This window comes from Solea senegalensis, linkage group LG2 (genome assembly GCF_019176455.1).
Source record: "Solea senegalensis isolate Sse05_10M linkage group LG2, IFAPA_SoseM_1, whole genome shotgun sequence".
Classification (NCBI taxonomy): domain Eukaryota; kingdom Metazoa; phylum Chordata; class Actinopteri; order Pleuronectiformes; family Soleidae; genus Solea; species Solea senegalensis.
The window spans coordinates 19,268,542-19,325,984 of NC_058022.1; the positions used below are offsets into that span (position 1 = coordinate 19,268,542).

Below are 57,443 nucleotides of genomic sequence, written 5' to 3' on the forward strand. Positions count from 1 at the left end.
AGTGACAAAAACATGAATATGTTAATATTTTCTTGGTGCAGTGACACCCACATCAAGCGATTTTAAATGTATGACATCCTTAATAACAACAATAATGATAATAATAATAACAATGATAATAATTGTTTTTAATCATTTTGAGAATACAAGATTTCAAAATGATGAATTGTTTTTTTAAAAAGCAACATAGTGTTTTACAGTAAAATAAGGACAAAAAAGCAAAGGAAGATTATAAAGTCACTATAATTACAGTTTTGAGAGACCGCAAATGAGAGAACATTACAAGAGGGTCCCTTTCTGTATGAACCCCAAATAAACAGCTTTAGACGATTAACATTTACAGCTTATTCAGAGTAAAATGTCGTTATAGAGCCACTGTGTCCACATTGTTTTTTTTCTTCCAGTTTCTTTACACATGACCCTGTTCAACCTCAGAGGAGTTCACAATTAAAACTTGTTCAGTCAAGCCTTAAAGGGTGTAGTTACAACATTAATAAGAGGACAAAAACTGCCTGAAGAAAAACATAGATGGGAGTGGCAGTGAATGTCACACTTAAAGAAACATCCTTTACAAACAGTGCCTGACCTTTTTTTTTTTTTTTTATTATCACGTTGCTTAACCTCAAAGGCCGTCCCAGTGTTGTGTCATACTTGTGTTTCCAGTTCCAGCTTGTTGCCCTGGCATGATCACTGACTTGGGGTAATACTTCATTCACCATGTGTTTGGGGGTGAGAGAAAAAAACCCCGAAAACTCCAACAAGTTGATTCTGATTTGCTACGCTGGGGCTGAAAGCTGCTGTCACTGTGACCTCAAGGGGCCCGAAGGTTGAATTACTGATTATTTTTTCATTGCTGAGCCAAATAACTGAAGTACACCTGAGGATATAAAGAACAAACAAGGGCAGATGAAAACATCACATGACAAAGCCCCTGCAATGTCACGACAAAAGGCAAATAAGGTGGATGAGAAGTCCAAACATCTGCAGTATAGAGCTAAAGTTAATCAAATAAATTAATATTGTTTTAGGAAAACAAGTTCTTCTCTTTCACCTGCTTGCATGTGGATAGTTTCTGGTCTCTTTGCTTCAGTAAATGTCTGTAATTCTTCAGGGTTCTTTTTATTCAATTAAGCAAGAAATGAATTAGCATTATTTCCAACAGATTACTCCAGCAAAATTGATATGTTACTGATTGTAATTATGATACACAATGCACAATTTGAGTGAAATGCTGAGCTATTTTGATGGAAACATCCACTACCAATGTACTATGTGTGTGTGCTTCACTGCATGGCTGAGGAATGTTGGCATCAAGTATGCAGTCCTGACAGACAGCTGCACTGCAGTGGCGTTTTTAACATGCCACACCAGGACCCAAGTGTGCTGGAGGCTCAAAGAAAATCACAAACTGTGTCTGAAGATGATACGAAGGAAAAATTGCGCAAGCTTGATTCCATGTACAGTGACAGGTGAGACAAAGAGCGGAGGAACATATCAGTTTCAATTTGGCTGAAGAAGTTCGGGGTGGAGAAAATATCTAAAAGTTAATATATCATTTTTTTTCCTCCCCGTCAATTTGAAAATGTGTTTTCTCCCCCAGAATTAGAATTAGACTTAGTTTTGATGAGCAAAATCAGCTAAAAATAGCAGTTGCTAATTTACCCCACACAGCAAATGTGTTCATCTGTGTATTTCCTCTTTCATTTGAGGCTTGTTAAGTGTCTGTTGTGAGAGACTAAGTTACTTTGATTAAATTGTATTTTCTTACAGCACAAGTTCAGTGAACACAAGGTACAGGCAGGGCCACATAACACTTTATTTTCTACTTGACCTGGTAATTGTGTTTGTTATATTATTTACAAATCAGATGAATGTCAGACTGACTGACATGTGTGATGTGCACTGATTTTGGAAATATGAGTCATGGGATATTGTCTCAAGAAATGTAACATTCTATTATGGTTTAAGGAGTAAAAGACAATCACATTTATACTGTCTCTCTATATGCTTTCTCCCATTTTTTTGTGGATTTTTTTCCTCTAAGGATACAGAGGGTGTCACTTGCTATACAGATGGTAAAGCCCTTCCAGAAAATGTATTATTATAAATAAAATTGACTTGGTTTGATATACATCCGAATTGCAGTATGAATCAAATTGGCATCCAAGTATCTTGTTACATTCAAACTGTAAGAAAAAACATTCCTCGCTCAAGTAGAAGTTCAATCTGTCTAAGAACTGAAGAATAGATCTTTTTAAGGAATACACTGAGGAAATGTTATTTTATGAGTTGTTTTTGTCCCTCACATAACTAAAGCTACCCCTCAAGTCTGAGGACTCCTGCCCCGAATTAAACCAATGGCTCACATTCATTCAATGTGAAGCGACTCTTCATTGGAACCTGTGACAGGTTCACTTCCCCGCAATCTGCCTCTTTGTTTACCCGCACATGTTCAGTAACCTATCGTTTCTGTTCCGCATAACCCCCATCCCATAACCACAGTATTCATTACGCATAGGTGTATCCCGATCGCCTAGTTAGTGCTGTTTATTTTGTTCATGTTCATTCAGCCCCGCCCTGCAGACGCGCTGATACCACGCAGTTGCGTAATTTGACAAGCCAGCGCAAAACAGGGAGAATGGAGATTTGACAGCCGCCGCCGCCGCCGCGTCGCTTTTCCCGTGCAGATTGTTTTGTTTCGAAACAAAAACAAAACAAAACAACAACATAAAAGAAGAAAACATATGCTTAATTTATGCCTTAAAGATCTCGGATAGTTAGACAGTACATCTGCCTCTATATGGCCGCTGCTGTGAGGAATAACGTCTGGGTTGCTCCGGGGCAGCAGGACGCGCAGTTTCTCCACAAAACCACCGCGCCACTGACAGCGGACGGTCTGAGAGGTGGAGATCATGGACAAGTGCTGTGTAACACGAGGGATGCCGTCCCGGGAACTTCATGCTTTCATGAGTACAATGTGGTAGGGAGGAGTGCTTTTTTTTATACCTCTTTTTACATCGGCACCACGGTGTTTACGGATGCGCGGTGGCGTGAAATACTGTGCGTTTTCATTCACGGAGGTGTAGCGTAAGATTGAGATAGAGGCCCGTTTGCTTGTGGTATAACATGTACAGCAGCTATGCTGACAAAAACCCGTGCGCCTTTGGATGAGTGTGTTGATGCTGACAGTCAGTGAACAGGCAGCAGGGGCAGGGCTGGGATGTGAAACGTTGCACCCGCTCCTGAAACTTGTGAGGAGGAGATGCACATAGCGCAGCAGAGCAACTGGATATTCTAATTTCAGCCATGTATTTCATAAACGGCTCAGGCTGGTGCGTCTTTGCTGTGTGTGTGTGTGTGTATTTGATGTGGCCTTGTGTACACACACACACACACACACAGGCCCCAAATGTGTCCACGTTCACGCTCGCACATGCTGTCATTTTGAACAGGACACGACTCCAAACAATCTACAATCTGTTTTATTTTTAAAGTAAAATAAATAAAGAGTGAAGAACAGGTCCAGTGAGGTTTTTCACAAAGAGGCTCTTTCAAGAATCAATGTGAGCCTTTACATGCTATATTATATATATACTATATTTCTACATTACACCCAGTGCTCTGAACCAAAAACTCCATAGAATGTTATTGTATAATCTGATTATGTGACTACAATCACAATACTCCACATGTCTTAATCTGATTGTTGCTTATTCTGAATATGGCCTTAGATAATTCTGTTCTGTTCACATGACCCTGTTTTTAATCCACAAACACATCATTTCATTTACTTCTGTTTTTCAGGGTAAGTCAGAGATGGACAGCTACCTGTCTCCACAGCCACAGGAAGTTGTAAATTCCAAAATGTCGTGCAGGGATGGCGCTCTGATGCCAGAACCACCTTTCCCCGAGGACTTTGCCTCACCCTACAGTGTCAACATGAGCCTGCTCCTTCCTGACATCACATACCTGCACCCTGGTCTCTGCAGGACTATGAGACAGATCAAATCAGAGCCGTCACACTCCCTGATGCACCCCACCTGTCAGAGCAACGGGGCGCCACCGACACTCCCAGGTGTTCTGGGCACAGTCGACACAGCGAGCAGTCATTTTTTCATCAAACAGGAAGTGCCTGACTTCCAGGATGTTCCCCTGTTTCAGCTGCTGAACTCTGATTTGGAGCAGCTCGTTCATGGATCGCAGCTGAACTCCCTCAACATGGCACCGCTAAGTCTTCCAAATGGGAACGTCCATGTAAACCCAGTGCAGAATCCTACCAAGCCTGCAGGCAGTCCTCAGAGTCAATGTTTTCAATTCAATCAACACTTAGGCCATCAGCAGAGACCGACCTATCTGCCACCTTCTCCTCCAAACTCTGAGCCCCCGAGTCCAGACAGGAGGAAGGGGCTCCTTCACAATCTGTCCCCACCTCCCTCCTATGAAGCCAGTATTGCCTCTAAATTAACTTTCCACACCCATAATCCCATTGATCCAGGGCAGACTTCCAGTGCCGCTCCAATCCAAGGTGCAGACCAAAGCTCCTGTGCCAGAGTAATCCAAAGTCCATGTGTTGGACCGGTCCAGCGTTCAAGTCTGTCCTCAGTTCAGACGACAACAGGTGTTGGCCCGCTGTCCCCAGTGTTGGCCCAGTCGGCTCCAGCTAAGTACAACAGAAGGAATAATCCTGATCTGGAGAGACGGCGGATTCACCACTGTGATGTTGCAGGTGAGACTTATGATCATTTGCAGCTCTTAAAGATCCAGAGTGTAAGAATTAGTGACATCTAATGGTGAGGTTGCAGATTGCAAATATTTAAGGATTCCACTGCTTTTCCTTCCATTTCCCAAGAGCTTTAGGGAAGTACGTTGACCTTTGCACACTTGAGGGGATTTTTGACTTGCATAATTCGCCTCCACCTCCAAAAACAAAACATAGATGATAATAAAGCAAGGCTCTTGCATAGAATAATATGAAAAGGGCTTATTCTGAAGCTACAGAAAACCAAATGCTTTTTATTTTAAAGCGATTAAATACTTGTACAAATATGCCAATGATTATTATATTCAAATTCTGCTAGTTAAACCACCTAAATGATTACACACTTGACCTTTAAACTTTCACAACATACAGTACTCTGTGTATACAGTAGATATTTTGAATATAAAAGGACTGAACAAGCTCTTTCTTTTTGTAGGATGCAAGAAAGTTTACACCAAGTCTTCTCATTTGAAAGCCCACCTACGGACCCACACAGGTACAAATATTTTGGAGTTGCATTCTTATTTTGGGGTGAAAGTGATGAGTGTTGCTGGGCAGAAAAATGCACTTGGCATGCAGCTGCATTCTGTCTACTGACAGACCTGGCCCACATCTCACTGCTGTCAAATCACATAAACCCTGCAGCTCTCATAAAGGGGGACAGGGAGAACGACGGGACACGCTGTGATTAATGGCCCCCAGCTGAGGCCTCGTATCAGTGTTTTCATCTCAACAAAACTCTATTTATGAGTCGTTTGAGACGTGAAGAAATTGTTTTAAATGGTGTTATTTATTAAGGAATATGTGTGAAGATATTTGCTGACTGATTTCTTTTTCGTCTTTCTGTGCTGAAGGAGAGAAGCCGTACCAGTGCTCGTGGGAGGGATGTGAGTGGCGCTTTGCTCGCTCTGATGAGCTGACTCGCCATATGAGGAAACACACAGGGGCAAAGCCCTTCCAGTGCGGAGTGTGTAGCCGCTGTTTCTCCCGCTCTGACCACCTGGCCCTGCACATGAAAAGACACCAGCGCTAGAGAAATCCTCAAAGAACTCTCATTTCCATACCAGCAAAAAGCTGATAAATCGTAAAAAAAAAAAAAACCTGTGGATGATTCCACTTCTAAGCAGTGCTGGCCCACAACTAATTGTTTATTTCATTGTAAAAAGACTCAATATTACTGTTGCCTTATTTTATTTCCATGTGTGTATCCCAGTACTTTGGGGATATTTAATAAGTTAGTCAAAAACTAATAATAATAATAACAATAATATATAATCTGTTACTCTCATAAGACTTTGTTTTACTGCCAACACTTTTTCAGGAAATATAAAATCATGATTTTCAAGCGTTTCAGTGTACAGATTATATTGACAACATGTTATATGGGCATTTAATGAATGAATAGCAAACTGCCATGTAATGTAAGTGCTAAGAGAGATCAGTTAATGAAGTGGGAGGTCAAAGGATGTGTTGTTTAGTCCAGAGGCTTAACATGATTGACAGAATTCAACAAGCAGTGGATTATTCGCCCACTAATAGACGTGAGTTTGTGGTTTATTTGGTCATCTTGAGACAGGTTAGTTTTCCCTCACTGATGCTGTGTTGTTGCAATAGTGATCATGTTAATGTATCAGTTCGACGTGGATCTCATCAATGCCCTCGTAATATTGGGATGTTTACTGGTGAGTGCGGTCCTTCCAGCATAATCACTGCCATAATATAGTTGTTCACCCCAAACAAAACTAGGTCAAGATAAAAGTTGATTTATCTGAAGTGAAAGAGGTTTTTCACACGTTCATTCTGTACTTACAACCCAACACACACGAGGACACTGTTTTTCAGCAGAGACGAATGTTTTTTCACGACCAGAGAAATAGTTAGCGATATGTCATTTTACATTCAACTGTATGTGACACATTGCTCAGACATAGTTTACAACAGATTTGAGTATGTGACATTTAAGCAGTGAGTCGGAGTTATTTATTTCTCAGCCTGGACGTTGCCATTCAGATGCTTTGTTCTGGTCGTAACAGGATTACTACATCGAATCACTGACGGTTTGTCGTCCTTGAAGTGGTTTCAAACTGGTTTCTTTGAGTGTTAAGATGTTTTTTTTTTAGACCTTGACTGAGCACCTGCCAGTCTGAACATATGTGAAAGCTTTTGGTTTCTTTGACTCTGATCAGTGAATTCAAACACCTTTGAAAGTGCCTTTAACTGATTTTTTTTTTTCTCCTATTTTTGGAAGAATGAAAAACAAATGATGCTCTATGTTGGCTTTCCCTTTTTATTTCCACAACACATCAATTTCTATTTATGACCAAATTAATGTATAATTAACCAAATTGATTTTGGAAGTTTCTATAATTTGTTAAGATGTATATTTCGTGTCTGATCATCGAGGATACAATCCATTGGTTGTTGTATAGCTGTTTTTTATTATTATTATTTTTTAACGAAGCCTAAGAAGGATCGATTTATAAAATATTCTCACAGTCTATGCTGTCAAAACTCTCTCCAGCCAAGGTATAGCAGCTCAGAGGAGTATGAGCCAGTGAAATATTGCAATACTTCTTCTTCTATATATATACACACACACACATATTTTGACACATGTAAAGTTTTACAATACTTTACTTCAAAACATGCTTAAAAAAAGCTGTAACCTAAATTGGTACACTGCTATGAAGCCATGTGACTCTCATGATGCAAATAAAGGTTTTGCGTTGAAAATTAAATGTGTGAAACACTTTTAATGTCTGACATTTCATATGTTTTAGGAAGTTTGTTTTTTTCACTCCATCATTCTTGTGTGAATCTAGTCAAAACAGACAAAAACAAACAAGGAGCATCAAGCCTTTTATTTTATACTTTTTATTTTGTTGACCACAAATGAACAGTATTTTATGATGTTCATCTTTATACAGGTGGTGAGGTTTTGTAATGTATGCTCTTAAAAGAATGGATAAAAGAACACATTATAATTACGGCCTTTGATTTTGAATCCAGCTTAGTTTCGTTTGGGTATTTTTTTTTTATTCTATTGTCAAAGACAATACAATTTATAATAATTATTTATTTGAGCCGTACACAGAGGGACTTTTTCATTCAATATAAATATAATAATATAACAATATATAAAAGAATGATGTTTTCTTATCAATATGAGAGAAAGGAAAAAAAAGGAATTTATTGTTGTTTCTGGATCAGCCACACATGATTTTTGTTTTGCTTCTGCAGGAATGCTGTTGTACTCACAACAGTGCAAGCAATTTGAATGCGATCAAAACAGGATCACCTCTTTGTGTATTTTTTTTTTTATTTTTTTTATTACTTTTAAGTGTCTTGGAGATGAGTCACGGCAGAGGTGCTGACAAAAGCCACAGAAAATGTCTGAGCTTGTCCTGAGTGCTGAGGGAGTTCCCCGTGTGGATAGTTACTCCATCACCCTCATTTGCTTTACTGTACTTTACTTGTACAGTGTAGCTTACACAACAGTGTGAGTAATAAATCACCCATGTGATATACTGCACACCAAAATGCTTAGCCGAGTGGGAATTGAAGCCTTGTTATTGTAATCATTGGAATCCGTTTACTGGCAGACAGAACCCATTCATCCAGATCCATTCATAATAGAGCACCGTGCAGGATGTACGGGGCGTTTTCTTTTAAGTGCAACCTGTTCACGGGAACTCTTTTTCACTACATGCAATGTAGCGTAACATTAAAAAATAACCACAAACGGGACAGAGTTGTTGCACATGTATGTTTTTTTTTAAATAGACTGTTTTTAAATATCGAGAATTGAGTTATCGTTGTGCCAAATCTTTTCCCCTTCCCGTAGTGATCGGATTTACTCTGCTGTGCTGTATATCAGCTATCGTTCAAAATGGCTTCCCTGATACCAAGATTAGGTTTGTGAATGCCAGTGAACATGACTACACGACTCAGATGTCCAAGTGACATCAAAACCACATACCAACACCCCACTCAGTCATAGAGAGCAACTTGTTCCACACCAGCGTACATACAAAATGCAACTTTATTAACCTTCATGCCTCCATTCATATTAATATACATGTATATGTTTGAACTTATTTTTAATTTCACAGCTCCATCCATATGAAAAATACAGAGAAAAAGGCAAAAACACTGACTGGATACTTAAACAACTCTTACAGAAAAGAAAAGCATAACGGAAAAAAAAGAAGAAGAAAAAAAAAGGACAACCTGTTCTTGAAGTTTTGAAAAATATCAGGAGTAAAAATTTCTTTTACAGTTGTGGAATTCCATGAGCAAGATCTCCCTTTTGAAGCGATGCTGAGCAATATCACAATTCTTTTAAACAGTAAGAATGAAAAAAAAGTTCTGAATATATATATACACTACACTCACTTTACATAAATACAGGAACAACGATTACTGTACGTAATATCCGCAAACTTGAAACATAGGCATTGGCTTCACTACTTAAAATTTTTTAAAACCAGGAAATCAAAAGCAGATGTTACACAGAAAGTAAAAATAGATATTGAACTGATAGAAAGTGTAAGATCATTATTCATAAACAAAGGCATCACTCTACAGCTGGAATCGCAGCCACAGGATTTTGTCCTGCGAGTACGATCCCTCATTATCTTTTAATGGAATCGCTCTGTTGAATGAATGTGCTGAAGCTGAAACATCAAGAGGCCTTTGTCACTCAGTTTCGTTCCCGTAGAGGAAAGGACTTATTGCAAGCAAAGTGATAATGCGAGCTATAAACAGCCTGTGAATGTGTTATGGGAGGATGCTGCATTTGACACAACGGTGTAAGGCTCAGTGCGAAAAGAGAGTTAAACGTTAGAGGTCCGACTTGCATAACGTTGTCTGTGCTTCCTCTCTCCAGAATTCGGGATTTCTCCCTTGAAATGTATTAATTTGAGCACACATAATAGAAATCGAAACCCTGCACAGAGCAGTCGTTTGTGATATGAGGCACTATTCTTTATTATTGCATAACTTTGACCCTGGTTACCGTTACAAAATTATGCTTTAAAATGAGGAAAGAGAGGCTGAAGGGAAATACAATTCACCCTGTCCTGTGGAGACACTGACTTCAAGTCTAATCGAATTTGTTTAAAAACGGGTGTATTAAGGCATGCAACGTCATATACTGTTTAGTAGAGTACATGTGTTGTTGATATGTGCTTGATCAATAAAGATTTTTTTGTCAAAGGTATGGCAAAATAAGAACACAGGGAATCGAGTACCTTAATACGGTCAATGTATATAAATAATTTGTTGATTATAGCAAACACTGATTCAGCCTTGGGAATAAAATTATTTGATCATGAACTTTGTAACCGCAAAACAAGACAAAAAAAAAAAGTTATATAACACCACATATGATCATTTACATGATGAATTCCATTAGCCCCATTTCACTGTATACCAAATTAGATAAATTACAGTCTCTGGAAAAAAGACTTTACATGTATAAATGTATATCCTGCATCTACTAATCAAAAGCCCTATTTTTCCAATGTATATACAGGATGTAGAACTTTGTAATCAATAATTTTCCGTCTTCACTATCACATATATTACAACATTTCAAAAGATCCTTTTTACAGAAGAAAAAGAGTTATATGCAATGATGAAGTGCCCCTCAGTCATCAACAGATCTCATACATTATATGGATGATATATATATATATAATATGACGATGATTACTTTGTTTATAAATCGACATCTGAAATAAAATCATTTGAAAATCATACGAAACAAACAAGGTGCTGATATGCTTTTTCTTTTTCTTTTTTTGCCAAAATGTTAATACAACTGGGCATAATGACGCTGTGCACAAACAATATGCATAAATAATGACAAGATACACTTTCATTCTCCATTACATCACGGGGGAGTCACATACATTGGGTGAATGTGTGGAAATGACCTCCTGGATTTGGCTACTTTACTGAAGTACAGGACGTCCAATGCATGTGTGTATTTGTGTGTAATGTGTGTATACTTGTATTTGTTACCTGTTTAGGACCTTCCCTGGCATAAACACTGACCTTGTTAGGACCACGGTGACCAAAGACTGGTCCTAACGAAGCAGAGCCTCGTAAGTTTAGGGCTAAGATATTAATTGTGGTTAAGTTAAGTTAAGGTTAGGGATGGGCATTAACATTTTGTTTAGGCTGTCCAAACGAATGGAAGTCAATGCAGTGTCCTAAGAAGAATTGCTGTGCAAACCTGTGTGTGTGTGTGTGACGTGTTATGTAAGTGCACGGTTTTCAAGGTGCAATATCAGAAAAGTTACCACTTCCTTTTACTGGCTTCGGTCCAATAAATACATTTAGCAGCACTATGAAATAATATGAGCTGGCTTGATATCTCAAGTTTATGTCTGCGGCTCTTCCTCAGCGTAACAACATTGGAAACACCTGCACAAATGTCTCCTATTATGAGCATTAAAACAATAAAAATTAGGCTACCTGATAAGGGTTAAGTGACGTTCTCCGTGGTTATATTTGCCAGTAACTGCATTAAAAGTGAAGCCCTACTGCACATGCATCATATGGTATATGTGTGTAAATGTGTACGTGTAATATTTGTGTGTGTAGGTGAATGCATGTGTGATTTTCTTTTTTTTTTCTTTCAGCATTTTACAACAACCCCAGCCAAATCGCAGGCAAATAAGATAATAACATATGAGGTGATAACTCTTCAAGTTTGTTTGAGACAAACAAAACATAATAAGAGGAAATAAAGGAACTCATTAACTAAGACACGTAAGATTAGAGTCTTGTGCTGGAGCTACAAACCAATCGGTAACACGAGGGTGTCATGATACAGAACGAGGGGCTGACCCAACCAGAGACTTCTCCTTGGATACTGACATTAGCAAACAGATCGAATAGGAGGTTGACACTCCGTCCTATCGCTTTGTTCAGAATGTATTGCTCTTCTGTATTGTACATCAGGTACCACGCGATCTGTGTAACACTGTAGCTGGTGTCAAAGTCAGCTTATGGTCAAGTGCTGCTGTGCAAAACCACCAACACAAATTCCCTTCACTGTGGAGCCCAGTCGAGAAAACCAGAGCTAAATATTAAAAACAGAAGGAAAGCGTGAGACTGTAAGGTGCCTCTATTATGTGTCTCTTCACATACTGGAAAATCTCCTCTGATTGTTTCAAAGTGAACTGTACATGAGGGGTTGTATTTTTCAGACATAAGCAGTCATCAGCAAGAGTTAATCAAAAAACATCAATGTTGTGATACTGAAATCCTTTAAGATTGCACTTTACTGATTGCTAATCACAGCACAAAATCAACCAAAAGACTTTAAGAGGCTCAATGTAAAGAATAGCACTGGTGTTATCTGGGTAATCTGACCCTGTAAATCAGAAATGATGTGGGGTTTTCTTTTTTGCTGGTGGGATGAAATGCAATGTCATTTTTCCACTGACTGGAATAAAGCAATGAGTTTCAGAAACAGTGGAGGTGCTGATGAGGTTGATCCGGAGAGGTGGTGTTTTTTTATGGTTTGCTGGCAATGGGAACACTGAAAGTCCAGAGTTTGTAGCTTTTATTTCGGGACGCCTCTGATAGAACAGCAGACTCCAGCTGGCAAATCATCCGTGATTAAATGGCGCCCTCTGCTGGTCATGAATTAGACTTGGAGGGAGGCTTGACAAAATACTGCCTGTAACTCCAAATGAAGCCCACATCCTTTGCTGTAATCCAGTCCAGGCCTAACAGTTCTGCTCACACAGTAAGTCCATTCCATTCAATAGGGGTCTTTCACATTATGAATGCTGAGAAAAGCAGCAATATGGATAATATTGAAAAGAAAAAATGGCAAAAAGAAAAAAAAGAGGAAACAGTTGCGATTGCATTTTTATACCTTTTTTTTTTTGTCCAAATGAAGAGTGCGAGTTCATTTTAAAAATCAAAATGAAACATTTGTGAACAGTACTGTAAAAGACAGTTCCCTATTATATTCCAATGACAATAAAAGATCCTGCCGTCTATTCCTTCCAACCCAGAGAGGATCCAGAAGTGACCCTGTTTTGCGCTCCACAAGCTCTGTGCTCCTCCATGTCTCCTCTCCTTCAGACAGATAAGAGTATGTGTGTCTGTGTGTGTGCGTGTGTGTGTGTGCGTGTGTGTGCGTTTGAGTGTGAGTGTGTGCATCCAGGCCAGCTGAAAAACATTCACAGGGAGATCCCGCTCCCCTGGCTGCTATTGTGGTATGTGCGTGCCTGTATGCGTGTGTGTGTGCCCCCACTGATCTCTGCCATCATCTCTGCCTCCTGCCTCCTTCTCTTTGTCGCTCTCCGTCTGTTTCACACCAGCATATGTCTCCGTCGGTGCAGAGCCAAGTGGTCAGATCTGGAGAAGCTGCGGTCACAGTCTGCGCACTTGAAAGGCTTGACCCCCGTGTGTTTTCTGTAATGCCTCGTCAGCTCGTCAGAGCGGGCAAACTTCCACGTGCAGCCGTCCCAAGTGCATTTGTATGGCTTTTCCCCTGAAGTGGCAGAGAGAGGAGGAAACTGAGAACGTGCATTCTATAGCTTGCAGATCACATCAACTCTAAGTGCTATAAAATGAGCGTCATTTATCTCTTTAACTCTCTAAAATATATGTGCAGTATGAATAGCACTTACGCACCAGTCTCTTTACATTGTGCTCCCTTACTTGCCTTGAAACTTATGGTCCCTACTTTCTGCTTTAACTTGCTACATCACATATTTTAGATTGTTAGTAGTCTGTCTTCATTAACTGGAACACAGCCTCAAATGCATGATTAAAGTATCATGCATTAAATGCATTACGCATGTTATATAGCATATGTATATATATGTATATAGATATATATATCTATATACATATATATGTATATAGATATGTATATATATGTATATATAGATGCATTATGGGCATGAAGGATCAAGGAGCTTCATCTGTCATTCAAAATGTAAAGAACATGAGGAACAACATATGGTACCCCGGTCTCAGTCTACAAACCTCCAAGTAAAAATAATATAATAAAAATAAGTAAAACGGCAATCTAAAAACCAAAAATAAGGGCACAACACAAGAGCCTTTCTGAATGCAGTTTGCATGTTCTCCCCATGTGGAGGATAAGAACCAACAATTCAATCAATAACAGCAACATTATAAAAACAATTGATTCCAATAGTGAAGGGTATTATCTTCTTACCACTGAGCAGATACTGATTTATAATTGTTGCCGATAGTTTGTTTGTGTTTGACTTGGAACAGAAAACAGACAAACTGATGTTGTTGTTCCATAATCATCCACTTTAATGGTTTTCTCATGAATATACATATATTTAGATCTTTCTTTTATTTTGTGCATGTGTGAATTCAAAGCTGGCTGCCATTGAATGACTGGTGTTTGCATTCCAATCAAGAAACATGTAAATGATGTCACAACACACGTATCATTACTGACCTGTATGCGTCCTTCTGTGTGCTTTTAAATGGGAGCTTTTGGTGTACACCTTATTGCAGCCCTCAAAGTCACATCTGTGGATTCTTCTCTTTTTGGAATCTGGTGACTCTGACCTCCGGGGGCGCCGTATACTGTCAATACTGAACGGGGACATGGAACTGCAACGGGAGAATAAGAGTCAGTGTTAGCACAGAATTATTCAATTGTGAAATGCTGGAACAGTCACACAAATGAATCTACTCAAAACACTCATACTAATTAGTGCAAATTTAAAGAATATTTGATATTTGATATATATATGCACACAGCTGCAAGCAAATTAGAATGTGATGGAATAAAAAAAACACCATATAACTGTTTCTGAATTTCTGACATTTGGTGTAAGGTTTTATTTTTCCTTTTCACATTATTTGAGTAAATTATAGATTAATCACACACTAGTAACACAGCAATACAGCAGAGATAAATGCCACGTATCATGGCAAAACCCTGGCTTTGCCAGCAGGTGGCAGTGCAACACTAACATAGCATGACTCTTAGTCGATGAGGTAAAGAGGCTGATATATTCATTTTGCTCCCAGACTTTCATCAATCACAGGTGGATACTGTCTACTTCACAGTGTTTTGCACAGTGCAGTTAATGACTCCTGAGCTACTTCTGCCATCAGTAAACTATGGCACAACATTTCCTTTCCAATAGCTAATCCATATTACATTTGTCATGGTAGCAAAGTTGTCCCTTTAGGATGCATGTTATTGTTTGTGTGTGTTTTTAATAGTAGTATAATCATCCATGGTAAATTAAAATGAACGTCTGTGAATATTCAAGTGCGCTCGCATGCACACAAACAAATACAGGAAGGAGCAAAGAGAAGCTAGGGAGGTGGTAAACAGTCTCACCAGTGACTGTGGACCATGAAACAGCACCTTTCACACAGTAATAAACACATGACTGCTACACACACACACACACACACACACACACACACACACACAAGAAGGCAAGAAAGATGTGCATTGGGGACAGAAAACAGGATCATCTGTGTTTTTAAGTGGGGAGGAGTAATATCTGTGGGATAGGGTTAACGGGGTTCACTCAACCGAGGACGGGCACAAATGCTTTTCTTTCAGGTCTCAGAGTCTCTGTTGTGGAATTTAAGAAAAAAAAAAAGGTTAGAGGGTGACGGGAGAAAATGAGAAGGAGTAGAGGAACAGCTTCACATTCAGTTATGGGGGATCTGAAAGAGGAGCAGGGACTGTCAGGGAGGCCCTCCAGTGTCTGTCTCCATCGCACAGAGGCCACTTCCTGTCTTTACCCAGACTTAGATATATGTGTGTGGTGCAAACGGGGCACAAACATACACACAGGCTACACAAATACACAGAATTACAGCGGGCAAAAAACACACAGGTCACCTGCTGCTCTTGGCTTATTGCCAATCTGAAGTTGTACAGGAAATGAGCACACGGGTCAGACATGAAATGAACTCTGACTCCCCTCTCACTGCTCTCGCTCTACTGCGTTTGTCCAAGTTCAGAAAATCGAACACAGTACCGTGACGACAAAACTGAACGTTAAGACAAAGAGCTGCATTCATAAAGCACACAGAGGACCATCCAGGTATTGTGAGCGCGTGTGTGTGTGTGCGCGTGCGCGTTCATGCGTGTGTGTGAAGAGGAGAGGCAGGATTTACAGAGGAAGCACTCAGCAGAGCTCAGCCGCTGAACAGATGATGAGGCGGATGTTTAGATTTCGATCATCACTTCATCTGACTCCATGATTATGAAATGCAGCACAGTGATTCAGGATGCTCCGACTACAGCGGCTTCTGTTAAACTGAGAATCAACGACAACTTATCTCATATAAGTGTATTTAATGCTACAGATTATTCACCACAGCCTGGCGACAGATTTCTGGTTTAGCTTTATTTAATTAAATGTAGTGATCTCTTTCCTTCTTCGTCGCTTGGTTTTTGAAAATAAGGTGCCATAACACGCGACACAGTGAGAATGCCTAGAAAAAAAACACCTGACCACCCATGTTTTACACTGATGCAAAACATGCAGAAACAAAGTGTGCAAGTGTCGTCGTCCCCGACAGGATTTGTATCCCCGCTGCAGGAGCGTGAGGCAGAGGCAGGGTTCCGTTACTACCTGCAAAGTAACCTGGCGCTTAATATTCTGTTTAAATCGATAATAATGATTCCTTGCAATGTCAGACTTTTGAGAATATCTTTGTAACTGATTCCCAACCTAAAATAAAACTCAATAACAGTATCTCTGTACATCCCGAAGCCTCAGCCCTCTTCGCTCGCTTTACTTGTGTAGCTCTCCAGGTAATTCAGGAGAATGTTGCGCATATTTCGTGGGAACAAGTTAGTATTTTGTTTTCCCCATGTCATGTCTGGGGCTCCGTATTTATCGATAGTTTTAGCTTCAATAAAGTGAGAATATAGTTTTCCATCATGTAAGCTGAATATCTTTGGGCTTTTGATTGTTGGTTGGACAACGTTTGACATGTGAAGACATTACTTTGCCATTTTTCAACATTTACCGACATAATGAAGCTAATAAATGATTTATCAACGACTTGATAGAACTGACTGTGCGTGGCCATAAAGTCCAACAGTGTTTCACTACTGCATCAACTAAACATGATTGATTTTGAAGAAGGATTTTCATTGCTTCTCCGTGGGTTGGGAACATTTCACCACCACTGGTCTTTTTCTGCTAAGCTCCTGAAAAATGTTACAAGCAGTGTATGAAGCTATTTATATCAGCAGGTTCACTGCATGAGCAACCACACAGTAAAACCTTACTACGACTGGCTTTGTTCGATTGGAACCAGCGATTAAAGCGATTCCAAACTACTTTAAATACTGTAAATGTACAAATGTCACTGTTGAAACACTGTCCAATGATTTCACACAATCATGATTAGGCCTATAGAGCTCCTACGACTCCCTGTATTTTCCAGTATAGTGGCGTTTATGTCTCGCTTCACCTGGCGACATTCCCGCAATGCACACGGGAAAAGATTTGTTTTATATGTCAAGACAGGCGGAGGCAACAGCAACATTTCTCAGCTGCAAACAGGATGGAGTCGGACTGAAAACTGAAAATTTCACAGGTGAAATCTGGCTCTCAAAAAACAACGTGTCGTTCAGCAGTTTGATGGGATTAACACACCCCTGCCACCTCCCGCCTCTGCGCTGCTGGTGTATACACATGAACACACCCTCCGGCAGGTCTGATAGTTTTGCTTGACAGAGCGTAGTTACATTGTTTCTGCTCACAAACACTAAACAGAGGCAGAATAACACATGCACTGTTTCTTTAAAGGACCAGGTAGCGTGGCAATACAACAGTCAGAAGAAAACAATTAAAACATGTTTTTTGATCATGTAAACAATATATCTAACAACACGTCTCTGATTATATGTATTGTGGCTGTTGTGGGAGCATCAAGTTTGTTGTGTTTTCTCATGTGAGCCCAGAGAAACATTAAGAACTACCTTAAACCATGTGTCAGCGCAGTAACCTCGTTTCTACATCGCTGTGCCACTGTGTCCTGTTGTGCCTCACAGAGCAGCAGAGAGAAATACGAAGTACAGCTGAGAACAATATCAAATAGTACTGACCTCTGTTTAGTTCCTTTGTTTCTGCAAAGAGACTGAGTGTGTCACCTGTAACAGGGGTTTCCCACAATGAAAACAGGGTGCACATTTTCCAAACCTCTCAAAGGAAACAGGGTCACCCCAACAGTTTCGACTCAGCACCACTTGGACATGGCTCTTCCACAGAGATAAAGTAATAGTGGAATTATGAGGAAAACAGGAAAGGGGATGTGTGTGAATGTGTGTGTGTGTGTGTCCACTGGAAGACAGCCCACTGGGCATTCCTGTACCTGTCAAGGGATACTACCACTCACCGCCTCACCCCTCTCCCTTCATTCCACCTGCTATGCCTCGTTGCACCAGTCCTTGGGGACCAGCCAGACTTCAACAGAGATGACCCTTCCAACAACAAGCCATATGCCTAACCACAACCACAACCAGTTACTGCCTTAACTTAAACCCAAGTCCTAAAACCAAGTCTTAACCCTCATGCAGCCCTTTAACGTTGTCCTCAAATGGTCAAAAATGTCCTCGCAAAGACAGGTGTGAATCCAAATTTGTCGTCACAGCCTAATACAAACATGTACACACACACCCACTATATGGTATACACGCGTATAAAATATATCCACACACTGATATACAGTGCATATGCATATATGCACACACACACTCACTCACACACACCTATCTCTCTGTGGCAGTCTCTCTTTCGCTTATGCTCTCCCACAATAGCCCATCCACCGGTCCCCAGGGAAACGCATGAATATGGAGGAGGCTGTCCAAGAAGCACATGACACTCTGTGTGTGTGTGTGTGTGTGTGTGTGTCTCTCTCTCCTTTCACTCATTTATTTATATGTGGATACCTGGATTGGAGGCTGCATTCGCTCCTATCCTCCGCCCTTTCACTTCTCCTTCCTGATGCTCTCGGCGTGACTGCTTGTGTAAATATGAAGACTAAATTACATAGAGCACTTGCTTCTACACTCCAAGTGTCCACGTTCCGAAAGAAAGGAAAAGAAATACAGCAACACAATGGAGTGACATGCTTCAGGAAAGTGCTGTCGGCGTCTCTTTGCGGCGCACATGTCCTTAGAGCGCATGTGTCGCGTCGGTACAGAGCGCACATTCTCCCGTCATGTAACTCAAGCAGGCTGCAGACTTCTTTGTTTTTCACAGACAAACATGCAAGTGTGTGTTCCTGTTGACAAAGGCTGACCTCCTTCTGAAACCAGCTGTTCTGTCCATTGTGCACAAACACGTGCATGTGTTCAGGACAAAAACAGAGGGTTTTTCCTTGCAGCCATGATCACACACTTTTTCACACGCACGGTCGCAAACGCAGGAGCACAGTTTCCAAACCGCACAGTCTGCACTTTGCACACAGAGGAGCGAGTGTGTGGGCAGGCCCTGGCAGGGCACTGCTAAGCCTGGCTGGTGATTTATCTCCATAGTGAAAGCTTGGGCACTGAAAGGTTGGGTCCTGCCAACCTCTGTTCTCCTCTGACCACCCGGTACCCACATGTGGCACTCAGGGGTACGCCTGTCCCTTTCAATAACCTGCACTGAAACCTGAGTCCTCCACCGAGTGTCTCTCACTCTGTGTGTTTTTTGCAAAACAGGCCACTTCTGCTTTTTTCCACTGAACAAGCACAGGCACAACACCAGTTTCTTACTGTAATGTGTTGCACGGTGCCACCACAACAACTCATTTAGTTTCATTACTGTAGATGTTCAGTGCACAGACAAGGAATGCAAAATGTCCAACACACACAAACCACCAAAACACAGGCAGTCGGGGTTGGCCTACTGTCAGCCTTCATCATTAGCAGGATTCTCACAGAGTCCTGGAATATTTTCCTCACAGTTAGTCTAAATAAAAAGCCCATGGGTATTAACTTGAGTCTGGCCAGGCTACTGGTTATGACTGCTCTGGGTTTATGGGTGGCAGGGGAAGAGGGCACGGCCGAGCCAAATGCTTCTCTGCCTCTGATTTCCTGCTTTCTGATCAGGATACCACGGGCTGTCATTCACTGCAGAGGGAAGTCTTTTCATTCAACACAGATGGACAGGCACTGCAGGAGCTGTGATGTCTGTAGGCCGAACATGGCATAAAGTATGTCTGAGCCATATGCAGTCATATAACTGCACACCCACACAGATACATTCAGAGCAGCTAGAAAATCGCGCAGAAATTCCTAACACTAGACCTTACGCGCTCTCATTCAGGGTGTCAGGGAAAACATTTTTAAAACTCATCGGTCTGAGCTATACAATTTATTTCTTCAATTTTCTTTAAATCTAATTTTATTTTGCATGAACGTGATCATGAATTCATATGTTTGCGCTGTACTGTATGTCAGCCTTGTGATCTGGCAACACGACCATGTTTGGTTTCAGAAATGATGCGAAAGATAAATGATAGACTAATAGGTGGATGAGTATGTTAAGCTGATTGCACTGTGACATATTTATACTTCTTTTATGCTTTTTTTTAAAAAGATGACTGATATGCCACTCTTTAGAAGTTTAATGATAACAAATAATACACAACGTTGTTTTACTTCAATAAAAACCTCTCCAATCTGCATGTATGTCTGCAATGAAGTGAATTTACAACGTTCAAATCAGAGTAATGTATAATGAAATATTAAATACATGGAACAGGTAAAAATTATTTTTTAAATTAACTTTTGGATGAAAAAAGTTTTTGTGACTTAGTTATATATAAAATAACACTTGGCTGATTCATTAAATAATAACCGCCTAAGGTAATAAATAAGAATAAACTATGGCTATTTTTTTATATTTGCATGATGAGAAAGTGCAAAGAACAGTAAGGCAATTAGTTTAATAAGTACTTTTTGATAGTGAAGGACTTTTTTTAAAAAAAAGAAAAGCAGTTAGACCAGCTACTTTACCAGTCGATCAAACTCAAACTCCCCTTGCACCAAATATAACAGCTGCCAACAGTGAAGAGTGTCAGGATCAAAGCCATACTTCCCACATACTCTACAGTGACAGGACGGAACAGATACAACAACTTGACACGGAGATGTGGGAATTCTTTTTTTGTTTTTTGTTTTAGCTTTTAGGGTCAGTAGAGGAAAAAAGTCAGGAGTGACAATTTCTCACACACGTGTACAGATACTCACTCTTGTACAGCGCGGGCTATAGACAGCGCAGTGGAGCCGGTCTCATTAACACTGTCCAAGGTCACGTTTGGCAGGTCGTCGTCATCACTGTCACTTTTGATCTGCCTTGGCGACAGGCCATTGGGGTCTGTGTGTGCTGCGAGGAAGGGACACAGACACAGGAGTCAGACACATGACACTGGAGCCGGCCTTGGAAACTTGTAAGGCATATCACAATGAGTGTGCAGTAAAGTGTGTCAACTTGTCTTTAGAACATACACTGTCACTTTTTGTGTTTATGATATGCAGTTGCATACCGTTATATGGACAGGACATGCACACACACACACACACACATATGGAATCTCACACACACACCCACAGAAATGCATTCTTTATCAGCATCTAACTATAGAGATAAGGAGCTGGGTGAAGCATTGTTTGGGCGTCTCCTTTTTCTTTTTTGTGCATGTGTGTGTGTGTCTGTGTGTGTGTGTGTGTGTGTGTGTGCGCTCCTACTGAATATGTGCAAGTTAAAAGTAGCAGTAGCTGTAGAGGACTCACACTCTCTGTTCTCCTAAATGAGCAACAGACACAGAACCGTATTCATGATAATAACAAACCTTTACATAAAAGGCCTGGCGAGAACACAGAAGTCGGACTTTATTTGTTGTTCTATTCTTTTTACAGCAAAACCTGATAATTACCAAGCGAACTTTGCTGAACGTTCGACCCTAGCCTGTATATGAGAAATGCCTTATGTGTTGAAAAGTGAAGCCCAGAAAGTTGAAGAGAACTAGCAGTTAGTCAAAAAGAACTGAAGATTTTTTTTTTTTTTAATCAGTAACACCTTTTCCTGAGGTGCTAATGGTCTCAAATGCTAGTTTCATGTCTTCTTCAGTCGAACACGATGTCAATAGAAAATAGTCCATAAAGTGTGGCACATATGAGTGGACACCAGTGTGATTGACAGCTAGCATCGTCCAATACGTGCCTGTTTGCCTGTCTGTGAACTTCCAGCTTCAAAAACCTGAGGCTTCACATTAGGAGTTTGTTTTGCAAACAGAAGACGACATCCAATGCATTCAACATGGCCAGCATGCCATTAATTCCTGACCCTCTGAGCCAATGAGCACAGGAGTCTCTGTCTCTTGCTCTCCATCTCAGAGTTGCATCTATTCCAAAAGTCGGGACAGCTCATTAGATATAAAGCCAGAGCCTGCAGTCATCCTATCCACTCTGTCCCCAATGGCACAGACTGCATACATCCTCAAAAACTTGAAGAGATGAAGGTCAAGAAAGAAAAAAAAACGACTTAAGAAATGCAATCTAATCTCTACTATGAAAGCATAATATTGTTTAATATTGAAAGTTAAACCATCACGAATGCTGAACATATTCAGGCATACTGAGTTTTGTCCACTGTAATCCTGGTGCTTTTATAAGCTATCAGGACTTCACCTCTTATCCCCTCTCGGCTGAGACTGTGACCATAATGGTACATAATAGAGGTCTACAGTTAGCAGCAGACATGGTGTTATTACTTGGGGGGCACATAGAAAATGCAGTGTCTCAGTTGGAGCTTTTGCCTTTAAAGATTTCTACATGTTGTTGCAGACGACGATATGCAAAGTGGTCACCAGCTCGCCTGCCCTACGGAAAACCTGTAATTAGTTAGAAATGCATTGTGTGTTGGAAAAGGGGTATTTTGAGCGAGGGACACAAAGGAGGAGTGCTGGAGAGGTGGGCAGAGCACTGGATTTCTTTCTTTCTCTCCTGTTGTCTCCAGTCAAGCCCTGTTTCCATGGCAACCTCCCGCCGGAGACAGGGAAACAGCAGTGAAAAGAAGCATACCCACCCTCTGTAAGAGAGGATGGCCAACCTGTGCGTGTGTGTGTGTGTATGAGTGTGTGCATGTCCTTGTTCTTATAAGAGCTCTGATAATCAGGTTGAACTTGACATGGACAGAGCAGGCTATGGTCGGTGACTTCGCTGATGTCAACAACTTATTTGTTCAGCCATCAACCAATGGTGACATCTGACAGGCAAAACTCCACAGGAAGCAGAACCTGGGCTGAGTGCAATATGACAGTATTTACCATGATGTGACAAAAGAAAAACATCTATCACTTCACACCGCACTCTTTTATTCATGTGTATAGTTACGTTTGAGCAGGATCTGGCAAGGAGAACTGGCTCATACTTAAGAGCTGTTCTTTTTTACTATTGTGCCAAATTACACTGTCGGGCTGAACGCCTTCAACCTCAGACTTGTGTGGTGGGACTGGCCATCTCTGAGGGGTGACATTTGGTCATGAAAAGGGACAGATATTTGTGTTAATGGGGCCGGCCTCAATGTTTTAATGTAAAATAATCTTCCTTTAGAAAACAGATGAACAGGGTCATACGATCCAAGAACCATCAGTCCAATCATTATTGTTGATTTTGTTGTGCCAAAGATTATCATTTAGTTTAAGGGCAGAATAAGTTCAGTAAAATATCTTATAGTGTCTTCTTTTTGTTACATGTATTGTGACTGCGATTTGAGTCAAAAATTCACTATGGTGTGTATATATATATATAGATATATATGTAAAACAAATAAGTCCTATAATATAATGCAAGAATGATTCAAAATAGTTATAGAAAGCCATATCTATTAGCCATATTTATTATATTATGTTAGATGTGGATCTAACATAATATCTATTATTCCCAAATCTAAAAAAACCAAACATGTTGTTTTGTCAGGAGAAGCAAAAAAAAAACAAAAAAGAAACACATTTGAGAACATCAAATCACAAAAAAACACACACTTAATTAATCAATTATGAAATGATAAGATGCAAAAATCGCAGCCTCTGTAGTTTGTTTTTTGTGTTGTTTAAAATGACTATTAAGTTTCTGCAGTACGATAACTGCAACAACAATAACAACCCTTATTTGACGAATCAATCGATCAATCGAAATGTGACTGAGTGTTTTGTCCCCGTTCCTCTCTGTGACAGTAGAGTGAATATCTGATTTGTAGACAAAACAAGAGAATCATCTAACATTGTACCACACCAAGTAATCACCAAAATAATTGAGTGAATAATCCATAAGGAAAATAATATTTTTCTACCTCATATTTAAAACAAGCCTTTTGTTGCATGGACATTGTTTTGGTACAAAAAAGTCAGTCATGCACCAGGAAAGCACAGATTTGCAAATTATGTCACAGATGGTTGGCCACAACAGACCACAATGCCTGAGGACGAGAGTCACAAGATTACAGATGAACGCTCAAACCAATTTTTTTTTTTTTTGACTGCATCATATAGTGGAAAAAAAAAAAATGGAAGGTGGAAAGGAGGTAACAGCTGCCAATAAAACATAGCCACAATGTTACAGGGCTGAGAAAATGTAAGAGTGTGGAGTGAAAACCTGTATTGTTTAGATGACATGACCTCTAACTATTTCATGTGATTGCTCCAAAGCGTTCCATGAAGTTACAGTAACAGTAAGTGATAGTTCAAGTGGGTGCAAACACAACAACAACAATAACAACAACTCTCTACGCTTTTTCAGCCCATGTTATTTTTGTTTGGTGCCTTCACAGCTCAGTACATTGTATGCTAGACTGTGGATGTGTGCATGCATGTGTTTGTGTAAGTGCCATCCATCTTCAATATCCATCCACACCCTCTTATGCAAGTCTTGTTTTTCCTGTTCTAACTTCTTTCCTCTCCTCTCCACGGGAGCAGACATCCAGCACTTAAAACGCCCATCTCCCAGGACCACCCCACCCTGCCAGCCAAGTGTCTGTCTGAGCACTAATTACACATCCCTGTGTGTTTGCTCGCTTGTATGTACAGCACATGCACACGGGTGTGACTTGTAGTCTATGTGCGTCTGTCCATCCTGCAGGAAGTGACAAAAAGCAAACTCTTTCATAAGCAACAGTTGCCCTGTGTGCCACTCAGAGAAAACACCTACTCTACTGTATGCCCGCTCAGAGCGGTTGGCAGTAAAACCACACCCAGAGAGAAAACCAATAACACTGTCGAGGTTGGGCCAGAGAGGTCTAAACTCTAGCTGCCCAAGATGTTTGCCTCTCTATAAAGGAAAAAGCAAAAAAAAAAACAAAACTGCTGAGGCCCCAGAGGCTGTTTACAACATTTCTTTCAGTGAAAGATGAGAGGACCTTCAAACCTGTAAACCTCATCTTCGCTCTAAGTGGGGGACATTATTACCTGACAGGCTGCCTCTAAAAGCATTTACAAACACAATAAGCCTTTGCCAGTCTCTGGGATAACTCATATCACACAGGTACAAAATCCTAAAGCCAGCCTTGACTGACCTGTCTGTATCATCCCTTGTTTCTGTGATGGACTTATTTTCATGTCTGAAAAAGGTTGATTGATTAAAAAAAAAAAAAGATACAGTATCAATATTATATATATATATAATATCTGCATTTTTATACACCATCGATACACATTTTGTGAACTTCATTTAAAAAAAGAAATGATCTTACTCATTACGATTGAGATTCAGTTTTTTTCGCTGGCCCGATCGTCTTCTTCTACGAAGCAACGTTCCGCTCTCATATTTATTTCGCGCACGCTCGAGTGTTTCGTTTGCTTTGTCGTGTCGCTTTAGCTCTCCGCGGCGTTGGTTCATTCATTAAACAAGCACCAGCCTCTCAAATTACAGTGCAAACGCACACGTGTCAAGCCTCACCTCCCTGTTCTTCTTTGGGAATGAGCTTCATCTCACCTCAAGACAGCCAATCAAACAGCATGCTCATATTGCCTCACCGACACTAAAGAGATTAACCCCATAGGTATCAAAATTAAATTTTGAATGACATCACGAAGGCATTGAAATTCAATAGCCAGCCTGACGTTCGAGCCATGCCACAGAAGTATTAAAATTCTACACCCAGTCCGAATTAAAGTCTAAATTAAAGCTGAAGGCTAAAGTCTCTTAAAGCTGCGTTCAAACATGCATTTAAATCCTGATATTATGTGAGAAGGCAAAAGGCACAAAGATATTTTCACAGAGGATAAAGGTCAAGATAATTCCAAGCAGTGAGGGACAAGTGTTCTGCGGATGTTCTCCCATCACCTCCGGCATGGATGTTCCGTACATTCTCTTGCTATTGTGAGAGTGTCTGACCCTGATAACATGCTGCCGCATTCATTTACTGTGAATGTGAACTCTGCAAAATGTCTGGAGTTCATATCTGCAAACACATCATACAGCTTAAGTAGCAATGTAAAACTAATGAGGCATGGGCTTAAAGTCATTCAGATCAAACTAAACTTAAATAATGGGTAACATATGAATGCTTAACTAAAAGGCCACAAAGCACAGCAATTCAAGAGAAACCAAAAAGGAATAGGCAAAGGAAAGAGATGAAGAAGGCAGTAATGCAACATTACACATGCCGTCTGCAGTGAAACATGAACAACGGCCTTATCGGCTGCAGGAATATCAAGTACAATTAGAAAAACATGGTCTCACCTTTGCCCTGGCTCTTGAACTCATCCAGCAGAGGTAGCACGATGGCATTGTTGAGGCTTGAGGGTGATCGAACCGCAGTGGTGTACATGAGGGGCAGCGACTGTACCACGACCGGAATGCGGTGAACATGGCTGCCCAGCTTCCCGGCTCCCTGCAGGCTCAGAGGGCTGGATGGAGGCGGCGGCACAGAGTGCAGGATGTGCAAATATGGCTGACCTCTCACCCCGGCGCCAGGGGCAACAAGAGGGCCTGGTGTGAGCACCGATGAGGCTGAGGTGATAACTGATGGAGAGGAGGAAGAGGAGGAGGACGATGACGACGATAAAGACGACGGGGAGAAGGCGGATCTGAGAGGGGATGACGATAAGTTTGTAGTGGTGGGGGTGGTGGATGAGGAGGTGGGCCGGGATTTGTTGATTGACAGGTCAACAGGCTCGGTCTGCGTGTGGAAGTGCAGGTTGTGAGCGAGCAGGTCTTCTGGAGTTTCCTGTTTAACTCTGCTGAGGAAGAAAGGGACGCCGTCCATCGCAGAATAAGGGCGCACTTTTGGTGACTGTGGGAGGTGAGAGAAACAGTGAGGTTAGATGTCGTCACTTCATTGTCTTGAATCAGGTCTGCACTAGATGTATGATGTCTGTGTCGCTGATCTGCTGCGATCTGCTGGGCACCTGCTCTCATGTTACTGCTATGTTTACATAGACCTTGCCTTTCAAATTAAATAAAAAATAAAAAATAAACTTTGACAAAGAATCTCTTCACTGTGAAACCAGACATCTGTCCGTCCTGCAAATATTTTACGATCAAATGTTTTTTGGGGGAGAAAAAAGGATTCAAGGAACTGAAAGGCTAGAGTGCTTTTACTTTGAAAATGGTCAAATGAAGCTGTGGTGAAAGTTCACTTGCACTCTCTATTTTGCTGTGAGACAAGCGCAGCTCAGGGGAAAAAAAATAGACTCCTATTTCCAAAAAGAGCAGCGTGAGACACATCTGAGATGTGCGGTTCACGTGGGCACCTAAATGACGAGCAGGATGACATACAACATACAAACCAACATACAAACCTTTACTTGCATACATACAGGGAAACTTTCAAAGTGATTGTTTTCACTAATGTCTTGTGTTAATTGGCACTCTCACATGTACTGATATACTGATTGACGATTGTCTTTTAAAAACAACAACAGAACTGCACGATGTGGAAGAAAAGTTTACAAAATGCTGTGAAAGGAGAAGTAAATTTCCTCTTGCTCACAACTCCTCCCATGAAGTCCTCTTAGTTAGCATGATGTCATACACAGATGAAATACAGGAGTAAAGATAGTGTCTCTCACATACGCCTCCCTTCACCCCCTCTCTCTTTCTTTTCCTTGGCGTGGGTTGTTTTCTCTCTCTCTCTCTCTCTCTTCCTCCTGTTTTCCATCACTCCCACAGAAACGCAGCTCTCTTGGCTCCCCTCGTATCTCTCCTAAATCTCCTTTGTGACGCTGGAAAAACATCATATGGGCTCAATTTCCTGACCGTCTCTCTCTCTGTCTCTCAGCGATGAGCCTCTTAAGGCCAACGCTGGTGGCTCAGTGTATCCCTCAACATATCTTTCACTTAACGCCAAGCAGACTGCAACGCAACTGCTCCATCTGTCTGCGCAAGTTTCAGGAACCGGTTTACTTGGAAAAAGATGATGAGGAACATAGAAAAGCAAGAAAAACAACACTCACGCTGCTACTATTTGTTTACGGTCTTGAAAAGCGTTTGTTATAACCATGGTACGTGAAATGAAGTGGATCTAAACTCACTATATTCAGTGTGGGATGGGTGTTAAGAGTGAGTGTTTATTCTCCCAGTGTTTTGTTCTTTCAGTGACTCAAGGAAACACTCATAAAGAATAACTAAAGAAAAAACTTGACAATGAAAAATGTTGTGCACTGTGGATTTTCATCTTCACTTTTGTTTTTCTGACTTACATTTTTTTCCCCTTATGTAATATTGGCTGAGAAGGGATCTGTGGTGTATTACGAATTTTACTGAGTGGTGTGTGTGTGTGTGTGTGTGTGTGTTCTTCCAATTCGTACTATTTTTACTCCAGACTTGTATTCTCGTTTTCAGCCTACAGGAAATGTTACGACCCCATGAATCAAAAAGAGCTTCTTCTCACTGTGTGACTCCTCCCCAGTTGGAAAACAAACCCTGCCCCATGAAATATGCCCCCCGATGACCTCTGGACTTTTGTGGGGTTCAGCTCAGGTTCAGCAGTGCCAGGTCAAGGTTCACAGCACACGATGGCTTCATAATACCACCCACCGAGCATCATCCGTACTGGACAGCATTCTTCAATGACATCTATCTTTCGTGAAGCTGCAGGTATCAACCACAGCCAAAATGTGATAAGATGAATTATGATGATGAAATCATCGCTCCTCCTTCATGGAAACTGATAGTTTACTCTTTTTTTTTCTTTGTAGAACAGTTCGCTCAGAGGCACTTTCAAGGAATTGACCATTTATAGCAAGTTTGTTGTTGCTCTGTTATATTTGGCGGATAAGACACTGCCTTTTTCAGGGGGCTCTCAAAGAGTCAGTAATAAGGGTTCTGCTCAGTGAACTAATCCCCCTTCACAAACACACAGATACACATTTTAGATGTCAGAAAGTCAGCAATAACAAAGGCTTTAAAAAGAGGAGTTTGAGTAATAGTGGTAACACTAACAGTAGTACTAGTTTCAGGTGTCGGAGCAGCCACCATATTCCTATGACCCATGATATTCCGTGAGTTTCGAGTGTGACTTCCGGCGTGTTCTATCACTAAAGCAGAAGCAGTGTTTTCCGTGGTAATTGGACGCTGCAACAGAGCAATTATAAAATTTAACTTGTTATGCCTGAAAAGAGATGACGTCATCATCCACTGCCTTTTATTACACAGTACATTTTGCAGTATGAAAGTCGAAGGATTTGTGTTACTCAACATAAATAGTTAAATGGACTCTTTTTTTGTTATTTTAACAATGTAAAAAGCTCAAGCGTATCAGTAGCGATCAGTCGCATTTTGATGAAAAGAGGTGGAACACGACCTTATTTATTTAAAAGGCAGACAAAGAGCAAAGTCAGAGTCTTAGTTTCCCACATTATCAAGCCTGGATCTCAACAACGGCTGATTGTCAAACTGCAGGATGCCCATGCATTGCAAGAACAACGCAATCCTGACGCCATATAGCAGCCACAGCCACTGGAAAGGACTCGTTTACTATACTGCTTCCGCTTCTGCTACAGAAGTCTCACTCACTAATTATTTCTCCACGAGTGCTTCCAGGAATAAGATGGATAGCATGATGTCAGGATGTAAGGTTGTCATCTACATTTGTATGACTATGGCAGGGTTTTATTCATCGGCTAATAAATGGCCCGCGCTCTGCAAAGCATGGATGAAGCAGCAGACACTAACAACTCTACTTCATTGCTCGGCCCGACCTACGCAAACGCTCAGTTTCTGAGTTTGTCTACTCATAACACCAAGTCTACACGGGAGGCAGAGTGTGATCAGCGTGTCAGCCGAGCAGCTTTAGACCTCCATCTGTGTACACAGGCACAGAACTGACTGAGAGTGGGTCACAGACTCATATAGACAACATACAGCATTAAGATTAAGTGTGTTTCAGGTGGCATTTACGTATTAACGGCACTCGGTCAACTTGAACCATTACGTAGCCTATTCTTCTGTCATTTAATTCACTATTTTATGAAACTTCAAATTTAGAAAGTGGTGGAGCATTACCACATGAGATACCACTGAGTTATTGACCACAAGTGTAAATTCTAGTGCAGTGAATATGATGTGGCAAGGTAAGAATTGCTTCCAACATGTATAAAGCATTTGGCCTTTTATTATATTGTCATAGTGAAATAATCAAAAAAAGGATATTTCACAAATACTGTGACTGAGTTCAATAAGTAAAGTAATAATACGTAGATTAATGGTTAGTCATTCATAAATGCATATTGAGCATGACCCCTCATTCTCATGTGGAGGATAAAGCAGTAGAAGATGGATGAATGAATGAATGAATGAATGAATGAATGAATGACAAACGCTGAGGAAGGCATGGATTTGTGAAACCGCTGACAGCTCTAACTTGCAGCCTTTGGGATATTTTATAAGTGTCTTTTTACAATCTGAAAAACCATTATTAGTTCAGCTTCACTCTGTGGACAGAAGGATATTTGTTCCGCCAGACATGTGATGTAAACAACTGAAAGATGTGGTGAGAATGCTGTCTCTGTAGACACGCTGTGAGGCAGCCTTGGGTCGTTAGTAATTCTGAGTCACTGTTGACCCTACTTGTGAGCAAAGTTTAGATTTATCTAAAAGAGCTTCGTCCGCAACTGATTTTGCTGATCATCCAACAGCTATGGTTACTATTCCATAAAAAAACATAAAATAAAATAAAAAAGAACACGTGTATGTTTGTGATCTCCAACTCAAACGTGAAGAAGAAACAAGAAGGAATGCTTCTTTTGCTGCAGCCTTTCTTGACAGAGCCTCCAGCTATCCTCCAGCTGCTTTTGCATGTGATCTCTGTGTTTGCGTGCTATATGTAGGATGAGTGTCACACACCGCCTGCAGCTAAACCGCCTGAAGGCTTTGAAGCCATCAGATCCACTGAGGCTGATACTGTATCAGTGTTTTGGAAATCTTGTCTTTCTCGGTGCGTGCACTTGACTGTGTGCAACGCAACTTCTGCCAATGACAGAAAAAAATAAACAGGAATCTGAGGGAAAACACTTCTCCTGCCAACCGCGAGTATAGTCCAGACACTCTATTATTCTGAAGATAATGTGGTAAATACACTCTGGTGCATGCAACTCAGAGTGGGTATATTTGCCCATTGGGCATCACTTTAAGTGTGTGTAAAGCAAATGCAAATCCTCTTCACGCCATATGTTATTTTCAACTGTATATAGGAATAGTTGTTTATTATATTTATTATTATATACAGTATGTTAGAACCTAAACCAAAAATTTATACTGACCGACAAAGATCTCCACTATATTTGGACAGACTACCAATATCCAGATTAGTACAGATTAAATCATCATTAAACTGATCTAATGCTACTAATGCTGGTAGCTGGTTTCATAAAAGCAATTAGGAAGCATTCCATGACAGGATAATGGCTACTGAGAACAGATTTATTTAGGCTAACTTTTGTGTCATTTTCCTTCAGTAGCCATTTTACAACCTCACTGATGTGCCCAATAATAATAATTATTCATAACCGTCAAACCATTTTAGGAGAGATAAAAAAAAATAATGTGCTTCCTCTTAAAGGCTCATATTCACGGTGTCACCCTGAATGTGACAGTGAGGATTATATTCATTTTAGGAACCTGGTAATGTGGCCAATCATCTGTGGCCCATGTGTACAAAGAGCAAGACTTGTGTGGAAAGGTCACAAAAACAATGTGTTGTGTTCAACAAAAGTGAAAAACAGAAACTTATTTGCATTTCTGGGTTTGTTTTCTAGAGCAGATCTCAACCAGTGCAGATGGAAAACGCAATCCACCCCCACTTTTATTCTGACAGGTATAAACACACTTAAACCCACACATACTGACACACACTGACACACATATAAAGATATGCTCGACCCGCCCTGCCTGTCTCTGTCCTCATGCCATTGTCTTTATTAGGGGATACTGGTTAGCTGGCCAGATTTTCCAGACCCGTGCAGGCGGTCTAACGAGGCAGACCATTTCCAGCAAACCCTTGGCCCCCCGCCACCCAAATGAAGACCACATTTCTGCAGCGGCCTGAACTGTCTGTCTGCATCTAAAGGGAAGCTCAGCCTGTTACAGGGCAAGATTGGATCTCAGTGCACTTGAAAGCTGTGTGGGCTGCTGAGCTCACATCCTGTGTGTGGCTGACATCACTACATGTATGGAGAGCAACTTCAAAAACCCCTGTTCTTTTGGTAGCAATGTAAGAACACAGCTAGAAAGCCCTTGAGCCACATATGAGAGCAGGATATGCACAAGGTAACCACCTGCCGCCTCTCTGTCTGTGGAGAGACGGAGCGAGCACTTATCAAGACACAGCGCGTCCACGGCCAAACAATTCTCTACAAGACTTGAGATAACGTGATGGGTTATCGGGTAAAAAGTCATTTTCTCATCCATCACAGGCTAATGCTCTTGGATTCGCCTCGACTGAAACGGTGCTGCTTTTCTCCTGTCTGGTGTTATATTATGGCCCTAGATATTACTGATGCGTTGTGAGTGGAGATCAGTAATAACTGAACACTAATTCATGATTACAAAAATTAAGTGGCCTGCGCCTACTGAACACACAGCTGTGGAAGCAACACAAAGCCCTGCTGGTAACCTAGCAACAGCTTCACCATAACAAGACCACTTTATTTCTAGGTATGTCAAACCAGAGAGCCCTGATACTGTATGTGGACCTTGAAAAGCCTGCATGAGGTAACTCCATTATACCCTACATGGTCAGCACACACTGTTCAATTGCGTATAAAACACCAAAATGATAATAGAGATAGTGCTCGCAGAGGAAGACTGTTTTGCGTGTGTGTGTGAGAAACAAAAGGGCAATGTAGGATGAAGGAAAACTGAGATACATAAAGTAGCAGGAACAGACAGAGATGGATAAGATTTAGAGTTTCCCTTGTGACCCTCCTCCCCGCAGCAGTGACTGCATCTGTGCAATCACCCCCAGCCAGCACAGGCTCTCAGCTGGCCCCAGTCACCTCCCCGAAACTCTCCCAAAGCATTCCTGCCCCAGCTGTAGCTCCCCTCCTCTTGTACACTCTTCTCCCCTTCCTGCTCGCTACCATGCTATCCGACCATCCCTCTAGCCCCCACACTCACTCTACTCTCTCACTCACTTGCTCAGGCCTGGGAGTGATTATCGGCCCATTGCCGGGAGGAGGATAGAAGGAAAGGAAAGCAGGAGGAAAAAAGGGAATTGTCTGGAAAACAACTGCTCTCTTACCCCTTGTTCCGATTCCAGGGGCTCAGCTTTGACTCGGACTGCAGGCATTCCGTCAAGCATTAACATCCTGTTTCTGAGGCTGCCTGTGAAGGGACAGAGAGGAGGTGTAAGACGGGTGTTTTAGCATGACTAAGCAGGTCCCACACTCGTGCATGGACATCGGCAATGTTGAGCTTACACCCACTGAGAAATAAACACATTTGAAATAGACACAAACTCATGTTGCAAACTGTTAGAAAGTTCTAAGACAAAAGATGCAAACTATATATACACTTAGCAGAGCGGGACTCCCCCTTCTCCACATTTAAGGTTTTCAATTGTCTTGTAGGCTGCTGTGGAACGGAATAAAACCCTCTTAAGGCGTCAATGCTATACAAATACATGCTTTGATATGGAATTTCTCAACAGCAAACAGTGAAAACACATGAATACTGACTTTAATCTCTGAGCATACACTGTAAATAAAAACAAATTTGGCAATTGACTATATGTCATGATATATGTAATATTAACACCACAATAGGGACTTGCTTACATAAGCAAAATCTAAATGTTTATCCTTCGCTGTGCTGCCTCTGAGCGCTGCACTGCTGTGGCTGTCTCCACAACTCCGCGCTGTGGCTTTAAGAGGAATACACAGATGGAGCCAGTGACAACAATGCATGTTCCGTATTTCTCAGCTGGGGCTGACCTGAGGTAACCCTCCCTCTCATTATTTTAGCAGCAGTACATGGAGGAATGCAAGCAAGGCAAATAGACTCTAAACATCTCTCTTAAGTGTTGGCACCAGCAGCTGGATGTGTGGCCTGGCCCGAGCAGTCAGCAGCGCCGCCACATCATGACTATTGTGCAGAAGAAAGCTCAGACGGTCATAAGTGACATGTATTCTCTCGATGCAGCTGGCTGCCTGAACACATAACGACACCGCACAAGCATCCATGTGGACCGTCCAATAATCAAGTTTTAGTACTCACCGGAAAATCCACTTAAAAATGCAGTAGATAACAAAAGACATGACTTTTTTTCAAAGGTTTCATTTGAAATTGCCACAACGGGTTCTTTTAATGCCAAGTATTGGTCCACTACCTCTTAGATTCTCAAGCAAATCCTGACTGTGTTTGTGTGTGAGAGGGAGCAAAAAAGAGAGGGAGGATTTACTCGGTCTGCAACACACCCCCCCACACACACACACACCCCCACCCCGATCTCGCCTCTCAGGTCTAAGTCCCTCAGGTACCCTGCCTGTGCTCCTATTGTATTGTTGTCCAGGATGTCCTTCGGCTTCAGGTCTTGGTAGGCCCAGATAGTGTTGCCATAGTAACAGCTGGGCAGGTGGAGCTTCAGCCTCCGTCCAGCCTCAAGCCATGTGTCTAGAAGATGCAGCGCACTAAGAGTGAGGTTTGTTTTACTCAAGAAAACCATCATATTGGTCGAGGCACTCGCTCTCCTAACAAGGACACACTTTAGATAAGCTCGACGGTCCCATGAGCTGAAGTTCACTTTCTGAAAAGAGAAAGTGTCTTTGTTTGTTTTGTTTGATAAATTTCATGCTCCTCTCGCTGAAAACCACGTAGGTCATGAACACCTTTCAAATTTGCCAAGCAGAAACTGCGCAACCAACAAACTCTCCCCATGAGCCTCCAGCCCAGTTAATCCAGTGGTGTGTGAGCACCTTCCTAATGAACTGGCCTGCAGCACGCTATTCATAGGAAATCAATGGCAAGTGCATAGCACTGCTTGTGACTGTAACGACCAAAGAGCTTAACAGCGGTGAGAGACCTAACACTGAGTAATGAGCTAACAGAGGGCCATGATGAAATACTTTGACTGAAGTCAGTTGTCAAATGCTTTTTGCTCCCATGAAAGGATCATATCTGTCTGCCAGGGAGAGTTTGGGGATGACAAGCCTGAACGAATAACAATAGAATACAAAGAAAACAAAGATTGAGTTTGAAATGAAGAGAATTTTGTGCAAAGTAATAACTGTTTGTGTATCTAGTCTTCTCTATCACTACATTCGGTGTCCTAGCTGCAAGCTCAAGCAGCCAGCAGTGTGCTGTCCATCAGTGGACGAGGCTCTGTGTGTGGGAGATGAAGAGAGGGAGGGGGTTAGAGGGAAACAGGGTAGATTAAGATCACCTTTCCATTTGCTGCACTCTGAAATGAAATGGCCATCCCAGGTGTGTGGGGGAGTTGGATGGAGTGGAGGGCAGTGGAGTGTTGAGGCATCTCATTTCTCCCTCCTACCCTCCCACTCTTCCATCCCCACCAAAAAATCCAGAGAGGAAAAAAAAGGTAAAGGGAGCAGGTGAAGATTGAGGCCAGTTCTATCAGCGAAAAAGCTCAAAATAAAAAAAAAGAATATTTCAGCGTCTGCTGCTCTCTTCGCTTTTCAGTTTATGCTTATTTGTGTGGCTGTTAATGCATTTCGCAAGTGCGAACTGCAACTCCCACCTCATATCCACATCTGTGACCTCAGGTCCTCCATCGCCCATCTCGCTGATGGCTATCTGCTCTGTGCTGACTGCAGATAGCAACTTAGTGGAGAGAAAAGACGAGGCTCAGCCAAAGCAACTCTGAACGGACGAGCTGAATCAATTGATGAAGGAAAATCGACAGAAATCCTCTGACCTTCTAAAACCTAGCAATGACCTCATGAAACGGTGACATCATCCACTCCTATGGACAGATGTTGCGCCACATAAAACCCAAAAATCTAAACGAAAAATAAAGAACAAAAGAAAAGGAAAAAATCTCATCTACAATAATCTCCAAGAGCAGCTGTCTGGCTCAGTTCAGGCATTTTAGCTTTTTTTTTTACTTTACTTTTTTTACTTCTTCCAGTTTTTTGATAACAGTATGAATTAAATGAAGATGGATTCTCTTCCAGTAATCGTTCATTGTTAATAGCCAAACGGGAAGTGTTTTCATTGGACAAAGGCTCAAAGGTGTGTGTTTGGTTGAGTGGGTGGTGTAAATCACAGTGAGTTCATATGGAGTGTGAAGACAGATACTGCTTAATTGTATCGCAGAGTGTTTGCTCATGCAGCCATGAAACTAATATCATATTGAGGAGAACGTTAGGAGTGGAACAAAAGTCTTGAACACTCTTGATCCATCCATCCATTTTCGACTGTTTTATCCTCCACATGAGGGTCTGATAGGCGGGGTACACCCTGGAGGGCCACATATGGAAACAAACAACCATTCACTCTCACACTTACACATACGGTCAATTTAGAGTGTCTAATTTACCTAACCCCATATTGCCCCATATGTTTTTTGGCCTGTGGGAGGAGCCAGCGAACCCGGACATTTTGGTCTTTGGGCCTTCACTCACATATGTAGGTCACTCCTACTTGTCACATGTGGTGGCAATCACAACAAATAACCTCCACCTGTTGGGAGGGAGCAATCAATCAAGGGACTGAACACTGACTATGACCTGAAGCATTTAACATGATTCGTTTTTTTTTATTAATTAATAGATGTACTGGCAAGGTTTTAACATCAATATACAAAAAAACACCTTTTATTACTTCAGTCTCCTCTTAAAACCTTGATCAAAGCTTTTGGGAACAAGTGATTTGTACTTATTTAGATCAAGATCGGACTTTCGTGATCCTACCCTTTCTTTGCATTCTTCATTGTTATTTGTTCTCATGTGCTGGTCTTCATTTGTTTATTCATTTTCTCCCATTCTATCTGCTCTTGAGGCCAGTTACACCACCTATAACTCAGAAACGTTGGTGTTTACTAAATCCACCTAAATTAAAATCAAAATTAAAATGTGTTGCACCACTTTTACTAGCAGTTGCGTAGAGTTTAGTAATTACTAATTACACCCCATGGGTGGTGTAAGTCTAGCACGATCTAGCTAGCTGCCATCAGAAAGGAGCACAAAGAGAATAAGGGCTAATTTAGAGAGGATGATGACACCACCAGAAGAAGAACCTGTCATCCGCAACAGATTGTATCCTTTAGATGAGTACGATGAAACAGATATTTATTGTTTTTGACATGACAAAAAATCTAAATCATGGTCTTGGAGCTGAAAAGGCCTCTGCCTTGATTTCTTCAAGTTTGAATTTCATTGAGATATTTTGCCACAGGGTCCATGCAGAGTGTGGTGGAAGACACAAAAGCACTGTGTGCCGAGTAGTGGTTTTATGCCAGCATCTCGATGGGCACTGTTCACATTCTGCTTTGCATGCTGATTGAGTGCTTGTTGCCATCACTTAATGCGACTAGTACCCACGTGCACATTAGTATGAGTTTACGACCTACGGGATTGTGTATATTGGTCTGGTGCAACCAAAGTTAATTTACGAATAGCTGCAAACTAGCAAGTAATTCCTACGCCTTTAGTAATAACTAAATTCTGAATTTAGTAGAGACACGCTGAATTGGTGCAACCCCACCCTGGTCTCTCTCTTGTACCTCCACAATGCCCTTTCTTCTTTCCTTCATTCTGCTTCCTTTTTTGGCCCCCACCTCTTCTCTGTCCCCCATTTGTACCCAACTGGCCGATGTCTGGTTCTGTCATACGAGATTTTTTTTGTGTGTGTTTGCTCATTGTGTGATCTGTTTCAGGGTTTCTTTGCTTTTCAATGCCTTTCCTTGAGATAATGTGATTTAGCGCCATACTAATAAAAACACTGTAACACATTGTTAAGAAAAGTGCTATATAAATAATGTTTTGTATTATTATTATTTGTATTATTAATAATTATTCAACTGTACAACGATACATCAAAGCACACACTTGATCTCATAGTCAGTGTTCAGTCTCTTGTTTGATTGCTCCCTCCCAACCGGTGGAGGTTAGCTGTTGTGATTGCCAGCACATATGTCAAGTAGGAGTGACCTACATTATAAGTGGGAGCCATGTCACAATGTGTCTGATCTTACAGAGGGCCTGAGGGCTGAAACGTCATCACATAAAGTACAAATGTATGCACATAGCTCTAGAGTGTGCAGGACTTTGTTTGTGTTTTTAGTCTGTTTCCTCAGCATCTCAAAAGCATCATTGTCATTACTTTTTTCACTATGTAAGGAAAAAGTAAGCTCAACCAAGCGCATGAAAGCAGTTTAGTGTTTACTCTTCTGTTTTCTATTGCATCTCTGCTTCTCACTCACACACAGGCACCGCACAACAAGAAACACACTGTAACAGACGGGCCCCACCAATGCTTTGTTCCCATGTTGAGTGCCCAGAGCAACTGGGTGCATCTGTGTCACAGAGGCTGGACCTGCTGCCACAGTCTGCGATGGAGGAGAGGTGGAAAAGGATAAGGGGGGGGGCTAGGGGGCTGGAGGGCTGGGGGGTTGGTGATGAATTATGGTAGACACATGAGGAAGGATTAGGGAAGGTGATAGTAAGGGAAGTGTACGAGGGTGGGGGCTTGTCGAGGAGCAGGGCTGCTGGCAGGAGCAGCGGTTAGGGAAGCAACTAAGGGGAGTTGAAGAGGTTGGGGGTGGTGGGTTAGTGGGTAGGAGGAGGGGCTCTAGTGAGACAAGCGAGAGAGGGTAGAGAGGGGATATGGACCTGAGCCAAGGCCCGGTCAAACACAGAGCACACGGTGCAAGAATGCCAACAAACCCCCTCCCAACCGGTCCACTACCAAAGAGAAGATAGAAAGGAAAAGGGAGAGAGAAGAGAAGGAAACTGTAAAGAAAAAAAAAAACATTGAAATATTGCAAATTAGAACCAAATAATTAACTTGTGTTTAAGTGCAAAAGCATGTTAAATAAAAAGGAAAGTGCTGCATGCTGGTGTGAACTGCGTTTCCTGTGTGTTTTGCCTGTTTCATACACCACTGGCCTTTTCGCCACAGCTCACTTCCCCCTTCTGTGCCCCTGGACACCCCTATGTGACACACTGGTCTGATAACAAGCTTACATCTAGCTCACCAGCACACTTCCCTGCATCCTCTCTTTTGAGTCACTCAGTGCAGAAACTTTATGCAAAGCACTGAAAGCTGAGTCATTAGACTAAGTCTTGGCTGAATAACACCTTTGACAACCCTGGAAAATAAGGGTCTAATACATGTTTGTCGAAAACACGCATTTCGCTCGTTTCCTCGCAGTGCAGACACAATAGAGCAACAACCGGATCACAGCTGATGTTGATCTCAACCTCAGTCTGCTTCATGTTAGGCTGTGTCTGTTCATGACCTCATCTTCTTGGCCTCATTCTGATCTGGAGAGTCATTCAAATCGTTCCCTGCAGAGTTACTACATAAAGAGCAACCACACCAGGCCAAAAAACTAGAAGAACAGCATATAGTGTGGTCAAAGAGTCAACAGAGTTGAACCTTCAACCCATAGAGGCGAGTGATGCCCTTCTAAAACAAAACACGGACATTAGAGATGTGATACAGGTATCAGATATTGCTACGAAACCAATCCTGAAAAGCAGGATCAAGTATAGGTGACAGCAGGGCCAGTCTATGGGGCTCATCTAGTCCATCCTCTCTGATGATAAATAATGGATAAGGATTTTGCAGATGTATATGTTTCTTTATGTATACCTTTCTGACCCATATCCTGAAATAATTGTTATTGATAATAACTGCAGTGCACAATATTGTCTTTTAAAAAGCTGCCAAGCTATGGATTTTCAAAACATGGGATGATCATCATCTCCAAAAGTACACAAATCCCGAAACCTTGTTTAATTTATTGGTATCTTATGGCTTTTTATACCTTTTACTTGTTTTATGTTATACTATATTACATTTTATTCTAATGTGGCTGTACAGCAGTCCATTTAAAACTGCAGCGGACTTTGTTTTTAAATGTGCTTTATAAATAAAACTGGATGGGAATGGATTGAATTAGGGTTTTCTCCTGCAATGTAGCATTCAAATTCCATTATATTTGTAGGCTAACGAAAGCCAGGTTTTAAAAAAAATCGAATCAGTCATTTTAAACTCACATGTAAAATGACTAGATCCTACATTTCCCACACTGTACATTTCTCATAAACACATCCACATGTCCACAGTTTACAACACACTGGTGTTCAGCTATTAACAAAAGTGGTGGCATCATCATGTCTCGCTAAATCGGACTTGACAAACTAAAACACCGAGCTTCAGAAGACACTCCGTACAATAAGTGCTTTCACAGACTGAGTAACACTCCTACTTTCAGACCTTTCCAACTCCAAACAGCACATATAAGGTAAACAGAGTTGATGATATGTTTCTGTGTTCGAGTGGTGCTGTGAATGCAAGTTTTCCCTGAAAACTTCACTCCTGGATGTTCTGAGATGGACACAGTCTTTTTTTTTTTTCTAATCATTCCTGGCACTCTGTGAATGGTCTCAGAATTTCCATTTCATAAGCCGTGTTTTCCTTGGCAGGCGCAACAGGCAAAGTCTTTCGGATGCTTCTGGGACATTTTTGAACTCAAGAGAGCAGAGTGCTGCTACCTCTCCCTTCATAGAACAATTCAGCCTTCCTTTAACCAAATGGCATCAACAAGTACAACGGCATCAGACCAGTGTTTGTGCATTGCATTGAAAGAAGTGTGTGTGTGTGTGGGGGGGTCCCTTTAGGATTAAAAAACCCTTCAAGATGCACTCAAGTGATGCATTTTACCCCAAAACTCCTCGTGTTTCCCCAGGGAATAAATCAGTCCCTCAGAGGAACAGCACAGCTCTGTCTCCATGAACACAGCTATTATGAGACAGAATGCAATTCTCATGTTCTGGATTTTGTCATCTCTGGGACATACAACCAAACTTGAGAAGCCAGGGGAGCTTCATCGATCCATGAGGTGCACCGTCTGTTCTTTCGTGGGTCACGGTGGAAAGCTAACCGTAATAGACTCTGTCACGTTTAACCCTGGGTTTAAACAGGGTTTTTGGACCAGTTAGAATGTGTTTAATCAGCATTCACTCCCTGGTCAAATCACTCTGCAATGCACATGGCTTCAATACTTGCATCAATACCTACACCACTTCTTCTTTATTTTTGGCAGCAATGCAAATGTCTGCTTCATTTCCTGTGTGACAGTATGTTGTGCGTTTATCTTCCAGCCAGTAAATAGCCCTACATATTGTGGTGAACCTTACATATTACAGCTCGGGATTGTGTTCAATATTTTTTCAGTTGAAAGATTGACTGAAAAAGGGACCAAAGTAAAGGAACAGCAACCACTGTGACTTTGTCACTGAACACCACGGTGGTATTGTTTTCTTCTTCCTCTAACTCATTTTGTTGACAGCACGTTCCCGATGTTACTATTAGCACAATTGAAAAAAAACACAATGCAGACCAACCACTGATAAGTGTTCACAATGGTTGGGTATGCCTGCTAATTTTAGTCTGAAAGAGGCTCTAGAGAAAACCCACTCTGATGCTGAAAGCCACGATCAAACCAAGACTCAAATATAGAACCACCTTAACGTGTGAGGCAGTAAGTGGTAAGTGTGCGGACATCCAGTCTTTTTAAATGACTGTCATTCCGTCTCTGATTTGACTGTATCCAAGCTTCAACTGTCGTTTCAGTTCGATGCGGCATTCACAAGTCATGTAACCAGCTTTTAAAAAATATATTTATAATGCTTCCTCTTGACGTCACAGTAGCACATGGTATAGGATAATTTATCAATAGGTTGTCACCAGCAACAAAATATGGCTCTGACGTCTTCTTAATGAGTACGCCTTGCATGACCACTCTCAGGCTGCTAGCGAGGGAGGATATTATCGACAGAATGCTTGTCACAAAATGCTTAGTAAACATTTATAAAAAAACAAAGACGCAGAGGGGAATGGAGCGAGACAGCCCCAAAGATGGACATCAGAACCATTTGCATGGACTGAATGGAAATGGCAATGTGAGAGTATTGATTTGATTGATCTGTACCTCAGAACACAAATCAAGAGCCATTGTGATGAAACCCAGCTTGAAACACTACAAACCTTGTGTTTGTAACCCAGTATCGAAAAACACTACATTGTGTCACTAGTTCCATAAAGTTTAATGATGGTTTGAGTTTAATGAGCATGGGTTCGCGGGGTTTGGTGCAGTATGTGGAAATGGGCTCAGAAACAATGTGGTGTGCCATTTTTTGGTTTTACTCCTAAAGTCTTCAGAGAAATAATACAGAGAAATGTCCTTTATATACAACACAGAGTCTAATATAAACTGTTACTACAGCAAGAGAAATGAAGGAACAGCAGGATATGTAAGAGTGTGTGAGTGTAGAGAGAGAGAGAGAGAGAGAGAGAGAGAGAGAGAGCAGAGAGAGAGAGAGAGAGACAGAGGAGAGAGACCTCAGCACCTGGGAGGAAACAGCTCTGTTTGAAGAGCTGATACCCATGTAAATACACAGACAACACACCCACACACAAACATAAACACACACGCACACACACACACACACACTCTCACACAAACACCCACGGAAGTTCCCATATTCTGGTGGATTGCCCTTGGGTCCTTGCTATTTCTGCCAGGGGCAGGGGGATCCTGTGTCAGTAATCCTGTCGGGATGAGGGGGATGAGGTCGCCGGATGTAGCTCAAGTCCACTCCCTCCACACACACATGCACACCCCACACACACACACACACAATACTAATATTGCAGCATATTTTCAAAACAAGCTTGCAGTTTTACTTTAAAATAAAGTTAGAATTTGCTCCAAAATTGCAACAAAAACAATCTATCATGCTGGCACTGTCACATTCACACATGCACTTGTCCAGTACTAACACTCGAAAGAGACTCCACACCTGTGAATAATTATGAAATATCATGTTTCAATTAGACAAGGAGAAGTCTTTTGTGATTATTGCGTTTGTTTTATGTGACGTTTTGTTTGTGAAAAGATCCGTGCATCCACTGACAAAAGCCTTCTAAGGTCTTGTGTAACTGTGGGAAATGAAGAAGCTATTTATTCTGAGCGGAAACATTCAAAGCGAAACAAGGAGTTGGTGGCTGTCTGGTTTGTCTGTGTCTGCGCGTCAAACACAAGATGACTTCCTGAACGCTTGATCTGTTCACGACACACAGACACACACACGAAAACAGATCTTGTGACCTTTACCTGCACCCACAATGAACCACATTTGTCTTCGATTTAAATGCACACACACAAACATGTCTCGCAGCATTGCATCTGTGCTCATCAAAGAAGAATAAGGATGCCTGATCAACACAAACAGCCTCCCACACACACCTACAGTATGCTCACACACACGAACGCAGATGCACATAAATGGCTACACACACTCACACACTCCCTCGCAGTGCTCCAGAGGGTGGTAAACGAAGAGTCTGACATCCTCTTGCATCATGTGCCTCAAATGCAGCAGAGGAACAGCTAAACATGCTGTGACCATGACAGCTCTAAAGTGAGGTGGCATTACTCGAGTGAGCTTCGGCTCATAAGTCAAAGCAATTAGTGACACCATTCTAGACAGTTAAAATCCAACTGAAAAGCATTTTATGTTATACAAGAAATAATAAGTACATTATTTCTATTCAAATATTCTATGTGAGGGCTGGACTGTTTTAAAAACCAAAAAAAAAAACACAAACTACTCCATATTAAGTAACTCTCTAAGAGCCAATACGCTATGAGCTCTTCTGGTTTCAACATAATCGGGTGACCTCCCTTCACACACATGCACTCACCTCGATAAATGCAGCGGGGTCAGTGGCTGTGCATCTAAAATAGCCTCTGACACAAAAACCTCACTTGTACCAAAAGGAGGGGGAGGTGAAGCGGAGCAAAGCCACACAAACACATGGAGCAATTGGCACAGCATTTCAGGAAGACAGCACAATATTCATTTCATTTCACAATGCCTGTGGTTATAGGTTTTCACACTGTGGGTCCATACTGTATGTGTGCATGAGAGGAAGGACGATGGAGGGAAAGAGGTTAGCTCCAGTGGATCAATAAAAGATGCACTAAGTAACTCTGTCCTCGTCTCTTATTTACTCTCAGTGCACATATCCGAGGCTGAGGTGACCACACTGCAGCACTTGATAATTATCTGTAACTGTCAAAGATGCACCTTTGGCACAGAATTCACTGGAAATAAAATACTGGAAAACCAATGAATAGTCTCTTCCGGATGCTTTAATACAGACACGGTAATACACTACTACAATACAAACAGTATAGACAGTGGGTTTTTTTGTTTTTTTTTTTAGAATAAAAGCCCATGGGAGTACATATGAAGATATAAGCAAGTGAATCATGGCACTCAGGCTTTGCTCCCCTCATGCAAGGGTTACGGCTGCATTGCGCTCACCTATACGGCGGGCGCTCTCATCTGCTGCACGAACACTGAGGTGGGATGCATTAGATTAGCATCCTCACAATAACCTGCATCCTTCCCACCACCACTATCACCGCCAACCACCCACATACTCTCCTTCTCTCTCCCTCTCCATCTTCCTCCTCTCTCTCAAGGGATGACAGTACACTCCTGTCCTAATGGGGAATTCTTTGAGTAGGCTACTGCCTTTTATCCCCCAGGCTCTGATAGTTTGTGTATGTGTGTGCTAAGCGTGTGTTTGTGGCCCCTTCCCCCAACACATGCACTGTGTATATACAACTTACAACGGCTTGTCTGCTGAATTAAATGTGCACATGTGCACTCACATGCACTCTAAAAGATCGACCTAGATGTCTTACAATGATTGTACAATGCGAACACTAATTCACTGACTCCTCTACTATATAGCATCTCAAACACTCTTCCAGTTCTTTCCCTCTGATCTTTTTTTCTCACTTGTCATGTCTTGTAATAGAAACAAAAACATGCATGCAGACATATAAACAAACACACAAGCATTAATGCATTCGCCTTAGTCTTTAATTGTCTTGCGAAGTCCTCGCGATGCAGCACCACCATGTGCCTATACCCCATCTAACCTCCCCTCTTTGTGCTGACACAACCAAAACCCACACCGACACAGTGCATATGGAAAGAGAATATCATGGATCCAACCAAAACATTCCTACACTCTGACACTTATTACATCAAATGCATGCACGGTTATTTTCGCACACTGAGTTTTTTTTCCCCTTGGTTTGACCCATTCCAGCTCTCCAGCACCACTCAGTAAAAGCCAGCAGCTGTGTTTACCTCCATTACTCATCAAATCATGCCTTCACTTTGATTATTTTTCCTCTGTTTTTTAACTGATGTGCTGCCGTGCCGATACCTGGTTAAAGCAGCCAATCGAGTGCAGTCATGGCACATAGTATTAACCAACAGTGGGTTCTGCAAAAGCCAAAGAGCTCATGGAATGCCACGGGCACCCCAAATGGATTCCACATGTTGTTTGCGTAATTTCCTCCCACTAAAGTTGACCTACAGTGAAACTAGAAACAAAACAGAGATCCATGCAGCATCCCTGCGCAGGTCTGCTGAAATCATCTGCACTGAGGTTGGAGAGGTGCAGCCACCCAAAGTCTGTGTAAAGGGGAACGCTTCCTGTAATACAAGCTCAGAAATGGTCCAAAACAATCGGAAAATGAGGACTATGAATGCTCTTCCATCCACTTTATCTTGGCTTCCTTCCTTTTCTCTCTTCTTCTATTAAAATAACCATATTTGGCTAAAGCAAGCAGCTACTTGGTTGAAAGAGGAAACATAACCACAGATAGACATATTGACATGCATTTCCATGTGAGCCACAGAAACATGTTGAGCAAACTTAAATCAGAGTCTGGGGGCAAACTCTGCTATGTGAGTCACTTCCAGTAAGCACTGACTGTTCCACTCTAGAGATTGTGTCATATGAACAGAACTTGGAAGAATGCACTGGTCAGAGTAAATAACCACCTGAATATTTACCTCCCCGTGCAGCTGTTTGACAACAGGTTTTTATCGAAAGACATGTTTGGTTGCTCTGAAGTGTAATAGTTGAAAAGAATGCTAAATACTCACAGTGATGTTTGTCATGCTGAAATGATCCACGTTAAGTTCTTTCTCTTTGTGATCACTGTTTAGACTATCAACCTCACTGCATTTGCACAATACTTTCCATGAATGTGCTCTCTCTCCCTCTCTCTCTCTCTCACTCAGTCACAAAACACACATGCCCCAGCACTCCATGTACACCCGTAACTCAATTTTGGTAAACAAATGTGGGCTGGACAACGGGGTCAAAGATTGGATCCACAGGGGAAAGCGCAAAAGGGAAAAGAACATTTTGTCATCACCTGACATGATGAAATCACAGCTCAGGGAGATTGGTTCACAGCTATCACCAACAAATATTAGTCTTCTTTCACAAACATGAAGTTCTACGCAACTACCAGCACCATGTCTCACTACGCTGCACAAAAACAGCTGCAAAATAACTCCAGACGGATGCTTTACCCTCTCGATCTATGACTTTTTTGTCCCATTGATTTAGTTAGCCACATAATCAGGTACATCTACCAATATGCAAATGCATCTGTTTGGCTGCTGTCTGTTTCACACATGATCTTGACTGTGTGGTCGCTGGTCTTGCTGGTCTTGATGGGCCAGTGTGTGTCTCTGAGTCTGTGTCTCCTATGGCAGAGAATTTTCCACAAAGCCCAGCGCAGCCTATCTGCAATCAATGACGATGCACTCCATAACACCCACCTGGATCAATGGTACAGCAGTCAGTCAATATGCCAGCAGTTAACCCAGCTGATTAGGGGTAATGCGAGGAATTTCACATCGCCCTGAATAAGGCAGTGAGCCTATGTGTTGTTGGAGCAGACAGACAGCAGCAAAGCGCTTCTTTCTGAAAGATTGAATCTGTCAACACAATCTCAATTTGTGTGTTGTGATCTGTGGCAGACAGATGATGCCTTTATGGGTGCTGTGAGCAATTAAATGTGCTGGGCAGAGCAGTGATGATGGACAGATAGCCTCTATCCTGTAGTGACTGTTTTTAATTGAGTCCCCACCACCACCACCACCACCACCTGCATTGATCTCTATCATAAGCTCTTGGACCATGTCCATGGGAAGTGGGGGTTGAGCCATTCAAGGGTTCTGAGTGGCAGCACCAGTTTCTTGCAGTTGTGATGGGAAAACAGCTTGGGCTGTGTCACAATATAGTGTTCATGATAACATCGGTAGGGTTTTTAATGTGCTCAAATTTAAAGTTGGGGTAGGCAATATGTTTTGGCTCGATACAACCTGTTCATGTCCAATACTGATATCACTACCGTGAATTTCTACAGATATCGAAAGCCATCAATAAAGTCTTTTACTTCTTTTGAATCAACTTAGCGCTTACCGCCTAGCTATAACCAGCCGTTTAAAAAAACTATTCCATGCATGTTCCACCAGTGAGGCAGACATATGCAGCCTAAACCCACACCCTCCATGTGTTGTTTTTTTGTCTTTTTTGTTTGCTCATTCCATAGATATCTGGGGTTTATGGAACATAATCAAATTTGATTATTGTTTTTTTCCCCAATATTTGATCCAGTGACTTTGATTAGTATTTTGGACCTATACTGATAGTGAGTATCCTTAGACATTATTGAGGTATAATTCCAAAGTAACCTTTCAGTATAATGTAAATGAAGTGATTTGATAGCTAGATACTAATAAGCCGATTTCAGACACACACTGAACTCTGCCGATTCTTCAGAAATTCTCCAGAGGGCTGTATGTGTGAACACAAATTCTTGATAGATTACCCCGCCAGCTCCCCAGTATAATCTCTAGTTAATGTCCTGCTGAGCTCATATGAGAACGCAGCAGGTGAAACTCCGGGGGAAAATCTGAATCTCTGTAGGTTCCTGCTTCTTCTCAAGCGAGTCCTTCTCCTCTTGTGTAACGCATCTCACCCAACCAATCTCCCAATTTGTTTTGTCTTGCATGGAAAGCAAACTCCACAGATTGTCCACACACAAATCTCACATCATTAACGTCTTAAAACTTCTCTACTGCCTCCTCTGGGCTGTGTCTCCAGCCTTGAGGAAATCTGATTCATAGTAGGAGACTTTGACCATTTCAGACAGAGGGCTCTGCTATTGGCTGCTCTATTAAGCTGCTGTGCACATTCTTTAGGTATAAATGCTTTTGCTGTAAAGCAACTTAAAAAAAGGAAAAACAGTCTAAAAGAGAGTGAAATAATGAATGCAATAAAATGCATGTGAATAATAATATGAAGCGTTTTGGAGATGAGGAGTTTGTCTGTCTGTGTATGAAACCCAGTGTCTTTAATCACGTTGAGGGAAAGGTTAAGGACGGAGATCCTACATTTTTCCAACTTTCTTGCCTATGGAGCTTTAACTCATATGACCTTCAGTGCAGGACAGGGAAAAGGAATTACCAAAGTGGCCAGTGTTTGTTTATCTGAAAATGCCAATCAAAACAGTTGAAAAGAACAACTGAATAAAACCTGCTTTATGGAAAATGCGGAAAGAAAAAAAAAGCCACAAACCACCCCGATGATTGTAATTGTTTGGTTGAGTCCTGGGACTATATAGTTTGTTTACTTTTTCCAACATGCGTGACTATTCAAATGAACTTCATTCTGTGCATCAGTAAGTGGACATATTACCATGTGTGCCGCCGCTGTGAGAAAATGTGAAATATAACAGTTGTTTCAATCTGTCGCTGCTGCTGCTGCTTCATGCTGTTTCGTTCCCTTCTTTACAAAAACTACACATGCACTGCTGATACAGTTAGGAGTGCACAGCAGTCAGTCATATTACACCACCATCGTTTCTGTGACTTTCGTGTCGAGCTGTCGATGAGGATCTGAGACACAAATTTGATGATGCGTCAATTCGGCTGAAAGATTTAGCATTGAATACTTATTTTAGCAGTAAAATACACTGCAAATATATGCAAATAAGACTATTTATGTTAATATTTTGATCATTTTAGTTTTAATTAATAAAAACAAGCATTCTTTAATTTTGCATCTTATATGTGAATATTTTCTGGTTTATGGGCTGATTATGTCTACTTAATGATGTCATTGTAATGTGTGAAAAGCATTAATCATCCTTTTCATCATTATCATTTAATGTACCAAACAACTAATGGATTAATTGAGAAAAATAATACTTTTAGAGACATGACTTTTCTACACTCTAAGATAAGATAATCCTTGATTCTTCCCACATGGGGAAATGTGCAATCACAATTAATAATTTTCTAATACAGTAAAGCAAGGGTGGTTAAATACCAGCAACACCAAAAACTCAACCTTGAGTATCAACTGATACGATACAATCTTTTAAATCATCAAGCTTTTTACAACACACTTACGCTGATGCATCTACCACCTGGTCACAACCAGCCATTTCCAAAACAGTGTTCCAACTGTATAACAAACATTCTGCTCCTGTAAAGAAGAAAAGAACAGCCCACATTTTTACAGCCTGTGCTTAGCAAAGAATTTAGAGCAGATTGAGTCTTTTGGTTACATTTCATGTTTTTCTTTCTTTTTTTTTCTGATACTCAATTCAGTGATTTTTCCAGCGAGTATTGGAGAAATATCGATGCCGAGTATTGTACCAGCTCCTCCCGGACATAGAATCTCCACATGAGTGGTGGTGATATCAGCCTGCTTTTGTAAATGGATTGAAGTGAGAGTTTAAATGGGCACTAATCTCACTCGCTCAACATCCGTGAGCTACAGGAGGTCTCTGCTACACATAATAACCCATCACCCCCTTCATCATTTTTTTTGTAGATAACACCCCCACCTAAATTCATAGAAACTCACACCCCATGGCTGTTACACAGTTAAAGGCAAAGCAGGGCCTCTCCTTAACGCAGGGTAAAGTCACAGAGGTCAGTGCTCAGTTTCCACATCAAACCCAGGAGCAGAGGCCAGAGTCTCATCCCCCACCACCACCACCACCACCACCACCACCACCACCTTTCTCCCTCCCTCCTGTCCTCCTGCCACCACACACACACCCCTCCTCCTCCTCCTCCTCCTCCCCTCTCTGGATGTACAAATGCCTTTGCTGTCAGCTCTGCCCTGGTCCCCTGTAATTGAAAATAACAGCCAAGGGCCAGCCCCCGGCCACTCTCCCCAGCCTGGTGGCTCTCTGCCTCTCTGACAGCCACCCATCAATACCAATGACTATTACACTGGAAGTGAGAGCACTGGCGATGACATCCAAGACACCACCCCTGCAACACTCCCACACACACACACACACACACACCTCCCCCCCAGTGTCCTTCCTCCGCTACCCGAGCCTCCTAATGTTTAACCCATTGCTAACAGCCTTCTCTGTATATCTTTAAGCTGCTACCATAGACCATGATAGGCAAACAAGCCTCTCTCTCTCTCTCACACACACACACACACACACACACCAAGGTTTGCGGAACTTTTCTTCCTATGACACTGCAGTGACAGCTTAAACAAAGCCTCATCTTTAACCTTAACCACAACCAGTTAATGCTTAACCCTAAACTTAACCTGACCACAATTTCAATTTTAGCCCCAAACTTGACCAGTTCTTCAGAAGTTAGGTTCTGGACCAGGTTTTGGTCTCCATGAGGACTACTGCTCCTGACAAGGTCAGTCCTAGAGAGGCAACAAATACAAACACACACACACAAAACTCTTGACAAGCAGCAAACTTTTTTCTTTCCAGTGAGAAGTGCTGAGGGAGAGTTTGTGTCTCACTCCACACAGAATCCACTCAACATCATGACACTAACAGTGCTGCACTGATAAGCTGTGTTTTGAAGTTGATTCGAGGTAAATAAGTGACACAAAGATTCCACAGCTGGTGCCTGCACTGTAAAGTCAGGATGCTGTGCATGTCCACAGCCACTCAGTCAGTGTATAATCACTTTTTTTCTTCTTCACTTGTCATGACAGCTTGTATGAATTCACTTAGGTGTGAGAGAGTTACATGTCCAGTCGAGAACGCAGCAAGACTCTTTTCCCTCCCGCTGACAGACACCAGACACGTATGTGATCTGAGTTGTCATCTGATTTTGACAGAGCAATGACAGCTAAACAGGATGCACTGAGCACAAAGCCCAACACTGTGACAGAAATGAAGCAAACAGCAGCAGCAGAAGAAGAGGAACAGGGTGAGGAAAAATGCACAGACCTTGTCAGAAGCTGCAGAGCCGTGGAGACTATAGGACAGTGTTTCCCTCTCTGTCTCCTCGCCTCCTCTCCCTCTTCTCTCCTCTCACTGCGCGTGTATGTACTGTATGTATGTGTGTGTGTGTGTGTGAGTGAGTGATCAGCTCCCTCCCCTTCTGCCTCTCAGCTGCTCAGCTTAGGCAGTTCTCAGGAAATGAATGGGAGCGCACAGAGAACTGTTGTACTTGCAAATGACTTACCCCGAGTCACATGATCCGCTAAATGTAGGGTGGGCCAGTGGGTGGAGGCTTCATAAGCAAAAGGGAAGACAATATACTCTAAGCTTTAACAGCATGCATCGAATTACATGGGGGCCCCACCGGGGAGGTTTCCGACGTGTCCGCGCTCTCAGCCACACCGAGGTCCTTCTCTGCCCCTCCCGGAGCGCAGCGGAGATCCGCGGGCTGGGGGTGCGCACCGGAGCACCTCCCCGTTTAAAGGGGACGGGAGGAGGAGGAGAAGGTGTGGAGAAGTGGCTTTAGTTTAGAAATTTGAACTTTGTTGATTTAGCCAACTATATATGTATTTTCTTAGTCGTGCCACAGTTGCAGAGACTAAATATTTGGATCTGTTTTAAGTGACCCTTCTCTAAAAGTGAAATAAAATATATATATGTATATATATATATATATATATATATATATATATATATATAAGAGAGAGAGAGAGATAAATATATATATATATGTATATAATTGAATTGAAATTGAAAATAAAAACGTATGATGTTGCTTCCTATAAAATATTTAAACAAAATGAGAGTTACTGACAGTGGAACTGTAAAAATGGCTTTCTTTCTTTTCTATCCTTTTTATCAAGGAACTGTTTGATAAGGAATTGTCTTTTTTTCATTAACATTTCCTCTGCAGCTTCTAAATTTGAGGATTAGCTGCATCCCTTGACACATATTTCATTCACTAGACTAAAAACATTATTACTGGGTTATATCCTCCTGTGGTGTCGTTTTTCATCCTTTTCTGATCAGCACTGACACTGGAGCTGTAATAGTAATAACGTAATATAGTCTAATAGTATAGTATAATATATCAATTAGTAGTCCAGATCACGAAGCTAAAGAGCCTCTATTTTGATGATTCATTTATGTTTTATTCATTTAAGTTTCCTTTTAGATGTGTCTACTGTACTGTATAGTAATTTATTCACAAGAATTGAGCTACTCTACTATATAAACATAAACTAAATGGCTTGTGTTGACCTTAAGTCCATAACCTAAAGTTTAGTCTAGAAGTCAGAAGAAAAACAGCAAATGTTGGATAATTTTAGTCCCTGCTACAAGAATAAAATGTCACTCTTCTTCCCGCTGTTTTAAGTGATTAGCTTTGCTGGAACACTTCCTCATAATGACTGCTTTTAAGTTATCCTCCGTATAGTGCCTGAGCTGCTATACCCATGTCAGTTTTCTCTCCTGGTGTTCTCTTGCTTGATGAAAGGTGTCTCTGTGGAACGAGAGGCTGATGCTGATGCTGATGCTGATGCCGATGCCGCTGAGCTCCCACAGTCAGTCACTCCCCTGGGAGCTCTAATTAAGGTAAAGGAAGCAGGACTCATCTGCATGTATGATGGTGCTCTTACCTTTCCACATGGAGCAGGGTTTATCGTGGCTGAGAGACACAGAGATGATGGAGACAGTGATGGGGAAAAAAAAGGCTATTTACAGTGTTACTGTAAGCCTAATCCAACTGCTGCCCACTTAATATTCACCCTGTTTCACACCAGATACTGTATGTCTTCTGTTTGCAATGAATGGATGTTAAAATGGTTGGGTGGAGACGAATGGATGGAACAAAAGGGATGGAGGGAAAGAGTGACTAGATTAATAAGGTTGTCTGCTGGATGGAGAGGTGGCTGGGTGATTGTGTATGGGTGAATTAAGAAGTATGTTCCGGCTGCATGTGTAGGAGGGGCTCTGAGTGTCCAATGGAAAGAAGGGTCGGTTAAATGAATGCATGAATGGCCATAATGAAAAGTGTAATGTTTGTGACGGTTTTGCATTTTTGTATTTTTTCTAGTTTCATTTCAACTACAGTATATTTGAGCTGATGCCAGTGTGAATGAGATTCACGTGTACTGAATTATGAAAACAATAATATGTGATCTGCAACAATGCATCTGATAGTTATAGCTGTCACACTGGTGTCTACACACTCTACTCATCAATTTGTTTAATAAATGGGAACATAATTTAAGAAATTGACAACATGCTCTAGTGATTGAGACCATTGACTCCTCGGAAAAATGTTTATTAATGTAATAAATCAAGTGAGAAGTAGGCTCACTTTCCCATTGACTTCTATTCAAACTGAGTTATTTTTGCAACCAACAGTCACTCCCGATGGCTGTCACACTTCCTGGGCTTCACTTTTCAAAGTGGAAGACTACATCCATTTTTATATAGCATGCTTGCTATTTAATTTATGTCTGGGGACAGACTGGCACAACCTATCAGGCCTAACCCTATTTATTAACATATTGATGGCAACAAATCATCAGGGAGTAAAAATATCATGTTGACTGACAAACGTGTCCCTTACTCAGCTTCAAACATTTAAATACTTTCCTGTCATTTTCTGTTAATTTCCTTTTCTGCTCTGCAGTATCCACTTAATTTGATCACTTATGGTCTGCACAGTTAAAAAAAAAGAAAAGACTATTTCTTTCTATTAGTCTTCTTCTCCAACATTTAACCATTTTTCTATATAAAATATTATTGGTGAAGTAGCAGGTTACACAAAAATAACAAAAAAAAAGGGTTTTGACATATAAGGGTTAGAGTGAGAGTTGCATTTGAGGACGATAGTTTCTGAGAAAGTCATCAAGTTGACAGTTCCTGCACTGGCCACAACATCTCTCAGGTCAACATAGGAAATGCCCTGGTGTTCCTGAGGGGCTGCCCCCTGACTCTGTGCACATTGAGGCTTTTGAAAGTATTGCATAATCATTTTATTGCAAATCATTTGATATATGTAATATACAATACAATATGTATTGTATTAAGATCTCATTGAAATGCAGTCCATCATAGATAGACCAAATGGCGGATGTGGTTATTCATCTTGTGTATTGATACATGAGAATGATCAATTACAGATGAATGTGATTTTAACGATCTCGGAGATGATTTGCATGATGATAAGACTGACTAGTTAACAGGCACGTTGAGGAATCTGTGTGTGTGTGTGTGTGTGATGGAACACTAATGTAACATCAGCCACAAGGCCTGGTGATGATCCTTGTAATGATGTCCTTAGGAGCCCTTTTCAAATGAAACCCTCACTGTGTAACTGGTGCCTGAGGAATCCTGGCATGCACTGGAGGAAGGCAGGCAGAGAGGAGCGCAAAACAAGCGCTCCAAGGGCAGTGGAGGAGGGAGGAGCGTCGGTGGAAACGGGAGTACGAAGCTGCAGAGATCTGTAGAGGAGTTTGAAGAGGAGGAAGAATGAGAGAGGATGCTGGGAGATGGTGTGAGGGACTTGGGGGAGGGGACACTGTAGGGATGGATCAGGCACGTGAAGGGAGTTATCTGATTGAGTGCTCGAGTCAGTTTCTAGTTTCCTGCTGTTGTCCCCAGTAGGGCTTATTAAACACCTGAGATACAAGCACCTCTCCCAAGGCTATGCCATTTTCCAGACAGGTTCCTAAATGTATCACCCTGGAATGGGAGCAGTTCAAAGACAACAAGGGCATCTGAGGGGATCATTTGTGGTGCAGTATAATAAGCTGTAAGGCATCAAGAGAAGCATTATCATTACACACTTCTCCCTTGCATCATCTGACCCACTCTCATCAAATTATTGTAACACCATTCATCATTTAGTCACACACTATAAAATGTTCACACTGAGGGGGCCAGTATTCTTACTGGGCAAAGGAAGCCTGTGTTTGACTGAGCAAATGTGTGTGTGTGTGTGCGTGCGTGCGTGTGTGTGTGTGTGTGTGTGTGTGTGAGTTGTGAAATGCTACGGGTGAGCGATGTGATGCTCCGCTCATGTTGTCTCTAGCTGAACTTTAGACTCTGGACTGAAAGAACAGGCATGCCAGACAAGGAAGTGGGGAACAGAGACGCTAAACACAACCTTTTTCTGCACAGTCACGAGGGAGGGAGGGTGGAAAGGGGGAGAAAAAAAATACTCAAGAGATAGATGATATTCTGATATTGTTGGTTGACTTACAACTACATTAACCAGCCACTTTAATTAGGTATAGGTTACCTAATAAAGTGGCTGGTGTGGAATTTGATTTCTTATTTTGCTTTAGCCTATCAGCTTTTACAGGTTAGACATTTTGGGTCTTCTGCATACCTTAGTTGAAATAGTTGTTACCATATATCCACTGCTCACTGGATATTGTTCTCTTCTTTGGACCATTTTCTGTAAACCCAAGAGAAGATTTGACCAACAAACTTGTGTAAAGTTATTTAATTCACCTTTACCCCCATTGAGACTCTCAATATGAACTTCAGCAGATCGTCTTGCCTTTGTCTACATGCCAAAATGCATTGAGTTGCTGCTATTTACATTTACAAGCAATGACACATGCATATGGTTCAAAGATGTATAATCCAAAGAAAGAAGAGAAAGACAAAGACATGTACCTTTCTGTTCCCTTTTTAGGGAGTGAACACATTGTGGTAGATAATTATGTCTGGCTTCCAAGTACATGCTTTGAATGTAATCATAAAAGAATATGTATGAATAAAAGAATGTTCAAACCAAAAGAATGAACTTGAGGCCTTGAAAACAACTTGAAAATAGGATGTATTCTAATATACACATAGACTGTCATGACCCGTTCATGTGGACAGACAGCCTTGGTTTAAAGGCAATAAAGTGCTCACCTCTGGAGATTCTCTTTATCCCCCGCAGTTGCATTCTGATCACACTGTGAATGTCCGACGCAATAAGTCTAATGTCAAGGCTTCTGTCCTCGAAAAGGAAATCTAAGAAGTACAATAAACTAACCCCCAACCTGTTCATCTCTCTCTCTCGCTGACTGTCAAACACAAAATCTGTGAATCTGGAGGGAATGGTGCATGTTGTGACTCTCACTGTGCTCAAAATGTGCTCAATTCCTTTTTACAGGAAAGTTCCCCTGCTGTACATTACAGAATATATTTGAACCAAAGCTCTGCTCTGACATTTCACACAACAAAATAGGTTAATTGGTGACTCTGAATTGACCGCAGGTGTCAATGTGTGTGTGACAGGTTGTTTGTCTCTATTTTGGCCCTGCGATATGCTGGCAATATTCCCAGGATGGACACTGACGCTCAACCAATGTCAGCCTGGACTGCCTCCAGCTCCCACCATGACCGTCAAAGGAAAAGTTGTATGGCTGGATAATTGGATGGATATTTTTGAGTTTAACTGACTTTTTATGTGACCTGGTGCTTGACTAACTTCATGATTCATGAGAGTTGTTTGCATTATAATGCTTCATGTGTAATTAAAGTGTAGATCAGTGATTCCCAAAATGCATTGAATATAGGTGGGCCATGTGAGGTCATCAAAAACATGTGTAGGCCGCTTCCTCATGCATTTGTGTACATACATTAATGGGCTAATTTGACACATATTTATCTTATTTCTTACTAATTTACAATTCAGTGTTATCACTACTTTTTAAGTACATAGCGTCCCATACAGAATTCTGACCTGCTATTTTCCAGCTCGAAAAAAGTGGACTTTTAAATTAACCATAAAGTTTTGCCTTTCTTTCATTATTTGTTCATATATGTTGTGTTTTGTGTTGTGCCAGACGGGCCACTTCTTACAGAACACAACACCATGATGGCTTTGAAGTCATTCTATGTCATTTTGATAA

The 57,443-nt window shown here is 41.5% G+C and overlaps 2 protein-coding genes across 5 annotated transcripts; one reads left to right on the top strand and one right to left on the bottom strand.

Moving 5' to 3' along the window:
• Window positions 1–2,595: 2,595 nt before the first annotated feature.
• klf5b (Kruppel-like factor 5b) lies at window positions 2,596–7,492 on the top strand. Its single transcript, XM_044049727.1, has 4 exons — window positions 2,596–2,980; window positions 3,805–4,726; window positions 5,196–5,255; window positions 5,614–7,492. Exons 1-4 carry the CDS (start codon window positions 2,801–2,803, stop codon window positions 5,790–5,792), a joined length of 1,341 nt encoding a protein of 446 aa, XP_043905662.1. The 5' UTR covers window positions 2,596–2,800; the 3' UTR covers window positions 5,793–7,492.
• Window positions 7,493–12,666: 5,174 nt separating this feature from the next.
• klf12b (Kruppel-like factor 12b) lies at window positions 12,667–51,953 on the bottom strand. Of its 4 annotated transcripts, none has more exons than XM_044018597.1 (6): window positions 51,803–51,953; window positions 33,496–33,578; window positions 26,496–27,048; window positions 21,006–21,141; window positions 14,232–14,389; window positions 12,667–13,280 (listed from the first exon to the last, which is right to left on the bottom strand). In XM_044018597.1, the coding sequence occupies exons 2-6, from the start codon at window positions 33,559–33,561 to the stop codon at window positions 13,099–13,101; spliced, it is 1,095 nt and encodes a 364-aa protein (XP_043874532.1). In that variant the 5' UTR covers window positions 33,562–33,578; window positions 51,803–51,953; the 3' UTR covers window positions 12,667–13,098. The 4 variants fall into 4 exon arrangements, with proteins under 4 accessions (XP_043874532.1, XP_043874531.1, XP_043874534.1 ...); XM_044018596.1 differs by lacking the exon at window positions 51,803–51,953 and adding an exon at window positions 51,565–51,656; XM_044018599.1 differs by lacking the exon at window positions 51,803–51,953 and adding an exon at window positions 46,421–46,629.
• Between the last annotated feature and the right edge of the window lie 5,490 nt (window positions 51,954–57,443).

Excerpts from the sequence above, each read along its gene's own strand:
- klf5b (XM_044049727.1), top strand. The coding sequence starts at position 2,801 with ATGGCCGCTGCTGTGAGGAATAACGTCTGGGTTGCTCCGGGGCAGCAG. Across the intron at positions 4,727-5,195 it reads TCACCACTGTGATGTTGCAG|GATGCAAGAAAGTTTACACC; the intron begins GTGAGACTTATG and ends TTCTTTTTGTAG. Across the intron at positions 5,256-5,613 it reads CCACCTACGGACCCACACAG|GAGAGAAGCCGTACCAGTGC; the intron begins GTACAAATATTT and ends TCTGTGCTGAAG.
- klf12b (XM_044018597.1), bottom strand. The coding sequence starts at position 33,561 with ATGTTAATGCTTGACGGAATGCCTGCAGTCCGAGTCAAAGCTGAGCCC. Across the intron at positions 27,049-33,495 it reads CCCTGGAATCGGAACAAGGG|TCACCAAAAGTGCGCCCTTA; the intron begins GTAAGAGAGCAG and ends CACCTCCCACAG. Across the intron at positions 14,390-21,005 it reads ATAGCCCGCGCTGTACAAGA|TTCCATGTCCCCGTTCAGTA; the intron begins GTGAGTATCTGT and ends CTCCCGTTGCAG.